We start from the raw sequence: 72,089 nt of genomic DNA, 5'->3' as shown, positions 1-72,089 counted from the left end.
ATTATAGTTTATTAAGTCTTATAGAAGGCCCAAAGGCTTGAAGGCGGTTTAAGGCCTGATATTGTGAACCGCCATATGTAAGGAAAGACTTGTAAAGAAAGACATGTAAAGGAAGTCACCGAGCCGGGCACGATTATGAGCCGGCCGGGACTCTGTAGGCCGCCTGGCGTCAACCCATGTATATAAGGGGATGACCCGGTGGCGGCTTAGGGCAAGAAACAACAAGTCGATAACCAAGCCGGCGAGTTGAGCCTCTTGGTGATGAAACCCCAGCAATACCAACCCCAACTAGACGTAGGCTTTTACCTTCATTGTATGGGGCCGAACTAGTATAAAACCCTCTCGTGTCCTTTGTCCCGATTAACCCCTTTAAGCTTCCTAGTGCAATGGCCCTATGACTAAGTCCTTGCTCTAGGACATCTGCCGTGACAATTCCACGACAGTTGGCGCCCACCGTGGGGCCAGCGCACGGTGGATTTGAGTTCTTGAAGGGCAGTTTCGAAGGGCTCAAGGGATACGCTGTGGGCTGGATGACCAAGAGTCGTCACGGCAAGCTCTACATCAACGACGAAGGCTGGGGCCCCGAGGCTGACTCAATTGAGTACGAGTACCGGGTCCGCTTTGGCGGAATTCACGTCTTCATCGGCCGGATCGGTGAGTCAGGTCCTGAGCCGCACGTCCATACCGACCTCATCGAAATGGCTCGGCGCGCGGGGACCGCCTGTGTTCAATCTGCCGTGAAGCATGCCTTCGTAGGCTGCGTCCACGGCGGTGAATACTCTGAAGGATCGGTGGAGGGCGGTGAGACGGCCGTCTGTTTTGACACTGCATCATCAACGGGCGAGACAGACTCTTTGTACCAGCTACAGGACGGCATGCTCAGGGGCTGTTCCAATGGCAGCAGTATTCCGGACCCTCTTGAGCCGCCGAATTGGGCCGGAGTCTTCATGGCAGGGACATAGCCCGGGCAAAACTCTACAGCAGCGGCGGCAACAGCTACCGGGTCGGCTACAGCCGGGTCAGGAGACCCCGCGCGCCCCCCGGCTCAGATCTTGATGGACCTCATGGATAAACTGACGACTCTATTGACTGCCGTGGTAGAGCCGGCGGATAAAGCCCAGCACGACGCAGAGGTGGCACGCGTACATGAAGAGATGGTGCAAGCTAAGGAAAATCTAGCCGCAGAGGAAGTCAGGATGGCAGCAGAGCAGGCGGCTTTGGACGTTCGTGCTCAATAGCTTCAAGCAGAGACCTTCCGGCTCTCGGTGGATCTGAATGCGTCAAACAAGGTCATGAGGAGGAGGCATCAAAAAGCCCAATCACGTCCACCTCTGACGCTCGATCCTAGGAATCTTTTTCACACACCCGGAGTCGGGGGAAGTAACCCGCTGGAGGCACCCTGGATTACAACACCCGGCGCACTGGTCCAGCCGCGTGCCATGGATCCACCTCGTTTAATTACCGCTCCGCCTCATTATGTCCCAACGCCACTGGGTCACTTCTCCAACCCTTTGGAAAACCTCATCGTAGCATCAGCTCGTCTGGCGGCTCTTCCGATAGAAGGTGACTCGCCGGCGGCAATTGAGACACGGAGGGTAAGAGAACTTCTTCAAACAGCTCTGGCGCAGCAGGATGCATACTCCTACAATTGAGATAGGATCCATTCAACTCCTTGCCCAAGTCGGAGCCCGAGTTACAGTAGGCATATGGAATCCGCAGATATGTCAAGCAATGCTCAACGCCACAACCGGCCATACAGGCATGAGCCGGTGCGGGCTGGAGCCCTTAACTTGGCGGATCAGGAGAGGATTCGTCAAGAGGCGGAGTGAGCAGTTCAAATGGCAGCAGATCAGGCGGCTCATCAAACTTTTCCGGCTTATCCAGCAACCTCGGTCGAGGCAGGAGTGGCCACAAGAACCGGAGGCGTTCCTTGCTTGGTGCCGGCCATACGTAATGAGCGTTTGCCAAAGGACTTTAAGGGGCCTCGTAAGGTACCTAATTATACCGCTGACTTATAGCCCAGGGCTTGGATTGAGAGTTATGAGATGGCTATGGAGTTATTGGAGGTCAGTGTTGCAGCAATAGCCAAGTATTTCACTATGATGTTAGATGGAACAGCTCGTACTTGGTTGAAGGGATTGCCACCCAATTCTATCAGCTCATGGGCGGAGTTGAAGGCCTGGTTCATCCAGAACTTTAAAGACACGTGTAAGCAGCCTATGTCGATTGTGGACCTGACCAATTGCAAGCAAGAGGATGGTGAATCCACAACCCATTGGGTGCGCCGGGTCAAGGAGATAATACATTCATCTGATAAGATGGATGCCGGCCCAGCAGTCTTAATGTTGGAGAAAAATTGCTGTTTCGAACCTCTGAAGCAGAAGCTGGGGCGGCTCAGGCGTGACTGTAATGACATGGGAACGTTAATGGCGGCTCTCGTCAAGTATGCTGATTCTGATACTACCAAGGACCCGGTGTCTGGCGAAGAAAAGGCAACGAAGGGAAAGAAGAACGGCAACGGCAAGGGTCACCAGCATAACCTGGCAAATCAAGGAGGTAATAAACATAAGGCTGATGAGTTTGTTGCTAACACCAATGCATAGGGCGGAAATCAACGACGTAAGGGCAGACAGCCCCCTCGGTCGGGCGGGTCAGGTCCCACCCTTGAGCAATTATTGAATGAGCCTTGTCCAAGACATGGCACCCGGGAGAAGCCAGCCACCCACCCGTGGAAAGATTGTGCGATCATGAAGGCGTTTAAAAATTCAAACGCGATTGATGGAGGTTATGGCCCAGGTGGCGACTCAGGTGGAGGCAGTTTCCAAGGCCCGGACGCCGGCTCAGGTGGAGGAGGTTTCCATGGTCAGGGTCATCCTGGTAACCAAGGAGGGTATAATCCACAACCCGGCCAAGGTAATCAGCAACAGCAGTCCGGATATCAGAGCAATCCGAAGTAGCTAAATAGTGGGCAGTATCATGTATTCACCACCAGTTTATGCAAAAGGGACCAGAAACTTCATAAGAGAGCGGTCAATGCTGTTGAGCCGGCGGTTCCACGTTACTTACGTTGGTCAGAGCAGCCTATTGTGTGGAGCAGAGAGGATCACCCACCCCGGGTCGATAATCTGGGTCACTTGGCTTTGGTGGTGGCACCTCAGGTTGGTGGATACAAATTCACTAAAGTACTCATGAATGGAGGCAGCAGCATCAACATCCTCTATTATGAGACGTTCCGCCGGATGGGATTGACTGATAAGAACCTTAAACAATCCAACACAGTTTTTCATGGTGTGGTTCCTGGCAAGTCGGCATACCCAGTGGGTAAGATTGAACTGGAAGTAGCCTTTGGGGATGAGTATGACTCCAGAGCAGAAAAATTAACCTTTGAGGTGGTTAAGATCAAAAGCCCGTATCATGCTCTATTTGGACGGCCGGCTTAAGATGCTGGGTCATAAGGGCACCATCACAGTACACGGGAGCTGTCGTGGTTTTGTCACGACAGATGTCCTAGAGAAAGGACTTAGTCGTGGAGCCATCGCGACGGGTTAGCTTGAAGGGGTTAAAGCGGACACAAGGACGCAAGAGAGTTTATACTAGTTCGGCCCCTTCGATGAAGGTAAAAGCCTACGTCTAGTTGTGATGGAATTGATGGGGTTTCGATGACTAGGGAGCAAACAAGCTTCGCCTATGTCTCGAGTTGTTGTCTGTTGTCCTTGAACTGCCGCCGGGTCGTCCCCTTATATACACGGGTGACACCCGTCGGTTCACAGAGTCCCAACACCGGTCGATATTCGTATCCGAGTTGGTCTCTCCTTATTCCTAACTTACAATACAAGTTTATATACAAATTCCGGTTTACAGCTACAAGTCTTGAACCGGCTACGGGCCTTAGGCCCTCATCTGCCTTCTTGGGCTTTATCACTTCTGGAACTACTGATGAAGTTGACCCGGCCCAGATAGGCCGGTTTACGCCCAACAGTAATATCCCCAACATTAGGCCCCAGATTGATTTGAACGGGTTCATGTCAATCCTTTAACAAAAACTTCATCTTCAACGTCTTCTCATAAATTGGTAAACCGCCATGATGTCATCTTCTCTGATTACTGTAAACCAGAGTGACGTCACCTTTCATAACGAAGATATCCATTATGCTTCTTTGTTTAATATATCTGCGGAAATCGAGGCGACAGCTCCGTTTCGTGGCCCCTTGATTGTCGCGCCTGACACATGTCTTTTTGCCTTATAAATAGGACCGAAGGGTCATTTCCTTTCTCTTTCCCTTCTTCCCCTTCTGCTTCGTCTTCCTCGCATCGCCCGGCTTCAGAGCTCCGCCGCCACCGTCGACCTCTGCCTCAACCTTGGCCGCTGCATCAACCTGGGCGCACCAGAACATCGCGGCAACCTTCCGCGTCTTCCTCAGCTCCGGTAACCTTCTATCCTTTCCCCTGCAGATCTGTTTTAGGGTTTCACAGTTCTTCAGTATTCATCGTCTACCTCTTGCTCATACGATAGATCTTTAGATGAATCCGCAAATCTTTACTCTGTGCAATGATAGTTGTTTGACCTTCGCCTTCACTTATGCATCTCAAAACCATAGATCTATATGAATGTTTTGCTCATTGGTTCGGTACTGCTCCTTTGAACCTCTAAGTATTTATCTCTTTTCTGAACTTGCTTCAGATCCAATGCTATAAGGAAATCTCGTGAAACCTGTTTCTGTGTACTTGTCCATCCGCAATGCTTAGATCAGGCGGTTTAACCTTATAGAAAAAATTTCCAAACCAGTATATGCTGCAATCCGGCCGGCCAGTCGTTGAACATCATTGATACACTTTGGTTTAGCCAGGGAGGTGATGGCCGTGATCTTCTCCAGATTAGCCTCAATTCCCCTGTTGGACACCAGAAAACCCAATAGCTTACCCGCCGGTACACCAAAGACACACTTGTCCGGATTAAGCATCATCTTGTATGTCCTCAGGTTATCAAAGGTTTCCTTCAAATCAGCAATCAAAGTCTCCTTCTCCCTAGACTTAACCACGATATCATCCACGTAAGCATGTACATTACGGCCGATTTGCTTGTGAAGACAATTTTGTACACACCGTTGATAAGTTGCCTGGGCACTCTTGAGCCCGAAGGGCATAGACACATAGCAGAAGGCTCCAAAGGGAGCTATAAATGTTGTCTTCTCCTGGTCCTTAACTGCCATTTTGATCTGATGATAGCCAGAATATGCATCCAAAAAACTTAAACGCTCACAACCCGCCGTAGCATCAATAATTTGATCAATACGGGGGAGGGCAAAAGGATCTGCTGGACAAGCTTTATTAAGATCTGTGTAATCCACACACATGCGCCAGGTGCCATTTTTCTTGAGGACCAGCACCGGATTGGCAAGCCACTCAGGGTGAAAAACTTCAACAATAAAACCAGCTGCTAAGAGCCTGGCTACCTCTTCTCCAATCGCCTTGCATCTTTCTTCGTTAAATCGACGGAGGAACTATTTCGCCGGTTTATATTTAGGATCCACATTAAGTGTGTGCTCAGCGAGTTGCCTCGGTACACCTGGCATGTCAGAGGGCTTCCATGCAAAAATGTCCCGATTCTCACGGATGAACTCGATGAGCGCGCTTTCCTATTTCGGATCCAAGTTAGCACTGATGCTGAACTGCTTGGATGAATCGCCAGGTACGAAGTCAACAAGCTTAGTTTCTGCTGCCGATTTGAACTTCAGGGCCGGATCATGCTCCGTAGTTGGCTTCTTCAACAGAGTCATGTCCGCCGGATCAACATTGTCTTTATAATACTTCAACTCCTCGGTGGCACAGGCCGACTCTGCATAGGCCGCATCTCCTTCCTCACACTCCAAAGCGATTTTGCGGCTTCCGTGAACCGTTATTGTCCCCTTGTGACCCGGCATCTTGAGATGCAAATACACATAACAGGGCCGAGCCATAAACTTGGCATAGGCCGGTCGCCCAAACAGGGCATGATATGGAATTTGGATTTTCACCACTTCAAACGTCAATGTCTCCGACCTGGAATCATGATCATCCCCAAAGGCCACTTCTAGAGCTATCTTACCAACGGGATATGCTGATCTGCCAGGCACTACACCGTGGAATACTGTATTAGACGATTTGAGATTCTTATCTGTTAGTCCCATACGACGGAAGGTCTCATAGTATAGGATGTTAATGCTGCTCCCTCCATCCATGAGCACCTTGGTGAACTTGTAACCTCCCACCTGAGGTGCCACCACCAGAGCCAACTGACCCGGATTATCGACCTGGGGAGGGTGATCTTCTCTGCTCCATATGATTGGCTGTTCAGACCAACGTAGATAACGGGGTATGGCCGGTTCAACAGAGTTGACCGCCCGCTTCTGAACCTTCCGATCTCGCTTGTCCAAGCTAGTGGTGAAGACATGGTACTGCCCATTACTCAACTGCTTTGGGTTGCTCTGGTAACCTGACTGTTGCTGCTGTTGGTTGTAACCACCCTGGTTGTTCTGACTATTTTGACCAGTATGTCCGCCCGGATTACCATTGAATCCTAAACCGGAACTTCCTCCACCGTAACCCGGCCCGAATCCTGAGCCACCGCCAGATTCGTGATCATACCGGAAATTATTAGAATTCTTGAACTCCTGCATAATAAAGCAATCCTTCCAAAGGTGGTTTGCTCACGCCTCCTTCGTCCCATGTCTTGGACAGGGCTGGCTTAGCAGATAGTTTAGGCGGTTTGGGTTAGGGTTGGGTGCTCCATTACGATTTTTCGGTCTACCCTTGCGTCGCTGGCCATTGTCCTGTGCGTTGGTATTAGCCACAAAGTCCATGTTACCATCCGCTTTACGCTTGCCTCCACCACCATTGCCTGCCCAATGATGCTGTTGACCTTTGGAGTTGTTGTTCTTCTTCCCTTTCCCTGTCTTGTCATCATCAAATTCGGGATCCTTGGTACTATCAGAATCAGCATACTTCACCAAAGCGGCCATGAGGGTCCCCATGTCGGTGCAATGACGCTTCATCCGTCCCAACTTCAGCTTCAGGGGCCCAAACTGACAGTTTCCTTCTAGGGTTAATAATGCGGTGTCAGCGTTGATGCGGTCTGAGGAGTGCAACACTTGTGAAACCCGGCGATGAGTCATTGATTCTCCTTCCTCCTGGACGCATGCAGCTAAGTCCACTATCGACATAGGCTGTTTACAGGTATCCTTGAAATTGCTGATAAACCAGGCTCGTAACTGGGCCCATGAACTGATAGAATTAGCTGGCAAGCTTTTTAACCAAGTACGGGTCGTTCCTTCAAGCATCATGGTGAAGTATTTCGCACACGCCGCGTCATCCACATCAAGCATCTCCATGGCCATCTCATAGCTCTCCACCCATGTCTCTGGAGGTTGATCCGCCGTGTAATTTGGTACCTTGCGCGGGCCTTTGAAATCCTTGGGCAGGCGCACGTTGCGTAAAGCGGGGATAAGGCAAGGCACCCCCAAAGAACTAGAAGTAACACCAGGTTCAGTCAAGGTGGTTGGACGAACCGGCGTGAGCTGCCGAGCCTGATGATGTGTGGCTAACTCGGCCTTCCTGCGCGCGGGCCCGGTCCACCACTCCCTGAGCATTATCAGCACCACCCGCCGGGTTGTTGTCATGGGGTGCCCCACGTCGTTCATTACTCGACACTGCTGGTTCATCCATATGTCTGCTATAGCTCCGGCTTGGACGGGGGGTCGAGTGGATCCGGTCGCGGCTGTACGAGTACGCTTCTTGTTGGGCCAAAGCTGTCCTCAGAAGTTCCTTGACCCCTCGCATCTCTATTGCCTGCGGCGAGTCACCTTCAATTGGAATGGCCTCCAGCCGTGCAGCAGCGGCAACAAGATTGTCCACTTGGTTGGAGTAGTGACCCAGAGGTGTTAAAGCAGCCTGAGGTATAACGGTGTTTTGATGAGGCGGGTCCATCTGACGAGGCTGAACCGGTGCACCGGTCCCAGGGGCTTCTGCCCGGTTTCCCTCCAGCGGATTGCCGGCTCTTGGTCCTGGAGTGTTGAAAAGGTCTCTGGCCTCGAAAACCGGAGGTAAACGGGATCGGTGCTTCCTCCTCATGACTTCATGCGACGCGCTCTGGTCCAACATAAGCCTGTAGGCCTGTGCGTCTAAAGCGGCCCGCTCGGCGGCCATCCTGGTGTCCTCAGCCGCCAGATCCGCCTTGGCCTGGGTGATTTGTTCCTTTACCTTTGCAATCTCCGCGTTGTGAACGTCCTGATCCGGCGGATTAACTTCCGCCATAAGCACAGCCAACACATCAAATAGTTCTAATAGAACCTGAGCCGGCGGGCGCACAGGGCCTCCTGCCCCGGCAGCCGTCACCGCTGCTGAACCAGAGATCGTTGCCGCAGCTGTCGAAGAATGAAGCGCTGCTTGTGTTCCGGCCATGAATATTCCAACCCGGTTGGGCAGATCAGAGGGGTCCGAAATACTGTCGCCATCGGAACAGCTCCCAATCCGGCCATCTTGTAGCTGATAAAGAGATTCGGTTTCTCCGGTCGAAGATTCGTCACCGGAACAAACGACGGTCGCGCCCTGAAATTCCGATCCGTTCTCATAACTTCCTCCATGGATGACTCCCACGAAGGCACGCTTCATGGCCGGTTTAACCCGGGCGGATCGCGCACGCTGAGCCATCTCGACGAGGTCGGTGCAGATGTCCGGCTCAGGGCCCGGTTCACCGATCTTGCCAATGAAAACGTGAATGCTACCAAAGGGGACCCGGTACCTGTACTCAATTGAGCCGGCCTCGGGGCCCCAGCCTGCGTCGTTGATGTAGAGCTTGCCGCGACGACTCTTAGTCATCCAGCCTACAGCATAGCCCTCGAGTCCTTCAAAGCGGCCCTCCAAGAACCGGAAACCATCGTGCGATAGCCCCACGGTGGGCGCCAACTGTCGTGGTTTTGTCACAGCAGATGTCCTAGAGAAAGGACTTAGTCGTGGAGCCATCGCGACGGGTTAGCTTGAAGGGGTTAAAGCGGACACAAGGACGCAAGAGAGTTTATACTAGTTCGGCCCCTTCGATGAAGGTAAAAGCCTACGTCTAGTTGTGATGGAATTGATGGGGTTTCGATGACTAGGGAGCAAACAAGCTTCGCCTATGTCTCGAGTTGTTGTCTATTGTCCTTGAACCGCCGTCGGGTCGTCCCATTATATACACGGGTGACACCCGTCGGTTCACACAGTCCCAACACCGGTCGATATTCGTATCCGGGTTGGTCTCTCCTTATTCCTAACTTACAATACAAGTTTATATACAAATTCCGGTTTACAGCTACAAGTCTTGAACCGGCTACGGGCCTTAGGCCCTCATCTGCATGTTGGGGAACGTAGCATAAATTCAGAATTTTCCTACGTGTCACTAAGATCTATCTATGGAGTCATCTAGCAACGAGGGAGGAGTGGATCTACATACCCTTGTAGATCGCGCACGGAAGCGTTCAAGAGAACGGGGTTGATGGAGTCGTACTCGTCGTGATCCAAATCACCGTGATCCTAGCGCCGAACGGACGGCACCTCCGCGTTCAACACACGTACGGAGCAGCGACGTCTCCTCCTTCTTGATCCAGCAAGGGGAGAGGAGAGGTTGATGGAGATCCAGCAGCACGACGGCGTGGTGGTGGAAGTAGCGGGATTCCAACAGGGCTTCGCTAAGCGCTGCGGGAGGAGGGAGATGTGTCACGGGAGGGAGAGGGAGGCGCCAGGCCTTAGGTATGGTTGCCCTCCCTTCCCCCCACTATATATAGGGCCAAGGGAGAGGGGGAGGGCGCAGCCTTGCCCCTTCCTCCAAGGAAGGGTGCGGCCAAGGGGGGGAGGAGTCCATCCTCCCCAAGGCACCTCGGAGGTGCCTTCCCCTTTTAGGACTCTCCCCTTTTCCTCTTCTCTTGGCGCATGGGCCTCTTGGGGCTGGTGCCCTTGGCCCATATAGGCCAAGGCGCACCCCCTACAGCCCATGTGGCCCCCGGGGCAGGTGGCCCCACCCGGTGGACCCCCGGGACCCTTCCGGTGGTCCCGGTACAATACCGGTGACCCCGAAACTTGTCCCGATGGCCGAAATAGCACTTCCTATATATAATTCTTTACCTCCAGACCATTCCGGAACTCCTCGTGACGTCCGGGATCTCATCCGGGACTCCGAACAATTTTCGGGTTACCGCATACTAATATCTCTATAACCCTAGCATCACCGAACCTTAAGTGTGTAGACCCTACGGGTTCGGGAGACATGCAGACATGACCGAGATGACTCTCCGGTCAATAACCAACAGCGGGATCTGGATACCCATGTTGGCTCCCACATGTTCCACGATGATCTCATCGGATGAACCACGATGTCAAGGACTTAATCAATCCCGTATACAATTCCCTTTGTCTAGCGGTACGATACTTGCCCGAGATTCGATCGTCGGTATCCCGATACCTTGTTCAATCTCGTTATCGGCAAGTCTCTTTTACTCGTTCCGTAACACATCATCCCGTGATCAACTTCTTGATCACATTGTGCATATTATGATGATGTCCTACCGAGTGGGCCCAGAGATACCTCTCCGTCACACGGAGTGACAAATCCCAGTCTCGATTCGTGCCAACCCAACAGACACTTTCGAAGATACCCGTAGTGTACCTTTTTAGTCACCCAGTTACGTTGTGACGTTTGGCACACCCAAAGTATTCCTACGGTATCCGGGAGTTGCACAATCTCATGGTCTAAGGAAATGATACTGGACATTAGAAAAGCTTTAGCATACGAACTACATGATCTTTGTGCTAGGCTTAGGATTGGGTCTTGTCCATCACATCATTCTCCTAATGATGTGATCCCGTTATCAACGACATCCAATGTCCATGGTCAGGAAACCATAACCATCTATTGATCAACGAGCTAGTCAACTAGAGGCTTACTAGGGACATGGTGTTGTCTATGTATCCACACATGTATCTGAGTTTCCTATCAATACAATTATAGCATGGATAATAAACGATTATCATGAACAAGGAAATATAATAATAACTAATTTATTATTGCCTCTAGGGCATATTTCCAACACTGCCTTCTTGGGCTTTATCACTTCTGGAACTACTGATGAAGATGACCCGACCCAGATAGGCCGGTTTACGCCCAGCAGTAATATCCCCAACAGGAGCCGAAAAATAGCCTTGGAGTGTGAAGAAGGTGATGCTGCCTATGCTGAATCTGTCTGTGCAACAGAGGAGTTAAAATTTTACAAAGATCATGTTGACCCGGCAGACATGACGTCATTAAAGAAACCAACAACAGAGCATGAGCCGGTGTTGAAGTTCAAATCAGCTGATGACACCAAGATGGTTGACTTTGTGCCTGGCGACTCATCCAAGCAATTCATCATCAGTGCTAACTTGGATCCAAAATAGGAAAGCGCGCTCATCAAGTTCATCCGTGAGAACCGGGACATCTTCGCATGGAAACCTTCAGACATGCTGGGTGTCCCGAGGGAACTCGCTGAGCACACTCTCAATATTGATCCAAAGTTTAAACCTGTCAGACAGTTTCTCCGACGGTTCAATGAAGAAAGGCGCAAGGCCATTGGAGAAGAGGTGGCCCGCCTCTTGGCGGCCGGGTTCATTGTGGAAGTCTTTCACCCAGAGTGGTTAGCCAACCTGGTGCTTGTACTCAAAAAGAATGGCACTTGGCATATGTGTGTGGATTACACCGATCTGAACAAGGCTTGTCCGGCTGATCCTTTTGCCCTCCCCCGTATTGATCAGATCATTGATGCTACGGCGGGTTGCGCACGTTTGAGTTTTTGGATGTGTATTCTGGTTATCATCAGATCAAGATGGCAGTCAAAGATCAGGAGAAGACGGCTTTTATCACTCCTTTTGGAGCTTTCTGCTACGTGTCTATGCCTTTTGGGCTAAAGAGTGCCCAGGCGACTTACCAACGGTGTGAATTGTCTTCACGATCAAATTGGACGCAATGTTCATGCTTATGTGGATGATATAGTGGTAAAATCCAGGAAGGAGGAAACCTTGGTCGCAGATCTGAAAGAGACTTTTGATAATCTCCTGGTCTACAAAATGATGCTTAACCTGGCCAAGTGTGTTTTTGGAGTCCCAGCCAGCAAACTCTTGGGTTTTTTGGTGTCTAACCGAGGTATTGAGGCTAACTCGGAGAAAATCAAGGCAATTACATCCCTGGCCAAACCAACATGCATCAATGACGTTCAACGACTGGCGGGTCGTGTCGTTGCTTTGAGCCGGTTAGGGGAGAAGGCAATGCCCCTGTATCAGATGATGAAGAAAACATATGGTTTTGTTTGGAGCGATGCTGCAAACTCTGCTTTTGAAGATTTGAAGACACAGCTTGCTGAGCCGCCGATCCTGGCTGCTCCAGTTGAGAAAGAGCCACTGCTGTTATATGTGGCCGCCAACTCACGAGCTATTAGTGTGGCTATTGTGGTGGAGCGCAAGGAGGCTGGCAAGGAGCATCCGGTTCAACGGCCGGTTTACTATGTCAGTGAGGTGCTAATTGAATCCAAGCAACGATATCCACATTGGCAGAAGCTCATATATGGGGTGTTCATGGCAAGCCGGAAGCTTAAGCATTATTTTCAGGGACATCCAATCACCATGGTTAGCTCTGCTCCTTTGGGAGACATCATTCAAAGCAGAGAAGCCACTGGGCGAGTCGCCAAGTGGGCAATTGAGCTTGGGTCTCATGGGTTGAAGTATGTGCCACATACTGCGATCAAATCTCAAGCACTGGTTGACTTCATTAATGACTGGACAGAGATGCAGATGCCAGAAGAGAAACCAGACAACACATATTGGACTATTCATTTTGATGGGTCCAGACAGTTGGAAGGCTCGGGGGCTGGAGTTGTGTTAACCTCTCCGCGAGGTGACACATTTTGTTATGTGTTACGGTTGATGTTTCCTTGCACTAACAACGCAGCAGAGTATGAAGCCTTGCTCCATGGTCTTTGAGTGGCAAAAGAGATGAGTTTGAGCTGGGTCAGATGTCTTGGCGACTCAGATTTAGTGGCTCAACAGGTATCAGGCAAGTGGGATTCCAAGGACCCTCTCATGGCGGCTTATCGCCGGGAGGTTGACACTGTTGCAGGGCATTTTAAAGGTTATCAGGTGGAGCACATTGACCGTCGAAAGAACGAAGCGGCTGATGCTTTAAGCCGGTTGGGGTCTCAGCGTAAGCTGGTACCTCCTAACACCTTTTTGGATGTTTTGCATAACCCGTCTGTCAAGTTGCCCACAGAAGAAGATTTAGTTGTTCCTGACCCGGAGGCGCAATTGGTGGCGGCTCTCCATGTCATCCCAGATTGGACAGTGTTGTTCTTGGCTTACATGACCCGGGGAGAGTTGCCAGTAGATGAGACCCTGGCTCGACAGATAACCCGGCGGTCTAAGTCAGTGACGATTTCGGATGGCGAATTATACCATCGCAGTGTCTCCGAAGCGTTTCAGCGGTGTGTTTCCCCCGAAGAAGGTCAAGAAATACTTCGTGAGATCCATGAAGGCGATTGTAGTCATCACGCCGGGTCAAAATCTCTGGTGGCCAAAGCTTTTCGTCATGGTTTTTACTGGTTGACGACTCACGTTGATGCAGAGGATCTGGTCAGCAGATGTGATGGATGTCAAAAATTTGCACGACGAGCGCATGTGCTGGCTCAAGAACTCCGGATGATTCCAATCACTTGGCTGTTTGCGGTCTGGGGGCTTGACATGGTGGGACCTTTCAAAAGGTCTAAGGATAAAAAGACACACCTCTTGGTGGCAGTTGATAAATTCACTAAGTGGGTTGAGGCGGAGCCAGTGAGTAAGTGTGACGCGGCCACGGCGGTTCAGTTCATGAAAAAGGTGATCTTCCGTTTTGGTTTTCCACACAGCATTATCACTGACAATGGCACTAATCTGTCCCAAGGGGCTATGGAGGAGTTTTGTCAACGTGAGTACATCCGGCTTGATGTTTCTTCTGTAGCTCATCCTCAATCCAATGGTCAAGCTGAGAGAGCAAATTGGGAAATTTTAAAAGGTCTCAAACCCCGGCTTATGGTTCCCTTACAGTGAACGCCGGGTTGCTGGGTAGAGGAATTACCCTCGGTGTTGTGGAGTATCAACACCACGCCTAACAGGTCTACAGGTTACACACCTTTCTTCATGGTTTATGGAGCAGAAGCAGTGTTGCCTAGTGACATCCGTCATGACTCGCCCCGTGTGGCGGCTTATGTTGAAGCTAATAATGAACAAGCCAGACAGGATGCACTTGACTTGTTGGATGAAGAAAGAGATTTAGCAGCGGCTCGATCAGCAATTTATCAACAGGACCTGCATAGTTATCACACCGCCGGGTCAAATCCAGGACTTTTCAGGAAGGCGACTTGGTGCTCCGGCTCATCCAGGATCTGTCAGATGCACACAAGCTATCCCCACCTTGGGAAGGACCCTTTGTGGTCAGCAAAAACTTAAACAATGGGTCGTATTACCTCATTGACGTTCGAGAACACAAAGATTCACGTAAGTCGGAGGAGGAGACCCGCCGGCCATGGAACATTGCTCAACTTCGGCCATACTACACCTGAGCCACCGGCTCTCATCATGTACATACTTCAACATTGTATATACCATGATAAGTAATAAAGTAAGACCATCGGTCTCTTTTCTTTTCAAAGATTATGCATCTTTGTTATTTTGTATTCTCAAATGACTATTAAGGAGCTGGTCATATTTGAATCAAGTCTAACCTTTTTTGGTCCGGCTTATGATCGTATTCGAATCTAGCTGCAATTATCATGGTCACTTGGGGGCTTCCTGTTCAAACATAGGTCGTATTCGAACCAAAGAGAACATAGCTGTCGTAACCCTCTTGATCGGCTCAAGGCCAAACTCACTAGGGGGCTTCTTGATCGTATCCGAATCATAGCTTAACCCCTTTTGGGTCCGACTTGGATCGTATTCGAATCAGGGTCATTAAAAACCTCTCAAGGTCATTTGGGGGCTTCCTATTCAAACATAGGTCGTATTCGAACCAAAGAGAACATAGCTATCGGTACCCTCTTGATCGGCGCAACGCCACAGCCACTGGGGGCTATATGGTCGTATTCGAACCTTAGCTTAACCCCTTTGGTCCGGTTTACCGATCGTATTCGAATCAGAAGCCACCAACCTTTAAATATAAGGTTAAATCATACTTATTATCTGTTGTTCGCCTTTTAGTCTTTGTTGTCTCAATATTACAAATAATTAGCCTGGTCTTCTTCACCGGCTCAACTATTTGACGACACAGCTACCAAGGTATAATGATCATTGAGTATTCAGAAGCATTGACTTCTCATAAGGTTTGAATTGTCAACTTCATCACTCGAGTAATTCAAGCCGGCGGTCTAAGGATCAAAAGGTACAAAGTATGGTTGTTATTTATACGCAATTGCTTGCTGCATTAACTAAAAGAGTTAGTCTCAGCTCTTGTCCTTTGTTTATATCTGTTTCTGATTACTATTGTGGTAAACATATTGGCTATAAGCCGGGTGTTTTAACCCGTTTTATTCTAAACCGCCAAGCCAGTCTTTTCTTTGTATCTACAGGAACAGAGTTCAAATATTGCAGAAACAATCATTAAATACAATGCATACATTGACATCAGGAAACACAGAATCACATAGAAGTGTTTTATGCGCGATGGCATAAGCAAAGCATACAGTGTTTTCATAGTTAAGCTATTACAAGGCTTTACAAGCCAACCAAGATGATCATTGTTCCTCCCTCGCCGGTTCACCGCCTTCTATTGGTTGGAAGTTGGGTTTTGACCAATCAAAACCATTCACGGTGACAAATTCGGCTTCGTCGTCAATCAGGCCGACCGGGTCAACTTCCGGGGCAAATGTGTTTTCTCTTATAGGCGGGATCAAATCTGTTACCTTGTATGAGGGAGTGGCCATCTTCTTATTCTCACTATCAAAACCCGGCTGGTACTTGTCGATGTTGGTTTCATCTCCAAGGATAGTTGCATGAGGTCGGACTCCGCGCACGCAAGTGATGAAATCATCCTGCTCAAAAGGAGATCCGTCTTCTTTCACGGTGGGATAGCCTCTGGCCACGTCTTCTGGGTCTAGGTCTGGCACCCAAGCCTTGGAACGGCTCAGGGCAGTCAAAGCTCCGGCTCGTGCACAGGAACACTTCACTTCTTGAAATCTGGCAGGCAGGATCAACAACTTCTTCAAAACGGCACTGAGCCGGTTGGGTCCTTGATTGGCAGGAGAGATGGCAGCAAGAGCCTACTGTGCGCCAATATACAGTTGTTCTACCAAAGTATACACTGCCTTCAGTTTAATCAAAGGGTCTTGGCTCAGATTTTTGCTTCGAGGGCCTGCACATATTTTATAGACAAAGTCAGCTGGCGGTTTATACACCGGATCGGCAAAAAGCACACAAAATTAAAGTCGAACGGCTTACCAAAGATGGCAGCCACCATTTGAGACACCCGGCCCTTTAAACCGTTCAGCTCTGTTGAAATCTCTTCAAGGGCTGTTTCGGCCTTCTCAGCACGTTGGGTCAGAAGCGTTTTTTCCTCTTCCCAGGTTTTCTTCTTGGCAGCGAAGCTGGTCTTTAAATTTTCTGTCTCAGAGAGACTTATTTGCAGTTTGGAGTTAGCAAATTTGATTTCTACCTCCTGACTCTCTAGCCGGGTCTTCGCATCAGTCAATTGCGAGTTCAATTCAGATAAGGCATTCTGCAAAACATTCAGATGAGTCAAGATTTTGCTTCAAAAGTCAAGATTCAAGTCTCAAGTACTTTACAAAAACTACTTGACACTTGGGGGCTAATGTATGCCAAAACAAATTTTTATGATTCTAAATACATACTTTAAGTCCCAACTACTTTACAAAGTAGCAGCACTTGGCACTTGGGGGCTAATGTATGTAGTTCAACAAGTTTCTCAAGGTTAAGCCGGAGTATTAAGTACTTTGAATACGGTACCAAACAATTTAAAGTACCGGCTTATTTATGATCAAAATGAACCAGCCCTCGGGGACTACAGGTGAAGCTTTGTTCTATTGAATTCAAGAAAAAGTGTCAAAGGTAAAGGTCTTGGCCTATATTATAAAGTCTATAGATCATTCTGGTTCTCTCATAATCTGAAGACATGGGAGCTGAAGGAATATAGATAAGCCGGAAAAACGTACCTCATATTTCAACTACAGCTGTTTGACCATTCAATCTCAGAGTCGCGACTGGAGTGTACATGGCTGAGATAGCCGGATAAAATATCATTGGCATTTAGATGGTTGTAGTTGGCAACGTCAAAACGAACTTTTTGCCTCTCCAATGCCTCTTGTTTCGCAATACACCGAGCCAGCACGGTTGGATTCCCCGGCTCAATAAAATAGCTCCTGGTGATCTGAACGTCTTGGGCAGACGGTGATGGCAGGTTGGCTGAGCTTGATGGTCCGGTTGCAGAAGGGTTTACAGTGGTCTCCTCAAACGACGGCTCAGAAGGATTTGCTTCTACATCAACAGGCGGGTCTGCTGGAGCGTCGGTTAATGGAGACGATGGCCTGGCCGGGTCAGATGCAAGCACTGGCGGGTCTTCCACCGGTTTAGCTACCTTTGCTTTCTTGGATTTAGCTTGGCCACTAAGGAAAATGTTGCAAGATCATCAGTATAAAGATACAATTTGAACAACCTGGAAAATATGAGGATTTTTCATTACCCAGGGGCAGTCTTGAAGGCTGGAAATTGTGTCTGCGATGAGTCGCCAGAAGAGCGAGACACCTCCTGAAAGGATAAAATAGAGTTAAAAGTAATACAAGGGGAAGGATCCATTAAAAAGAGTTAAAGATAGAAAGAAGTAAAACCTCATTCGGACGCTTCTGAGGAGTTTGTTGAAGAACGACAGCCGGCTCATCTTCAGTCCAAGCTTGACGGCGGTTTTCATGTTGCTGCGTTTTCAAACGAAAGTTGGGATCCAAGTGAGCTAAAGGGTTAGAAAACTTTACTTTACGGATCACTCGTCGAACTTTTTGCCTTGGCAAGGGCTCTGAGTCGGAGGAAATGATAGTTACCTCTGCTTCCACAGCCTGACTGGCCCCAGTGTCATCCTGGTAATGATCAGTGTCAATAAGATTGTTAAAAAATTGGCCAAGGGAATCAAGGGCTACCTCCAAGTCAGATGTATCATCAAGCTTCATCAAATCTTCAATAGTGCTCTTTTTCTTGTTTTTCGACCTCCGGGTCGTTTTCTTGGCGTTTATGGCGGCGACTTTCACTTTCTTGGCAGCCTCGTGGTCATACTTAACTTTCCAGAAGTCAGAATTGGTCTGTAGACAGATAAACACAAGATAAAGAGTCACGCAGGTATTAAAACAATACGGCTGGGAAAATACAAAAGAGAGAAATAACGACATCCTTACTTCTCGCACCGGGTTAAGCTGGCAGAAGGGGTTTAACCCGACGACACTGCAATCTTCATATTTCCCATTCACTAGAAGAGTTGACATTGCGACAATATCTTCTTCTGTCAATTGAACGGGTCTGTGACGAAGAGAATCATCCGGGCCTCCACCATACTCATACATCAGCTTTGATCGGCGGCTCAAAGGGATGACCCGCCATGCGTGAGATCCAGCAGCGGGTCAGATCAACTCCAGTTAACCCGTTTCCCAAAAGAGCACTGATCCTTTTGATAGATGGTATCAGCCTCTTGCGTTCAGCGACGGTAAGCTTATCAGGAAGCACGAACTTGGAGTCAAGATGATCGGGGCGATAATCCCGCAGTGGCTTCTCGTTTGCTGGTGAAATGTCCCGGCAGTAGAACCAAGTCTGGTTCCAGTCCTTTGGGTGACTTGGTAAGACAATGAGGGGGAAGACGGCACCCTGCCGGCGCTGAATTGATATGCCTCCAAGCTCTAAGCTAAGGCCGTTGGTGCACTCGTTCTGCCGGTTTAGATAAAAATATTCTCTAAACAACTCCACGGTCGGCTCTTGTTGAAGATATACCTCACAGAGCACTTGGAAGTTACAGATGTTAGATATGGAGTTGGGCCCGATATCTTGAGGGTGGAGTTTGAAAAAGTGGAGGACCTCTCTGAAGAACTTGGAGCCAGGCGGTGAGAAGCCACGGTTCATGTGGTCAGTAAAAATGATCACCTCACCATCTCTTGGATTGGGCCGTTCTTCTTCCGGGTCAGGGGAACGGTAAGACATGACGGTTTTCGTTGGCAGAAATCCTATGGTGAAGAACTCTTTTAAACGTTCCTCAGTTATGGTTGAGGGAACCCAGTTACAGATGGTTGGTGTTTTGGATGGCATGATGTGCAAAGAAGAACTGAAAAGAAAAGCAACATGCTGGTTCAGTTTAATGGTGAGATTGACAGTTAAGTGATGAAGATGCAAACAAGTAATGGCGGCTTAGTTAAGGGCTAATGACATATAAGGAAAATATAGCCGGCATGATAAGCCGCCATGACTACAGATATTTGAAGAAGGCAAATCCAGCTAAGTATTGAGACAAACAAGTTTCCTGCATTGCTTGGTATTATTCCAGATCAAATGGTTATTCAAAATGAAAACAATTCTAGACCTAAAAAGTTCAGTACAGAGGAGTCAGTAAGTTCTAAAGCAGCCTTTTAATCAGAGAAAGGGATCTATGGATCAAGAGGAGGTACAAAAACACTACCGCGCGAGCATATATATAACTTTTTGGATCAGGAAAGGCTGGCAGTGGAAGAACTACGATGAACTATGAAGAACACGCAGGAGCTTGGAAACCCTAAAATGAGGATCTGAGAAGTAAAAAGGGAGACACTTACGATTGCAGATCTTCTGTGGAGGTCGCCGCTGTTCTCTGGATCGGTTCGGGTTGATGCAGCGGCCAACGTCGACGGAGACGGAGGTGAAGCGCGGCGGTGGCGAAGCTCGAGCAGCAGGGGGTTTGCGAGAGGAAGAAGACGGAGCAAGAGAGGAGAAGGAGAAGGCCGAGGCGTGCCTATTTATAAGGAAAAGATGCGAACAGACGGGCGCGAAAATCAAGGGAGAGCTGAATAATGGTTATCCAGCTATACAGGCGCCTCGATTCTCGGGAAACATTAAAGATAAAAGATCCGTTGGAAGATGACGTCATGAAAGTATTTTGCATTTTCAAGAGATGACGTCACGGCGGGTTACAAGAAAATTTCAGCGAAGATAAGAAGATGGATTTTTGTCTAAGTATTGAAGATTGACAAAGAACGAAGTTCAAAGTCAACCTGGGGCCTAATGTTGGGGATATTACTATCAGTTATGACCCGCCTAGGAGGGGCCGAGTCAGTCCCAATGGCGGGTTACACAAGAAGCCCAGTAAACATTCAAGATTATAGTTTATTAAGTCTTATAGAAGGCCCAAAGGCCTGAAGGCGGTTTAAGTCCTGATATTGTGAACCGCCGTATGTAAGGAAAGACTTGTAAAGAAAGACATGTAAAGGAAGTCACCGAGCCGGACACGATTATGAGCCGACTGGGACTCTGTAGGCCGCGAGGCGTCAACCCATGTATATAAGGGGACGACCCGGTGGCGGCTTAGGGCAAGAAACAACAAGTCGATAACCAAGCCGGCGAGTTGAGCCTCTAGGTGATTGAAACCCCAGCAATACCAATCCCAACTAGACGTAGGCTTTTACCTTCATCGTAATGGGCCGAACTAGTATAAAACCCTCTCGTGTCCTTTGTCCCGATTAACCCCTTTAAGCTTCCTAGTGCGATGGTCCTATGACTAAGTCCTTGCTCTAGGACATCTGTCGTGACAATTCCACGACAGAAAGGCTACATTCGGACACCGGAATGGTTCGGGGTCGTTTCGGATAAGTTTCGGAGTACCGGGGGTTACCGGAACCCCCTCGGAGGTTAATGGGCCACCATGGGCCTTAGTGGAGAAGAGAGAGGTCCGGCCAGGAGGTGGCACGCGCCCCCCTTGCCCAGTCCGAATTGGACAAGGGGTGGGGACGGCGCCCGCTCCTTCCTTCTCTCCTCGTCCTCCTTCCCTTCTTCTCCTACTTGGAATAGGAAAGGGGGGTGAATCCTACTTGGACCGGGAGTCCAAGTAGGACTTCCCCCATGGTGAGCCCCCCTAGGGACGGCCACCTCTCCTCCCCTTTATATACGTGGGAGGGGGGCACCACAAAGGCACACCAAGTCTTCTCTTAGCCGTGTGCGGTGCCCCCCTCCACAGTTACACACCTCGGTCATATCGTCGTAGTGCTTAGGCGAAGCCCTGCGTCGGTAACTTCATCATCACCATCGCCACACCGTCGTGCTGACGGAACTCTCCCTCGTCCTCAACTGGATCAAAAGATCAAGGGACGTCATCGAGCTGAACATGTGCTGAACGCGGAGGTGTTGTACGTTCAGTGCTTGGATCGGTTGGATCGCGAAGGCGTTCGACTACATCAACCGCGTTACTAAACGCTTCCGCTTTCGGTCTACGAGGGTACGTGGACACACTCTCCCCTCTCGTTGCTATGCATCTCCTAGATAGATCTTGCATGATAGTAGGAATTTTTTTGAAATACTGCGTTCCCCAACACATTTATCATGACATAAGGAAATATAAATAACATCTTTATTATTGTCTCTAGGGCATATTTACTTCATTCACCTCAAGGGTGATGTCAACAATAATAACTCATGCTATCTATATTCAACTGGATATATGTGTCTAGATCTTTCCTCACCACATGATGCTTGTCAAAGGAGAAAAATAAAAAGGAATAGAAGAAAAACTTTGACTCTTTGCATAAAAGTAAAATACATAAAAGTAAAAGATAGTCCCTTCGCAGAGGGAAGCAGAGGTTGCCATGTGCTTATTTGTTTGTATGCTCAACCCCTTAGTGCAAAAGAAAGTCAAGCCCCTTGTGATGGCGACCTTTATTATGTAGTCTGTCACTTTTATTCTTCACCATCACAAGTTCGTGCAACGCTCAATTTTCTCTTACACTAAATGATCTCACACTTTTAGAAGCAATTTTTATTGCCTTTTGCACCGATGACAACTTACTTGAGGGATCTTTCTCAATCCCTAGGTAGGTATGGTGGACACTTGAAAATAAGATTTGGATTTAAGGGTTTTTGGATGCACAAGTAGTATCTCTACTTATTGCAGAATTTTTGGCTAGCAAAGATAGGGGGCAAGCACCACATGTTAAAGGATCCATGACAATATGACATCTATGTGAATATAAACAAACGTAAACCATTAAGTTGTCTTCCTTGTCCCACGTCAACAATTTTGTCATATAATATTTTGATGAGGGCTCACAATCACAAAAGATTTCTAGGATAGTATATTTATATGTGAATCTTCTCTTCCCTTATTAATTCTTTCATGAGTTGCATCGTTGACTAATGCTATGTTTGTCAATCTCTAATAAAGTTTTCTACTTATACTTTTCCTTATGTGGTGTCATCACCTACCATAAGATTAGTATATGATCTTTTTGATTTACTTCCTTTCTTTTATTTATTTATTTTCTCTTTTTATTCCTTAGTTTCCTTTTATTTGCGACATGAAAGTAAAGAAAGCAAAAACTCAAACTAAACTTTATTATATAACTTGCACACGATTACAAGGATAGATCACTAAGCAAACTCTCAAGGAAGAAAGGATCGAACTAACTTTTATTCATGTAAAGCAAACGATCGAACTAAAATACATAAAGGCAAAAAGATAGTGGGATGATACGATACCGGGCACCTCCCCCAAGCTTGGTGGAAGCCAAGGGGAGTGCCCATACCCGATACTCAATTATCTTTTGGTGGTGAAGAAGATGATGGTGGTGGTGATGGCAACTGTGCCTTCAGCTTCTTCATATTGTAGTTGAGGAGAGAAATTTCCTCCTTTAAATCATCGACTTCCAGCTCCAACTTCAAGATCTTGTCACATAAATCCCCTTTGCTTTTTTGCCAAAAACGAAAAGGAATAGATTGGTTTTTAGACCGATTAGCTCTCTTAGGGAGACTTGACTTCTTGAACTCCACGTGCATATCCCCAGGTTGAGGTAGAGGAACATCCTCCTCCTCCGAGCTTGAATCTGTTGGGAAACGTAGCATGCAATTTCAAAAAAATTCCTACGATCACGCAAGATCTATCTAGGAGATGCATAGCAACGAGATGGGAAGAGTGTGTCCACGTACCCTCGTAGACCGAAAGTGGAAGTGTTAGGTTAACGAAGTTGATGTAGTCGAACGTCTTCACGATCCAACCGATCCAAGTACCGAACGCTCGGCACCTCTGTGTTCAGCACACGTTCAGCTCAATGACGTCCCTTGAGCTCTTGATCCAGTAGAGGGTCGAGGGAGAGTTCCGATAGCACGACGGCATGGTGACGGTGATGGTGATGTGATCCGTGCAGGGCTTCGCATAAGCACTATGACACTATGACTGGAGGAGTAAACTGTGGAGGGGGGCACCGCACATGGCTAAGAAACAACCGTTGTGTCCTTGGGGTACCCCCTACCCACGTATATAAAGGATGGGGGAGGAGGAGGAGGCCGGCCCAAGGGGGGCGCCAAGAGGGGGGAGTCCTACTAGGACTCCGTTCCTAGTAGGATTCGCCCCCCTTTCCTTCCAACGGAGAGGGGGAAAGGGAAAGGAGAGAGAAGGAAATGAAAGAGGGGGGCCGCGCCCCATCACCTTGTCCAATTCTGATTGGGCAAGGGGGGGCATGCCTCCTCCCGTGGCCTGCCTCCTCTCCTCCACTATGGCCCATTAGGCCCATTAACTTTCCCGGGGGGTTCCGGTAGCCTCCAGGTACTCCAAAAAATCCCCGAACCTTATCGGAACCATTCCGGTGTCCGTATATAACCTTCCAATATATCAATCTTTACCTCTCGACCATTTCGAGACTCCTCGTCATGTCTGTGATATCATCCGGGACTCCTAACAAACTTCGGTCACCAAAACACATAACTCATAATACAAATCGTCATGAACGTTAAGCGCGTGGACCCTACGGGTTTGAGAACTATGTAGACATGACCAAGACATATCTCCGGTTAATAACCAATAGCGGAACCTGCATGCTCATATAGTCTCCTACATATTCTACGAAGATCTTTATCGGTCAAACCGCATAACAACATACGTTATTCCCTTTGTCATCGATATGTTACTTGCCCAACATTCAATCGTCGGTATCCTTATACCTAGTTCAATCTCGTTACCGGCAAGTCTCTTTACTTGTTTCGTAATGCATCATCCCACAACTAACTCATTAGTCACATTGCTTGCAAGGCTTATAGTGACGTGCATTACCGAGAGGGCCCAGAGATACCTCTTTGATACATGGAGTGAAAAATCCTAATCCTGACCTATGCCAACTCAACAAACACCTTCGGATACACTTGTAGAGCATCTTTATAATCACCCAGCTACGTTGTGATGTTTGCTAGCACACAAGGTGTTCCTCCGGTATTCGGGAGTTGCATAATCTCATAGTCAGAGGAATATGTATAGGTCATGAAGAAAGCAATAGCAATAAAACTAAACGATCATTATGCTAAGCTAACGGATGGGTCTTGTCCATCACATCATTCTCTAATGATGTGATCCCGTTCATCAAATGACAACACATGTATATGGCCAGGAAACTTAACCATCTTTGATTATTGAGCTAGTCAAGTAGAGGCATACTAGGGGACACTCTGTTTGTCTATGTATTCACACATGTACTAAGTTTCCTATTAATACAATTCTAGCATGAATAATAAACATTTATCATGATATAAGGAAATATAAATAACAACTTTATTATGGCCTCTAGGGCATATTTCCTTCAGAATTATCGATCCTCATTAAGTGAGCATCATCCTCGTCATATGTAGTTCGACCATAAGGAGATATGTCCCCATAGGTCTTTGGGTCAGCAATAAGATGTGAGACATAGCTCTCTCCGTCAGAGTCTTGGAACGACATATTTTCAGAACTGCGTAGAAAAACAACAAGAAAGAAGAACAGGGGATTTCTCCGTGATACGGTGATCAACATGTTCGGGAAGTATATATATATTTTTATCTTGGGGGACAAGCAAACAGAAGAAAAACAAAGTACGAAAGGTGTCCCAGGTGGGCACAACCCACCAGGACGCGCTAGGCAAGCCTGGCGCGCCCTGGTGTCTTGTGCCCACCAGGGTACGCTTCCCGGTAGTTTCTTATTTTCCTGTTTTTCTAAATATTCCAAAACTGACAAAAAATATTTTTGTGGATTTTTCGGAGTTCGTTTACTTACCGTATCACGTACCTCCTTATTTTGACGATTCTGGAGTGTTCCGGAAGGACTCTTTTATGTGTTCTTCCGGTGTCAAAGTTTGGATAATATTACTTTCAACATTAATGGGCGTACGTGAGATATAATGTTTTATTCCTTGTCCATTGACAACCTTTGGGTTAGTACCTTCGGAATTATTTATTTTGATGGCTCCAGACTGATAAACCTCCTCGATAATGTAGGGGCCTTCCCATTTTGAGAGGAATGTTCCTGCAAAGAATCTGAAACGAGGGTTGTACAAAAGAAAGAGAACATATTCTCTGACTTTAAACTCACGCTTTTGGATTCTTTTGTCATGCCATCTTTTAACTTTTTCTTTGAATAATTTTGCATTTTCATAAGCTGGGGTTCTCCATTCATCTAAAGAGATAATATCAAATAACCGCTTTTCACCAGCAAGTTTGAAATCATAATTGAGCTCTTTGATGGCCCAATATGCTTTATGTTCTAACTCAAGAGGCAAATGGTAGGCTTTTCCATAAACCATTTTATATGGAGACATACCCATAGGATTTTTATATGTTGTTCTATAAGCCCAAAGTGCATCATCTAATTTCATAGACCAATTCTTCCTGGACCTATTGACAGTCTTTTGCAAAATTAACTTTATTTCTTTATTGCTAAGTTCAACTTGACCACTAGACTGAGGATGATAAGGTGATGCAATTCTTGGCAAGCATTTTACGGAAAGCGCCATGAATAAAGTGTGAACCACCATCAGTCATTAAATATCTAGGGACTCCAAACCTTGGGAAAATAACTTCCTTAAGCATTTTAATAGAGGTGTTGTGATTGGCACTATTGGTTGGAATAGCTTCTACCCATTTAGTAACATAATCAACAACAATCAAAATATGTGTATACCCATTAGAGGAAGGAAAAGGTCCCATGTAATCAAATCCCCAAACATCAAATGGTTCAACAACAAGTGAATAATTCACAGGCATTTCTTGACGCTTACCGATATTACCTATTCTTTGACATTCATCACAAGATAAGATGAACTTATGGACATACTTGAAGAGTGTAGGCGAATAAAATCCAGATTGCAATACCTTGTGAGCAGCTCTATCTCCGGCATGATGCCCTCCATAAGCTTCGGAGTGACATTTCCGTAGGATTTGTCCCTGTTCATGCTCAGGTACACAATGTCTAATAATACCATCTACTCCTTCCTTATAAAGATGTGGGTCATCCCAAAAGTAATGTCTTAAATCATAGAATTTTTTTATTTTGTTGATATGTAAAGCTAGGTGGTAAATATTTAACAACAATGTAATTAGCATAATCAGCATACCAAGGAGTACTATGAGCAACATTTATTGCAGCTAACTGCTCATCAGGAAAACTATCATCAATAGGTAGTGGGTCATCAGGCACATTTTCAAGCCTAGATAAATTATCAGCTACTGGGTTCTCAGCTCCTTTTCTATCGATGATATGTAAATCAAATTCTTGTAACAAGAAACCCATCGAATAAGTCTAGGTTTAGCATCTTTCTTTTCCATAAGATATTTAATAGCAGCATGGTCTGTGTGAACAATTACTTTGGAATCAACAATATAAGGTCTAAATTTATCACAAGCAAACACCACTGCTAAGAATTCTTTTTTAGCAGTAGCATAGTTTCGTTGAGCACTGTCTAGAGTTTTACTAGCATAATGAATAACTTTCAGTTTCTTATCAACTCTTTGTCCTAGAACTGCACCAACAACATAATCACTAGCATCACACATAATTTCAAAAGGCAAGTTCCAATCAGGTGGTTGAACAATAGGTGCAGAAATTAAGGCTTTCTTGAGAGTTTCAAAGGCTTCTAAACAATCATCATCGAAAACAAAAGGGATATCCTTTTCAAAAGACTCGTAAGAGGCCTAGAAATTTTAGAGAAGTCTTTAATAAATCTCCTATAGAAACCAGCATGACCTAAGAAACTACGAATACCTTTTATATCTTTAGGACATGGCATTTTCATCAACCTTAGCTTTGTCTACTTCAATACCTCTTTCAGAAATTTTATGACCCAAGACAATGCCTTCATTAACCATAAAGTGGCACTTCTCCCAAATCAAGACAAGATTTGTTTGTTCACATCTCTGCAAAACTGGATCAAGATTGCTTAAACAATCATCAAAAGACTTCCCATAAACAGAGAAGTTATCCATGAAAACCTCAACAATCTTTTCACAGAAGTCAGAGAATATAGCAGTCATACATCTTTGAAAAGTAGCAGGTGCATTACATAAACCGAAAGGCATACATCTATAAGCATAAGTTCCAAAGGGACAAGTAAAAGTGGTCTTTTCTTGATCAGGTTGAGAAACATGTATTTGTGAAAAACCAGAATATCCATCAAGGAAGCAAAAGTGTGTGTGCTTAGATAATATTTCAAGCATTTGATCAATAAAAGGCAGAGGGTAATTATCTTTTCTAGTTGCTTTGTTTAATTTTCTAAAATCAATTACCATTCTATAACCTGTAACAATTCTTTGTGGAATAAGTTCATTCTTATCATTAGGAACAACAATTATACCTCCTTTCTCAGGGACACAATGAACATGACTTACCCATCTACTATCAGCTATGGGATAGATTATACCTGCTTCCAGAAGTTTTAATATCTCTGTTCTTACCACTTCCTTCATTTTTGGATTTAACCGACATTGGTGATCAACAACGGGTTTAGCATCAGGTTACATATTAATTTTGTGCTGACATAGAGTGGGACTAATGCCCTTTAAATCATCAAGAGTATATCCAATAGCAGCTCGGTGCTTCCTTAGAACTTTCAATAATCTTTCTTCTTCATGTTCTGAAAGGTTAGCACTAACAATAACAGGATATATCTTCTTTTCATCAAGATAAGCATATTTCAAAGTGTCTGGCAATTGTTTTAATTCAAACACAGGATCACCTTTAGGTGGAGGAGGTCCTCCTAGAGTTTCAATAGGAAATTTGTGTTTAATTAGAGGACATTGTTCAAAGAAAATCTTATCTATTTCATTTCTTTCATGCATATGTAAATCATTTTCATGGTCTAGCAAATATTGTTCTAAATGATCAGTAGGTGGTACAGCAATAGAAGCAAGACCAATTAATTCATCCTTACTAGGCAATTCTTTTTCATGAAGCTTTCTACTAAACTTGGAAAAATTAAACTCATGAGGCTCATCACCAAAACTAACACCGACAGTTTGTTTCTCAAAATCTATCTTAGCATTAACGGTGTTCAAGAAAGGTCTACCAAAGATAATGGGACAAATTCATCTTGTGGGGAACCAAGAACAAGAAAATCAGTAGGGTATTTTATTTTTCCACATAAGACTTCAACATCTCTAACAATACCAATTGGTAAAATAGTGTCTCCATTAGCAAGTTTAATAGTAACATCTATGTGTTCTATCTCTGCGGGTGCTATGTCATTCATAATTTCTTGATATAAGGTTTAGGGAATAGCACTCACACTAGCACCTATGTCACATAAACCATGATAATAGTGATCTCCTATTTTAACTCAGATAACGGGTGATGTCTACTACACAACCTTCTTCTTGTAGACGTTGTTGGGCCTCCAAGTGTAGAGGTTTGTAGGACAGTAGCAAATTTCCCTCAAGTGGATGAACTAAGGTTTATCAATCCGTGGGAGGCGTAGGATGAAGATGGTCTCTCTCAAGCAACCCTGCAACCAAATAACAAAGAGTCTCTTGTGTCCCCAACACACCCAATACAATGGTAAATTGTATAGGTGCACTAGTTCGGCGAAGAGATGGTGATACAAGTGGTATATGGATGGTAGATAAAGGTTTTTGTAATTTGAAAATATAAAAACAGCAAGGTAACTAATGATAAAAGTGAGCACGAACGGTATTGCAATGCGTTGAAACAAGGCCTAGGGTTCATACTTTCACTAGTGCAAGTTCTCTCAACAATAATAACATAATTGGATCATATAACTATCCCTCGACATGCAACAAAGAGTCACTCCAAAGTCACTAATAGCGGAGAACAAACAAAGAGGTTATGGTAGGGTACGAAACCACCTCAAAGTTATCCTTTCTGATCGATCTATTCAAGAGTCTATAGTAAAATAACACGAAGCTATTCTTTCCGTTCAATCTATCCTAGAGTTCTTACTAGAATAACACCTTAAGACACAAATCAATCAAAACCCTAATGTCACCTAGATACTCCAATGTCACCTCAAGTATCCGTGGGTATGATTATACGATATGCATCACACAATCTCAGATTCATCTATTCAACCAACACAAAGAACTTCAAAGAGTGCCGCAAAGTTTCTACCGGAGAGTCAAGACGAAAACATGTGCCAACCCCTATGCATAAGTGCACGTGGTCACGGAACACGCAAGTTGATCACCAAAACATACATCAAGTGGATCACATGATATCCCATTGTCACCACAGATAAGCACGTGTAAGACATACATCAAGTGTTCTCAAATCCTTAAAGACTCAATCCGATAAGATAACTTCAAAGGGAAAACTCAATCCATTACAAGAGAGTAGAGGGGGAGAAACATCATAAGATTCAACTATAATAGCAAAGCTCGCGATACATCAAGATCGTACCACCTCAAGAACACGAGAGAGAGAGAGATCAAACACATAGCTACTGGTACATACCCTCAGCCCCGAGGGTGGACTACTCCCTCCTCATCATGGAGAGCGCCGGGACGATGAAGATGGCCACGGGAGAGGGATTCCCCCTCTGGTAGGGTGCCGGAACGGGTCTAGATTGGTTTTCGGTGGCTACGGAGGCTTCTGACGGCGGAACTCCCGATCTATTGTGCTCCCCGATGGTTTTAGGGTATATTCGTATATATATAGGAGGAAGAAATACGCCAGGGGAGTCACGAGGGGCCCACGAGGGTGGAGGGCGCGCCCCCTGCCTCGCGCCTTCCTCGTTGCTTCCCTTACGTACACCCCAACTCTTCTGGATTGCTTCCATTCCAAAAATCAGTTCCGTGAAGTTTCAGGTCAATTGGAATCCGTTTGATTTTCCTTTTCTGTGATACTCTAAAACAAGGAAAAACAGAAACTGGCACTGGCACTGGGCTCTAGGTTAATAGGTTAGTCCCAAAAATCATAAAAAATAGCATACAAATGCATATAAAACATCCAAGGTTGATAATATAATAGCATGGAACAATCAAAAATTATAGATATGTTGGAGACGTATCAGCATCCCCAATCTTAATTCTTGCTCGTCCTTGAGTAGGTAAATGATAAAAACAGAATTTTCGATGTGGAATGCTACCTAACATATTTATCCATGTAATTCTCTTTATTGTGGCAAGAATATTCAGATCCATAAGATTCAAGACAAAAGTTTAATATTGACATAAAAATAATAATACTTCAAGCATACTAACAAAGTAATCATGTCTTCTCAAAATAACATGGCCAAAGAAAGCTATCCCTAGTCTGGCTATGATTATACGATATGCAACACACAATCTCAGATTCATCTATTCAACCAACACAAAGAACTTCAAAGAGTGCCCCAAAGTTTCTACCGGAGAGTCAAGACGAAAACGTGTGCCAACCCCTATGCATAAGTTCACGTGGTCACGTAACTCACAAGTTGATCACCAAAACATACATCAAGTGGATCACATGATATCCCATTGTCACCACAAATAAGCACGTGCAAGACATGCATCAAGTGTTCTCAAATCCTTAAAGACTCAATCCGATAAGATAACTTCAAAGGGAAAACTCAATCCATTAGAAGAGAGTAGAGGGGGAGAAACATCATAAGATCCAACTATAATAGCAAAGCTCGTGATACATCAAGATCGTACCACCTCAAGGACATGAGAGAGAGAGAGAGATAAAACACATAGCTACTGGTACATACCCTCAGCCCCGAGGGTGGACTACTCCCTCCTCGTCATGGAGAGCGCCGGGATGATGAAGATGGCCACCGGAGAGGGATTCCTCCTCCAGCAGGGTGCCAGAACGGGTCTAGATTGGTTTTCGGTGGCTATAGAGGCTTCTGGCGGCGGAACTCCCGATCTATTGCGCTCCCCGATGGTTTTAGGGTATATTGGTATATATAGGAGGAAGAAATACGTCAGGGGAGCCACGAGGGGCCCACGAGGGTGGAGGGCGCGCCCCCTGCCTCGTGCCTTCTCATTGCTTCCCCTACGTACATCCCAAGTCTTCTGGATTGCTTCCGTTCCAAAAATAAGTTCCATGAAGTTTCAGGTCAATTGGAGTCCGTTTGATTTTCCTTTTCTGCGATACTCTAAAACAAGGAAAAAACAAAAACTGGCACTGGGCTCTAGGTTAATAGGTTAGTCCCAAAAATCATATGAAATAGCATATAAATGCATATAAAACATCCAAGGTTGATAATATAATAGCATGGAACAATAAAAAATTATAGATACGTTGGAGATGTATCAACGAGCATGCCAACAACAGGTCTATGTTTATCCTTTTTATCAAGTTTGGTAATTCTAGCAGCTTCTTCACAGAAGTAAATAGCATGCCCATCCATATCTTCTTCCAAGAGATCTTTAACCATAACAATACTAGGTTCTACTTTGATTTGTTCATCAGGTTTAGGTGTTCTAATATAGCTTTTGTTAACCACAGTTGAAAGTTTAGCATGTTCCTTTATCCTAACAGGGAAAGGTGGTTTCTCAATATAAGCAAAAGGAATAACTGGATCAACATTGTAAAGTATAGTCTCTTCATTAACTGGTACCGGTTCTTTGATTTCTTCTTTAATAGGTGGGTGATATTTAAACCACTTCTCTTTAGGGAGTTCAACATGAGTAGCACATGATTCACAAAAGGAGGCTACTATCTCAGAGTCAAGTCCATATTTAGTGCTAAACTTTTGAAAAGCATCGGTATCCATAAAAGATTTAACACAATCATACTTAAGTTTAATACCTAACTCTTTACCTTTGTCGAGTTCCCAATCTTCAGAGTTGCATTTAATTCTTTCCAAAAGATCCCACCGGAATTCAATAGTCTTCTTCATAAAAGAACCATCACAATAAGTATCAAGCATGGTTTGATCATTACGAGAAAGCCGAGCATAAAAATTCTGGATAATAATTTCTCTTGAGAGCTCATGATTGGGGCATGAATATAACATTGACTTAAGCCTCCCACAAGCTAGAGCGATACTTTCTCCTTCATGAGGCCAAAAATATTATATATAATTCCGATCACGATGAACTAGATGCATAGGACAATTTTTTTGGTGGAACCCCAATTTCAATCGATTCCAATTCCAAGATCCAATATCATCGCATAGCCTATACCATGCCAATGCCTTTCCCTTCAAAGATAAAGGGAAAACCTTCTTCATAACTTCATCTCCGGTTAAACCTGCAAGCTTGAACAATCCACAAATTTGTTCTACATATATCAAGTGAATATCAGGATGTTCGGTTCCATCTCGTGCATAAGGATTAGATAGCAGTTGTTCTATCATACCCGAAGGAATTTCATATTCAATATTTTCAGTAGGTGTAGTAGGTTGATGGGTAGCTAATTGTGGTTCCGGTTGAGGTGAAGATACCCCGAACAAACCCCTCAAAGGATTGTTTTCCGTAGTAACAAGTGACAATAAATTTCAGCACACTATAGAAATGTTTCCTTACCAAATTCCACTTACCAAAGGTGCTTCACTCCCCGACAATGGCGCCAGAAAATAGCCTTGATGACCCACAAGTATAGCGGATCAATTGTAGCTCTTTTCTATAAGTAAGAGTGTCGAACCCAACGAGGATCAGAAGGAAATGACAAATGGTTTTCAACAAGATAATGTCTGCAAGTGCTGAAATTGTAAGTAGTAGAGTAGTTTGATAGCAAGATAATTTGTAACGAGAAAGTAACTATAGTAGCAATAAAAGTGCAGCAAGGTAGCCCAATCCATTTGAGGCAAAGGACATGCCAAAACGGTCTCTTATGATAAGCAAAGCGTTCTTGAGGGTACACGGGATTTTCATCTAGTCATTTTCATCATGTTGGTTTAATTCGTGTTTGGTACTTTGATAATTTGATATGTGGGTGGACTGGTGCTTAGGTGTTGTTCTTACTTGAACAAACCTCCTACTTATGATTAACCCACCCGCAAGCATCCGCAACTACGATAAAAGTATTAAGAATAAATTCTAACCATAGCATTAAACTTTTGGATCCAATCTGTCCCTTACGGAATAGCACATAAACTAGGGTTTAAGCTTCTGTCACTCTCGCAACCCATCATCTAATTGCTACTCCACAATGCATTCCCTTAGGCCCAAATATGGTGAAGTGTCATGTAATCGACGTTCACATGACACCACTAAGGTAATCACAACATACATACTATCAAAATATCGAACACATATCAAGTTCACATGATTACTTGCAAGATGATTTCTCCCGTGACCTCAAGAATAAAAGTAACTACTCACAAATGATAATCATGCTCAAGATCAGAGGGGTATTAAATAGCATATTGGATCTGAACATATAATCTTCCACCAAATAAACCATATAGTAATCAACTACAAGATGTAATCAACACTACTAGTCACCCACAAGCACCAATCTATAGTTCCTTTAACAAGATTGAACACAAGAGATGAACTAGGGTTTGAGATGAGATGGTGCTGTTGAAGATGTTGATGGATATTGCCCTCCCCAAGATGGGAGAGTTGTTGGTGATGATGATGACGATGATTTCCCCTCCGGGAGGGAAGTTCCCCCGACGAAATCGCTCCGCCGGAGGGCAAAAGTGCTCCTGCCCAAGTTCCGCCTCGAGACGACGGCGCCCCGTCCCGAAAGTCCAATCCTTATTTTTTCTAGGACAAAATGACTTATATACCAGAAGATGGGCACCGGAGGTGGGCCTGGGTGAGCACAACCCACCAGGGCGCGCCTGGGCTCCCTGGCGCGCCCAGGTGGGTTGTGCCCACCCGGTGGGCCCCCTCTGGTAGTTATTTGCTCCAATATTCCTCAAATAATCCATAAAACATCTCTGTGAAGTTTCAGCTTGTTGGAGTTGTGCAGAATAGGTGGCCTGATGTAGCTTTTCCATGTCCAGATTTCAGCTGCCGGAATTCTCCCTCTTTGTGTATACCTTGCATATTATGAGAGAAAAGGCATTAGAATTACTCCAAAAAGCATTATTATTGATGAAAACATTATAAATAATAGTAAGAAAACATGATGCAAAATGGACGTATCAAGGCTCCCAACACCACCACGAAGCTTCACCACAATGGATTGTGGCTCCGAGGTGACCTCTTTCGTCTAAGGTGCTCAAACACCCAAGAGTAACAAGATTCACTAGGGATTGGTGGGGGAATCAAATATCTCTTGGTTGAAGTGTAGATCGGGGCCCTCTCAACCAAACCCTAGAAAATCAACAAGAGTTGTTGGCTAGGGAGATAAATCGGGCAAAAATGGAGCCTTAAGCAACAATGGAGCTTAGGAGGGAAAAAGGTGAGTCCTCTTGAAGAAGAAGACTCAATTATATAGTGGGGGTTGGGATCCAACCATTATGCCCCTTCAGCCCATTCACAAGCGGTACTTCCACTGGTACGGTAATTTCAGACGAAACACACAGCTGAGTAGTTCAAGGAGGCGGTAGTGCCGCTAGAGCGGTACTACCGCTCCCACCAGTGGTACTACCGCTAGGTGTTGCGCGTGTAGGTGAAACCACGTTAGAAAGTTGGGCAGCGCGGTACTACCGCCACAACTGCAGCTCTACTTCCGCTCGAAGGAACATGTAGTATAGAGAGAGAAAACTAAGCGGTACTCCATGTGGTAGAAGATGTCGATAGTACCGCTCTGACAGGGCAGTACTTCCGCTTAGCTCTTGTGCCTATGACGAGGACTGCGGTAGTGGGGTAGTAGAGAGAAGCCATCTAGCTACTCATTACAAAGCACCTCTTCCCATGGCAAGATAAATCAATCTAGTTGGCCAAACCAAATCAATAGATCGGAGAAGAAATACGAAGCTATAACAATCATGCATAAAAGAGTTCAAAGAAAACTCAAATAATATTCATGGATAGATCTGATCATAAACTCACAATTCATTGGATCCCAACAAACACACCAAAAAAAGTCATTACATCGAATAGATCTCCAAGAACACCGAGGAGAACATTGTATTGAAGATAAAATAGAGAGAAGAAGCCATCTAGTTACTAACTATGGACCCATAGGTCCGTGGTAAACTACTCATGCATCATCGGAGGGTAGCAAGGATGATGTAGAGCCCCCTCTGTGATCTAATCCCCCTCCGGCAGAGTGCGAGAAAAGGGCTCCAGATGGGATCTCATTGTTTTGAAACTTGAAACTTACGACGATAGAAAAAGTATTTCATGGACTCCTCTGTTGGTTTCACGATTTTAGAGAATTTATAGAGGCGAAGTTAGGTTAAACGAAGCCTCATGGGCCCCACAAGCCACGAGGGCGCGCCTACCCCCTAGGCGCGCCCTGGTGCCTCGTGGGCCCACACTTCATCATTTGGTCTTCTCCTGAAGCTACTAGTGTCTCTTTTGTCCAAAAAAATCTCAAAAAAGTTTCGTGGCATTTGGACTTCGTTTGGTACTGATATTCTGTGAAACCAAAAACAAGCAAAAAATAGCAACTAACACTGGGCACTAAGTTAATAGGCTAGTCCCAAAAAATGATATATAATTGCTTGAAAGTGTATATAAAACATCCAAGATTGATGATATAATAGCCTGGAACAATAAAAAATTATTGATATGTTGGAGACGTATCAGAGCCATCTTCATCACCAAGCACAAGGGGGCTACGATATCATCATCACTGTCATCATCATCATCATCCTTATCATTGTAACATCAGGAACCCTAGTGGATTATCTTGTGTGTTACTTGTATCATTCACTCATGTTTGCCATGTAACGCCCCGAGACCGATGTGCCAGGTGTCGTCCAGTTATTCGCTGTTGTTGCGTTGTCATTGCTTGCGTGTCATGCATTGCATATCATGTCATCATGTGCATTTTATTTGCATACATGTTTGTCTCATGCATCCGAGCATTTTTTCCGTTGTCCGTTTTGCAATCCGGCGCTTCGTTCTCCTCCGGTGGTCATTTATACCTTTCTTTCGTGTGTGGGGATTAAACATTTCCGGATTGGACCGAGACTTGCCAAGCGGCCTTGGTTTACTACCGGTAGACCGCCTGTCAAGTTTCGTATCATTTGGACTTCGTTTGATACTCCAACGGTTAACCGAGGCACCGAAAAGGCTTCGTATGTGTTGCAGCCCAACACCCTTCCAATTTGGCCCAAAACCCACCTAACTCTGCTCCATCGTCTAGAGCGTTCGATCACGATCGCGTGGCCAAAAACCGCACCTCATTTGGACTCTCCTAGCTCCCTCTACCTATAAATATGTGATCCCCTCTGAAATCCCGCAGTCCAAACCCAAAAACTCCTCTCGCGCCACCGGACGCGTCCACGCCGCGCCGGACGTGTCCACCGCCCGCCGCCACCTCACTCCCACCAATGGGGAGCCGCCACGCCAGCTTCCCCGCCACCACGACCAATCGGCACCCGCCACCTCACCCGGCCAGCTCTCTCTCTCTGCCGCGGCCCGCGCAGGCCCATCTTGCTCCGCCGCCCGGGAGACGCCGCCGCCTTCACCCGATCTTCTCCGCCGCCGCCGCCTACGCGAAGCTCCGCGCCGCCCGAAGCTCCCCGCCGCCTAGCGCTCCTCGCCGGCAACTGCCGCCGCCGCCGCCATGCTCGAGCTCCGCCGCCAAGTCCGCGCCCACCGGCCGCCGTCTCCGTCGCCGGCGCGCCACCGCGGCCCCGCCGCCTCCTCGCCGGAACTCGTCAGATCCGCCGCCCGCCGCCACCGGACATCGCCTCGCCACCCCGTCGTCCTCGCCGGATTTGATCCGCTCCGGCCACCTCCCTCAACTCCGGCGAGATTCCGGCCGGATCCGGATCGGGACCAGATCCACCGGTCCCTGATCCAAACACCTCGTCCCCGTTCCGTACCGCTCCGTCCCGCTCCACCTCGTCCCGGTTTGACTTTTTCCGGAGGTATAATTCCACTAAGTCCCAGAAATTCTGATCTATATGCTCATGTTCGTAGCCCCGTAACTTTGCATCCGTAGCTCCGATTCATGCATATAGCATATCAAAATGTTCATCTTAGAGAGTACATCATTTCATTCCATTGCATCATTTTCATTTGAGTTCATCTTGATGCCCGAAATGCTGTTAGAAGAGGGCTACTTGAGTTAATTGTCAGATCTGCTACTCCGTTTAGCACTTTTGTCATTTTTGCCATGATTATTGTGTGCATGATATGCCCGTGAATTCTACATGTGTTTTGTTAAGGGTTTTGTCATCTTTCCAGAGGTGCAACCCATGTATTTTTGTGATGTGTGTGGTGACTTGTGCAAGCTTGCAAAGTGGTGCACTTGCTAATTCTGTTTTCAGGGACTTAGTAATTCCACTAAGTCCTTGATCTGTTTATTTCATGACGCCATATGTTCATGTTGTTTCCTAGTGATCCGTGCCTCTTTTGAGGATGATCAGTAAGGATGTTTTGTTAATGTTGTAGTGCTCTATCCATCCATGTCTTTGTTTGCAATTATGGAGCACCCTAGCTTGAGTCAATCGAGCTCTACTTTTGCTACTTTGTGAATCTGGGCAGATTGTCAACTTGTTTGCAATTTTGCCGGTGATGTTGTAGTTGATCCGTGCATGCTATGCTATTGTTCTTGACATGTCTAGCTTGAATTTTGTGCCTTCTTTATGGGTGTATGCTTGTCTACTTGCACCGTAGTGAGTGCATCGAGCTCGTAAACATGCCTACTTGAGTTATATTTCAGCATGTGCCAGTTTTCACTAAGTCTGAAAACTGATTATGTTTTTGCTATGTTCACATGCTTGCAATTGTATTTTCTGGTCCTTTTTGGCTCAAGGTCACTAAGGTACTTTTGTTAAGCTCTTTGAGTAGCTCCATGCCATGCTTTACTTTGTCATGATCAGGTCCTGTAGCATGTAGTTTTGTTGCTTCGAAGAGGGCTACCTGATCTGAAATTCCAGACAAGTGTTAATTTCACTAAGTCTGAGATCTGTTTGTCATATGCATTTTTGCCATGCTTGTTTGAACCTGTTAATGGATGATTTGGCCGTAGCTCAGTGCTAGACTTTTGTTAAGCATCTTGTGTGCATCCCTTCTATGTATTTTTTTGTCATGTTTGGGTGCTGTAGCATGTTCATCTCATTGCATTTAGATGCCTACTTGCTGTAAATCGCAGACCGGTGTCATTTTTGAATCGCTTGCCATTTCCAAACTGTAACTCCGATTCCGGCGTTCTTTATATCGTTTTCAAGCGATTTCGTCTCATCTTTCCAGTGGCGCACTTGGATTTCCAAGTTGAGGCCAGGTTCTTGCATTTCCTGTCACATCTTGTGTTTTGCATCCCGCATCGCATCCCGCATAGCATATCATCATTGCATCATATCGCTTGATCCTTGCACGTGGTTGATTGTATCCTTGTTGCTTGTTTGTCTTGTTTGGGTAGAGCCGGGAGACGAGTTCACTAACGAGGATCCCGTTGAGTTTGCTTTTGAGGATCCAGTCAACTCTGACAACTTTGCAGGCAAGATGATCATACCCTCGAAATCACTACTATCTTTGCTATGCTAGTTTGCTCGCTCTTTTGCTATGCCTTTGCTACGATGCCTACCACTTCTTGCAAGCCTCCCAAATTTCCATGTCAAACCTCTAACCCATCTTGTCCTAGCAAACCGTTGATTGGCTATGTTACCGCTTTGCTCAGCCCCTCTTATAGCGTTGCTAGTTGCAGGTGAAGATTGGAGGTCGTTCCTTGTTGGAACATTTATTTACTTGTTGGGATATCATTATATTGCCATGTTATCTTAATGCATATATATACTTGGTAAAGGGTGGAAGGCTCGGCCTCTCGCCTAGTGTTTTGTTCCACTCTTGCCGCCCTAGTTTCCGTCATATCGGTGTTATGTTCCCGAATTTTACGTTCCTTACGCGGTTGGGTTATAATGGGAACCCCTTGATATTTCGTCTTGATTAAAGCTTTTTCAGCAATGCCCAACCTTGGTTTTACCATTTGCCACCTAGCCTTTTCTTTCCCTTGGGTTCTGCAGACTCAAGGGTCATCATTATTTTAACCCCCCCGGGCCAGTGCTCCTCTGAGTGTTGGTCCAAACTGTCAGCCGCCGGTGGCTACCAGGGGCAACTCTGGGCTGGCCTACCGGAAGTTTAGACAATCTGAGTGTGCCCTGAGAAAGAGATATGTGCAGTTCCTATCGGGATTTGTCGGCACATTCAGGCGGTGTTGCTGGTCTTGTTTTAACCTGTCGAAGTGTCTTGAGTTACTGAGATACCGAGTCTGATCGGAACGTCTTGGGAGGAGGTCTATTCCTTCGTTGACCGTGAGAGCTTGTCATGGGCTAAGTTGGGACTCCCCTGCAGGGTTTGAACTTTTGAAAGCCGTGCCCGCGGTTATGGGCAGATGGGAATTTGTTAATGTCCGGTTGTAGATAACTTGAACCTTATTTAATTAAAATGAATCAACTGAGTGTGTTACCGTGATGGCCTCTTCTCGGTGGAGTCCGGGAAGTGGACACGGTGTTGGAGTAATGTTTGCGCAGGTTGCTCTCTAGTTTCTCGCTCGCGCTTTGCCTCCTCTTCTCGCTCTCCTTTGCGAATAAGTTAGCCACCATACTTGCTAGTCGCTTGCTGCAGCTCCACTTATATTTACCTTGCCATACCTATAAGCTTAAATAGTCTTGATCGCGAGGGTGCGAGATTGCTGAGTCCCTGTGGCTCACAGATTACTATTACACCAGATGCAGGGCCTGATGATTCCGCTCCAGGAGATGCGTATGAGCTCAAGTGGGAGTTCGACGAAGACTCTCAACGTTACTATGTTTCCTTTCCCGTTGATCAGTAGTGGTGCCCAGTTGGGGGTGATTGGGACCGTTGTCGCATGTTGGGTTCTCTTTTATTTTGGCGCCGTAGTCGGGCCATGAGTGTTTGGTTGATGTAATGTTATTTATGTACTTGATGGACGTGACGAGTGTAAGCCAACTATGTTATCTCCCCTTTCATTATTATATTACATGGGATGTTGTGAAGATTGCCTAACTTGCGACATATGCCTTCAATGCGATTATGCCTCTAAGTCGTGCCTCGACACGTGGGAGATATAGTCGCATCGAGGGTGTTACATGCCATCACCCCCTTTGCATGATGTTTAGATTCCATCGTTGTAGCTACAAAACCTCCCTTAGAGTCACGTAAGATTGCGCCACCTTCACCTGAGTCCGCATGGTAAGAAGCATCAACATTAATTTTTATGTAGCCTGTCGCCGGCCTGGACCAGCTACCTTGTCGAGTTGATGTAAGCTTCTTTCTTGCTACCAGTTTACCATAATGCCTTTGATTTGTAAAGTCGATCGTGTCGTCGTACCAATATTTTCATCGTGGGATACGTGACGCCTTTCCCACCAAATATACCAACACACAACCATTGCGGGCTCCTTTGCCTTTTCCCCTGAGAATGGAACACCACCTAGTAGGTTCCAACATATAATCTCATCAAGTATTAAAGAACCCGATCTGTATTATGCTGCCACACTCGCCTCAAGACCAAGTTCCTTCCAAAACTCCTTTACTCTCTCACAAATGAACAACATATGTTTGAGGTCTTCGGGATCCACCTTGCTGGGCAAGTCATCGGAGTCTTAATATGCTTGTTCGCCAAGGTACAATAACATGGAATAATTTTGTGTAGAGCTCTCCAAATAAAAATATGCACCTTGGGAGGAATTCTCAAGTCCCAAAGTAACTTCCATACCACCATATGTGTAACAACACCTGCCCTAGTCCGGTACTCCGCTTTTCCATTCTGCATGGTATGTTGATCAAATAGTAAAACTCGGAGACTTACATAGTTGCCAAGCTATGAAATCCGGTTGATCTTAAGAAGAAGTGGAATTTGTAAAATCCTGTTAGCATCAATATGCCAAAAATTATCATGTATCAGCTGCACATCCCACTGGTCCATTTGAGGGTCAATAAGATCCTGCATAGTCTCAAGAAGATAATACCCATGTTGAGTCAAAACACACTTATCATGAGTAGTTGGAACCCAAACATCGGACCAAATTTTAATGTTTGCCCCACTACCTGGTCTCCAAACTGCATCCTCCTGAAAGTCTTTAATCTTGACATGATACCGCGCCATGTAAATGAGGCACCTTTTTATAGCTCAGCTTTAAAAAGGTCTTCATCCGGGTATTATTTTGCTTGAAGCACCTGAGCACATATGAGTGAGGTTCACATATAAGTATCCAACACTGCTTAGTCAACATTGCTTGATTAAAACAATTTAATCACGAAATCCCATTCCTCCCTCCTTTTTGTGGATACACATCTTCCACCAAGCTTTCCAATGCAATTTTCTTTGATTATGCAAGCCACCCCACCAGTACCTAGTAATTGCACCACAAATACTCTTGCATATATTCTTTGACAAACTGAAAATGGACATTGCATATATCGGAATAGATTATGCAACAAATTTTAACAATACTTCTTTCCCTCCCATTGATAGCATCCTCACATTCCACCCACCAATAAGAGCCCAAACTCTATTAAGCGGACGCTGAAACAGTCACCGCGGTCCACCTCCACATGTGGGGGTAATCCAAGATACCCACTGTCACTGCCTCAACCACAAATTTAAGTTCTTTTCGCGTAGGAAGTGATCAAGATTATGAAACATTCTTGGACCTGCGGCACGATGATTGTTTCTTCTTTTGTCATGAGTTTAGTGATTTTTCGTTTGAGTTTTGTCCTAGGGAAGCCAATATGACGGCACATGGTTTAGCTAGTAAGTCGGAGCTTAGCCCTCTTGTGTGGCAAGAGGATCCTCATAATTTTCTTGTGTCCGCCTTGTCAAACCATGTAAATGTTTTGCCTAATGAATAAAACCGCCATGAAGGCTTTCTCTCAAAAAAGAAGAACAATGCCAGTACAAGTTTTTTCTTTCTTGTTCGTGTTTTTTAGGGGAGTTTTTTTTGGAGGGGTAGAGTTTTTCTTCTTCGATCGAAACGGCAGCACCACCACCGGGCCAGGAAATGGAAATCCTATCCTGCAGCAGCCCAGCCCAACATCGCCAAGATTTGGATGCGCCACCCAAATATCTCGACCCCCCTTGCCCACTTTTTTCCGTGCGCCTGCCTTCCCATATTTCCCCTCCCCGGATCCACCCATCCCGTTCGCCAGCTCCGCCCTCGCTTCTTCCCGGTGCGCCACCGTCAGGTACCTTCCTCCGCAGTTCTAGAACCTTCTCGACGCTTCCATCCATTCCCACTCCTTCAATTCGCGTCCCTAGCTCTACCAGCAGCGCGGGGTTGCAGCCTTGCGCCCGGATTTCATTCCCCCGCGGCTGCTTGCTCTAGATCTCCGAGTTCCTTAGGCGCTTTTCTGTAGATCTGCGGGGTTTTTCGGCGTAGGTACGTGGTCATGGGGGCTGTAGTACCTGCTCTGCCATCGATGTGTCAACTGTGGAGTGTTTCATGGTTGCCGAACGCTTCCGATTTTAGGCGCGTAGGAAATAGGGAATTGTTCGTCTGGTTAGAGGCAAGGTCGGTTGAATTTTAGGTTTTCATAGTAACCTTTTGCAGTATTTTGCTCCCAGTGAGTGGCTGTGCCCTCTGTTTGTTGGAGAATTTTTGTCATCGCGCTTCTATACTTAGAAATCACTGTTCTAGTTTGGTTGCACTGCGTTAGTTACTTCTTAAGGTAGTCAATTATTGTTTAATCGGAGGGGAATTAACGTTTACTAGTAACTTGGATGTGATTGTTCTAGATTGTGAGGGAATGGATGGATTTTGCATGATCTTGCTCTAGGCAATGACTAGTCTTCTGCAATTATCATTACACCGTTCAGATGTTGTTGTCCAGATAAAAGATTTATACCAAAATAACTATGGATGTAATTTATGCGTGATTTTGATCAATAAAAATGTTCTTGTTACAGGGTATACCTCACATGTTCTAGGTCGTTGGTGAGAGTTTGTGCTTCAGATGGCTGGGGCACTGCACAGTTCTTGTTGTCCGGTGTTATTGTTGGCTGTGCTCTTACTGACTTTGTCTCCAGGCAATGCATTCTACTTGCCTGGCAGCTACATGCACACATACTCCCAAGGTGAGAATATATGGGCAAAGGTTAATTCACTCACGTCCATTGAGACTGAGATGCCGTTCAGCTACTACAGTCTGCCATACTGCCGTCCACCTGGTGGCATCAAGAAGAGCGCCGAGAACCTGGGTGAGCTTCTCATGGGTGACCAGATCGACAACTCACCCTACCGGTTCCGTGTGAATGTCAATGAGTCCCTCTTCCTCTGCACCACAAAAGGGCTTAATGAGAATGATGCAAAGCTTCTGAAGCAGCGGACCCGTGATCTTTATCAGGTGAACATGATGCTGGACAATCTGCCTGTCATGCGTTTTGCTGAGCAGAATGGTATCACAGTACAGTGGACTGGTTTTCCTGTTGGTTACACTCCCGCTGGTAGTGCTGATGATTATATCATCAACCATTTAAAGTTTAAGGTCTTGGTCCATGAGTACGAAGGAACAAATGTAGAAATAATCGGTACTGGAGAAGAAGGATCTGCTGTCATATCAGAGACGGACAAGAAGGGGATGTCTGGGTATCAGATTGTTGGTTTTGAGGTCGTGCCTTGCAGTGTGAAGCGTGACCCTGAGGATTTCTCTAAGCTTAACATGCATGACAACATTGAACCTGTGAGCTGCCCGGTGGAGCTTCGAATGTCCCAAGTGATCAGGCAACAGGAGAGGATCACATTTACCTATGATGTTGAGTTTGTGAAGAGTGACATCAGGTGGCCATCTAGGTGGGATGCTTATCTGAAGATGGAGGCTGGTGCCAAGGTCCACTGGTTCTCTATAATGAACTCCCTCATGGTCATCTTGTTCTTGGCAGGAATCGTCTTTATAATATTCCTGAGAACTGTCAGGAGGGATCTCACCACATATGAAGAGCTCGACAAGGAAGCGCAAGCACAGATGAATGAGGAGCTATCTGGGTGGAAGCTTGTTGTTGGAGATGTGTTCAGAGAGCCAACTTGCCCCAAGCTATTATGCATCATGATTGGTGATGGAGTTCAAATTCTGGGCATGTCAATTGTAACAATTGTTTTTTCCACACTTGGGTTCATGTCTCCAGCTTCAAGAGGAATGCTTCTTACCGGAATGATTATTCTCTATCTTTTCCTTGGTATTGTAGCTGGGTATGTCAGTGTTCGGCTATGGAGGACTATTAAGGGAACGTCTGAAGGATGGAGATCATTGTCATGGTTGACTGCTTGCTTTTTCCCTGGTGTCATGTTTACGGTCCTTACCATCTTAAACTTTGTGCTGTGGGGAAGCAAGAGCACTGGAGCTTTACCTATATCATTATTTTTCACCCTTCTGGCTCTGTGGTTCTGTATCTCTGTGCCGTTAACGCTTGTCGGTGGCTTCCTTGGTACAAGAGCAGAGCAAATTGAATTCCCTGTTCGCACCAACCAGATTCCTAGAGAGATCCCTGCACGGAAATATCCATCATGGCTTCTGGTCCTTGGAGCAGGCACGCTGCCATTTGGAACCCTGTTTATTGAGCTGTTCTTCATTCTGTCGAGCATCTGGCTTGGAAGGTTCTACTATGTGTTTGGCTTCCTGCTGATTGTCCTGCTGATGCTTGTCATTGTTTGCGCCGAGGTATCTGTTGTCCTTACATACATGAATCTCTGTGTTGAGGACTGGAGGTGGTGGTGGAAGGCTTTCTTTGCTTCGGGCTCTGTTGCGCTCTACGTGTTCCTCTACTCCATCAACTACTTGGTCTTTGATCTCAGAAGCCTGAGTGGTCCTGTCTCTGCAATGCTCTACATCGGCTACTCATTCCTCATGGCGTTCGCGATCATGCTCGCCACTGGAACCATTGGCTTCTTGACGTCAATATCCTTCGTGCACTACCTCTTCGCGTCCGTGAAGATCGATTGATGGATGGTTGCCATATCAATGGCCTTCTGTATCTGTATTGCTAAAAGTACGCGCGTGAGTTTCGCCCATGAGAAGCGCAGTTTAATGAGGTGATTTTGATCAACTGCAGATGTTTTTAGTAGATGTCGATGCAGTTTTTCCCTAGTAAATGTAGTTTCGCTGTTCAACTGCAGATGTTTCCTTAGTAGATTTTCGTCAGCTGCTACACTTATTCAGATAGATACTGCAAGTCTGCAACCCATATCTACAAAGTGTTAAGGGGTAATGACTATGATATTCTAATCTGTGAGTGGCAAGGCATGGTAGCCACCTATTTTGTAAAAGATCTTAATGTGTGAACATTATTTGCTACGTGTTTCTTGGCCTATTTTCAAAACTATTCTCCTATTGGGAAAACGCTTTCTGTTTCTTTTACAGTGTCGTTTTTCCTTCGCAACCAAAAGCCAGATGTCTTGCCATATTCCTTGGAGAAATTTCTTTCTGTTTCTTCTACAGAATGTCACTTTGTTAGCCAAATGGCAGGGTCCTGCCATATTCCTTCTGCAAGAAAAAGATCTTTATGTTTCTTCTACAGAATGTCCCTTTGTTCTTCTACAAGAATATGATTCGAACAGACATATTGGTACACTTCAGCGGTCCAGAAAGCCATTTCTTGGCATGCTAGTGGATCTGTGGCACAGTGACATGCAAAAGTACAGATTTTTCGTAGGCAGTTGAATACGAATTGCAAATGTAATGTAAATAAACACAGCTCTGCAGAAGCTGTTCTTTTATTACAAGCGCTGCTCTGGTGACCATCTGGTGGTCTGAACAACAGAAGACGTAGGTGGAAACAGATAGTAGTAGTAGTACATCGATCTTAGTTCCGGCGAGACCACAGAGCTGGCCGGGTCGCTCACGCCGGCGAGCGCTTCACGTTCTTGGCCCAGATTATGTGCCCGTACGGCATGAGGTGGCAGACCGGCGTGCCGCCGGGCTTGGTGCCGAGGAGCTTGAAGGAGACGTGCTTCGGGTTCCACAGGGACGTGTCGGTGTGGCACACGGTGGCGATGGTCACCGCGTCGCCGTCGCGCGCGCCCTCCATGTCCACCATGTACGCCCTGGACGGGCCGGTGGTGTGGCACCGGTACACGGTGTACGGGTAGGCCTCGTCGTGGCACGCCACGAAGACAGGCCCCCCCTCCACCGGCCGCACGGAGCGGACGGTGTACGTCTGCAGCGGGGCGCCGGCGCGGGGCAGCGTCGACGTCACCGGCCTGATGTCGCGGGTCCCCAGCACTCCCATGGCGCGCTCCACCAGGACCTCCAGCGAGGTCGCGCAGAACTTGGACTCCCCGGCGATGGTCGGCGACTCGCAGGCGCGCAGCGTCGCCTCCATGCTGGCCACCGTGGCGGAGTCGGACGCGACGCCGAACGTCGCGAGGACGCCAGGCAGCGCGGCCGTCGTGAACGGGACGGAGTCGGCGAGCTGGCGCGGCAGGAAACCGAGCGCGGCGGGAGTCGCCGGCGGGAAGCGGAATGGGAGCCTCTTGCCGACGCGCACCGCCTCCTCGTGAAAGAACACCGTCGTCGTCTCCGCCTTGCCGCCCCTAGCCATGGACGCCCCGCTTCCAGCGAGGCTGCTGCTCGGCGCCTTGTATTCATCGGTGGCGCCACGGAGCTTGTCGGCCCCGCTGTAGTCGTCGTAGTCGAACTCCCGCGCCCCGGAGGCGGCGCCACGGAGCTTGTCGGCCCCGCTGTAGTCGTCGTAGTCGAAGTCCCGCGCCCCGGAGGCGGCGCCGGTGCTCTTGCTCGGTTCATCATCGGGCGGCGAGCGGCTGTAATCACGGTAGTCGAAGGGGGGCCTGTCCTCGGCATCCCTCACGAAGCTGGTGGCTTCTGTGTGCAGTTCAACACCTGTGCGTGCATGCATTTTTTGTGTTTGGCGATCAATCAAACTCGAGAGAAGAAGACAGTAAACGGAGGGCGACGAGGAAAGGAACATGAAAGACAGACCTGCTGCGGGTTGTTTGAGAAGGCGGAGAACAGCGTCGGGCAATGGCGAGTGCGGCAGCACGGCGCGCCAGAACACCTCCGCCGTCGCCGGCGCCGCGTGGCCCAGCTGCCCTCCAGCCTGAACCTGTGACGAAACAGGCCGTTAGCACCAGTTTGTGATCGATCAATCTCATGCGAAATGCACTAGGTGCAGTTTGCCGAAATGAAGAAGATGCAGGCGTTGCTCAGTGGCTTCTTCGGCCATTACCGCGACCAGGGTGGCGGCGAGGAGGGCGACGAGGAAGCGCGCCATGGATGTGCGCTAGGTGAGAGGTCCAGAGGTTGTAGTACTTGGGAGTGATGATGCGATCAGACGAGGTACTTATAGGCGTCGTCGGCTCGACGGGAAGGTGTTTCATTGACGGCGACGCCAAACAGAAAAGCTCTCGACGTGAGCTGTGCGATCGCATGGTACGTGCGGCACCGGAGAATATAATCCTGGGCGTGACATCCGACGATCCGCGCGCGAATGGCGTGTTGTGTGGCGCGGCAGCGTCAGGTTCGCGTTCGTGTGCGGTGCGGTGCTCGCCATCCACGCAGCTGCAGTTAACTTTGCGGGGCTTCGGGAGGTCCGGGAAAATAATCCCATACGACCTGGTCTCAGGCTTCATCTCGTAAGACCTACTCTAGAGGATGCCACGTGTTCTTCACCAATCTTGATGCACCCTTCTTCCTCAATCCTCCTTCCCGAACTTCACGCCACCAGCGTCCAGCCCCATGAATCCTAACAGTCTCCTACGTGGCCTCGCGCCCCTCGCCGGCAGGCCCGGCACCGTAGAAAAGCTAGCCATCTAGTGCACCGACGGGCATGCCGGATTGCTTGGGCTTCATCAATTAAACATCAAATCTCGAAACAGCGGAGACAAAATACAGATCAGTCATATAAATCTTGGGGAAAAAGGGATGCATCAAGATTGGTGAAGTACACGTGGCATCCTCTAGCGAGGGTCTTACGAGATTAAGCGTGAGACCAGGTCGTATAGGATTATTTTTCGGAGGTATGTGGCGAGGAATTTGGTGTTGCGGGGTTGTAGATGATGTCCCCGTTGGTCTGAACGCAGTCCTGATTGAAGTATTGGAACAACTTAAAGTGAGCGGCAGTCCCGAGAAAGCACTCGCAAAATGTGATGAAGTTTGCAATGTGAAGAACCCCGTTTGATGGGATGGGGTGTAGCTGACAGCCGTAGAAGCGCAAGATCCCGCAAACGAAGTCGTGTAGGGGAAACCCGAGCCCCTCCCGAAATATATACTCCAGGCAGAGGATGTGCTCACCGTCGCGAGGAGTTGGCGGAGCCTCGTCCCCCGGGAGGCGGCACTCCAAATCCGCTGGCATCAGCCCTATCTCCACGAGACCCTGAAGTTCTTCGTCGGTGGCCGAGGAAGGGAACCACTTTCCTGTAGTCTTGGGGGCTTCCGGCTGTTGTTTCATACCACCCTTAGAGGCGACCCTCTTCCGCTTCAGCCCCGCCCCAGCGGCGGGCAGATCCTAGCTGGGAACCCTAGGAACCTTCTCGCTCTTGGTTCGGGCCATCTTGGTGGCAAGGAAGGGGTGGACGGGGGCTACATGAGCAAGCGCTGAAGACTTTGAGGTGGCGACACGCTTTTGGGAGTTGAGGGTAGGGAGACGAAAATGGATGAAGACGGAGGGAGAAAAAACCCTTCGTTTCCCCCTCCTTATAACCAGCTTGAAACCGAAGCGTCTGGCCTCACGACGCGACAGGTGCCATATATCCTTTGCAATTCCCCGTTTTGCGAGGTAAGGCGCGCGGATTCAGAAACCATCATCATCACATCCCTTCAGTCAGAATCGTCCTGATACAGGGTTGCAGGCCTCGGAGGCCCCGGAGACGAGTTCCCTAAGAAAGAATCACAAGGACAGAGCGCCATCGACAGTGGATCCCGCCGGAGGTCTCGAAGACCACTCCCGCGACCTCCGCCATGCTCGGGTGCTACTCACGGTGTAATACATTGGGGGTGGCTCACCGAGGGGAGCCCGACAGAAGGCCTTCTCGAGGGCCCACGAGGCCCAGCGGCGAGGGGGGGGGGGCTTGAAGAAGAAGATAGACGTCGTGCTGCCAACTTGATCTCCAAGTTGGTGCGGCAGCAAACCTAGTTTGGTTTCCTCCCTCAGTAAAACCCTAGCAAACCCTAGCCTCCTCGAGTATATAAGGAGAGGCTAGGAAACTCTCATTCCCGTAGAAACAACTCTCAATAGACATCTCATACACACCATTGTATACCCCTTGCATGAGGTATTCCTCCACCATGAATAACAAACACGAGCATGATATAGGGTATTACTCTTCGGAGGCCCGAACCTGGGTAAAACCTCCGTGTGACCTCCGCTCCGAAACTTCTAGCCACGTCAGGACTCCTATCGAGGGATCTGACAGTTTTCTACACCGTCAGGTATCCGCAAATTAATTACTAAACATGGATCATGCAATCTCAAATCCAAAATATTCAATCCAGCATAAAGAAACTTCAAAGAGCAAGACTTAATTCACCACAAATAATGGAGGGGGAAGCATCATATTGTTGGAAATATGCCCTAGGGGCAATAATAAAGTTGTTGTTATTATATTTTGTTAATCATGATAAAGGTTTATTATTCATGCTAGAATTGTATTGATTGGAAACTTAAATACATGTGTGAATACATAAGCAAATACCAAGTCCCTAGTATGCCTCTACTAGACTAGCTCGTCGATCAAAAGATGGTTAAGGTTTCCTAACCATAGACATGTGTTGTCGTTTGATAACGGGATCACATCATTAGGAGAATGATGTGATGGACAAGACCCATTCGTTAGCTTAGCATATGATTGTTCAGTTTATTCCTACCGCTTTCTTAATGCCAAATACACATTCCTTCGACCATGAGATCATGCAACTCTTGGATACCGGAGGAATACCTTGTGTGCTATCAAACATCACAATGTAAATGGGTGATCATAAAGATGCTCTACAGGTATCTCCGAAGGTGTCTGTTGAGTTGGCATGAATCAAGACTGGGATTTGTCACTCCGTATGATGAAGAGGTATCTCTGGGCCCTCTCGGTAATACAACATCACAAGAAGCTTGCAAGCAAAGTGACTAGGGAGTTAGTTACAAGATGATGTATTACATAACGAGTAAAGAGACTAACCGGTAACAAGATTGAACTAGTATGAAGATACCGACGATCGAATGTCGGGCAGGTAACATACTGACGGACAAAGGGAACTACGTATGTTGTCATAAAGGTTCGACCGATAAAGATCTTCGTAGAATATGTAGGAACCAATATGGGCATCTAGGTCCTGCTATTGGGTATTGACCGGAGAAGCATCTCGGTCATGTCTACATCATTCTCGAACCCGTACGGTCCGCACGCTTAATGTTCGTTGACGATATAGTATTATATGAGTTATGTATGTTGGTGACTGAATGTTGTTCGGAGTCCTGGATGAGATCACGGACATGACGAGGAGCTCCGGAATAGTCTGGAGGTAAAGATTGATATATTGGACAATAGTGTTTGGTCTCCGGAAAGATTCCGGAATTCACCGGAAGGGGTTTCGGATGTTTCCCGAAATATTCAGGTACGAGAACACTTTATTTGGGTCAAGAGGTAAAGCCCACGAGGCTTTAGGAAGGTGCAAATGGAGTTTTGCGGAGGCCAAGGGGCCAGACGCCAGGGATCCTGGCGTCTGGGGCCAGACGCCAATGACCCTCACGTCTGGTCCTGGAGTCCGAGAAGTACTCTTGCCTTGTAGGATAAATAGACTTTGAGGAGGCTCTTTCTCCAAGAAACAACCCCATGGCTCAACATATAAATAGAGGGGCAGGGCTAGCACCCAAGACAGATCAAGATTCACCAAGCCGTGTGCCGGCAACCCTGCCCCTTCTAGTTTATCCACCGACATTGTTTCCGTTGTGCTTACCGAAGCCCTGTGGATATTGTTCTTCACCACCACCGTCACCACGCCGTCGTGCTGCCGAAACTCATCTACTACTTTGCCTCTCTTGCTGGATCAAGAAGGCGAGGACGTCATTGAGCTGAACGTGCGCTGAACGCGGAGGTGTTGTACGTTCGGTACTTGATAGGGATGGATCATGAAGGTGTATGACTGCATCAACCGCATTGATAAACGCTTCCCATTATCGATCTTCAAGGGTATGAAGATGCTCTCCCCCTCTCGTAGCTATGCATCTCCATGGATAGATCTTGTGTGTGCATAGATTTTTTTGTTTTCCATGCAACGTTCCCCAACACATATGATCCATATTCATAAAGCTCATGATACAATCAAGATCACAAACTTTCAAAAACATGGGAGAGAGAGGTACCAAACACATACCTACCAGTACATACTCCCTCCGTTCGGTGAAAAATGTACATATAGAAATTTTATGACAAATTATGGAGTGAAATAAAAAATGCATTGGAAAGTTACAATTCACTATCTCTCTCCTCTTTAATTACCCAACCCCCAATGAGCTAAGTGCATGTAGAAATTAATCACACCATGTGTTGAATGTTGTTGGTCTTGATTACCGAGTGATGAGAGAGAAACCTTTTTTCTACTTTAAAGTACATTGGGAAGATAGAAGTACACTCTTTTATGGACAAAATTTAAAGCCAAATGTACACTATTCACCGGATGGAGGGAGTACCCTTATCCCGGAGGGGGGGAGTACCCTCATCCCGGAGGGGGGACTACTCACACATCACCATGACAATGGGGAGAGAGTTGTTGGTGATGGTGATGGTGGAGATGCCCCCCTGCGGCGTCCAGGCGCCATCAAACGTGATTCATATAGTAGATATGATCAACATAGAAATGTTTACCATTGATGACTACCCCATCTCACGTGATGATCGGACATGGGTTAGTTGATTTGGATCATGTATCACTTAGATAACTTGAGGGATGTTAATTTAATTGGGAGTTCATTAGTAATTTGATTAATTGAACTTAATTTATCATGAACTTAGGCCTGATAGTATTCGCATATCTATGTTGTAGATCAATGGCCCGTGCTACCGTTCCCTTGAATTTTAATGCGCTCCTAGAGAAAGCTAAGTTGAAAGATGATGGTCAACTACACGGAGTGGGTCCGTAACTTGAGGATTATCCTCACTGCTGCACAGAAGAATTATGTCCTTGATGAACCGCTAGGGATGTTATAAACGCCTGGCAAACGCGGACTGATGACTACTCGATAGTTTAGTGTGCCATGCTTTATGGCTTTGAACCAGGACTTCAAAGACGTTTTGAATGCCATGGAGCATATGAGATGTTCCAAGAGCTGAAGTTGATATTTCAAGCTAATGCCCAGTTTGAGAGATATGAAGTCTCCAACAAGTTCTTTAGCTGTAAGATGGAGGAGAACAATTCTGCCAGTGAACACATACTCAAAATGTCTGGGTATCATTACCACTTGACTCAGCTAGGAATTGATCTTTCAATTGAGAGTGTTATGGATAGAGTTCTTCAGTCACTGCCACCAAGCTACAAAAGCTTTGTGATGAACTATAATAGGCAAAGGATGAAGAAAATGATTCCCGAGCTCTTCGCGATGCTGAAATCGGCGGAGGTAGAAATCAAGACGGAGCATCAAGTGTTGATGGTTAACAAGACCATTAGTTTCAAGAAAAAAGGTAAGGGAAATAAAGGGACACTGGTGCGAGTCGGTGCTATACAAACGGTTTTTAACCCCTTTCCGCGACGGCATTTGGAACCGTCACCAAGTGAGTGTGGGCGATAAGGGGGTCCTTCCCACAAGACCCAGAAACCGTCGGGGATAGGGCCCCTACAGTACTCCTACTCGTTTCTGCTCGCATTGCCATCGCAGTCGGTATTCTGTGGTGCTACGTTTACGATGCGCAGCCCATCACAACCGGTTCACTATTACAGAACGTGTATGATGCGCGGCCCATCACAAATGGTTCACTGTTAAGAAGATTAATTAGCTAATCGTCGTACGAGTGTCGGACAAGATTACGAAACGTCGGACCGTTGTAACATCGTCGTACACGATAACTATCACACACGCTATTCTGTGGTGCAGCGTTTACGATGCATACTTCATCAGAAACAGTTCATGGTTGCGAATCGTGTACGATAAGGCAACTAACACAAACGTTTACGTTTAGTTTGCCAGCACCGTTTGTGATATCTGACATCGCACACGCTTCGCAAACGGCAACTATGTGCATGCTTGCACGCGTTTCCTCTCTGTGAACCGTCTCAGATTATGGTGTATATCGCAAACGTTTGTGTTTTACCAACTGTGTGTGCCGTAACAACCTGGAGAGCATAATTTCACCGTAATTTAATTGCTGTTATTTCAAATTGTACCAGATTTGAATTTGAATTTGAATGTATGCTACAGGTTTATTCAGATCCATCAGGTTCAAACAACCAATGCATTATTCGATTCATAGGTACATATGTTCAAGAATTACATAAGAACCAAATAAAGAATGATGAACCACAGTTGTATACTTGTAATATTAAAGACGGTAAAGAAAGAGGCGAAATATATTCTGGTTGCTGAACAAGGTGAAGCGGAATGCCCATATTGTGCCCTCCTCCATGCAGAAGGCACGCACGACTCTAGTCCAACCCCTTGTGATGACTGACCGCCCATCCTTCACGGTCTTCATGAAAACATCTAGATAATCATCGTGTTCTGGTAGAAATACTTTAACCTTTGCATGCCCACCAATCATGTAGATTGAGAGGTAATCTTGAGTAAACTACTTTGGCAACTGTAGGATCGAAAGTATGTCTAGAGGGGGGGTGATTAGACTACTTGACCAAATAAAAACTTAACCTTTTCCCAATTTTAGTTCTTGGAAGATTTTAGCTATTTTAGGACAAGTCAAGCAATCATCACACAATTCAAGCAAGCATGCAAAGAGTATATTGGCAGCGGAAAGTAAAGCATGCAACTTGCAAGAATGTAAAGGGAAGGGTTTGGAGAATTCAAACGCAATTGGAGACACGAATGTTTTTCCCGTGGTTCGGATAGGTGGTGCTATCCTACATCCACGTTGATGGAGACTTCAACCCACAAAGGGTAACGGTTGCGCGAGTCCACAGAGGGCTCCACCCACAAAGGGTAACGGTTGCGCGAGTCCACAAAGGGCTCCACCCACGAAGGGTCCACGAAGAAGCAACCACCCACAAAGGGTCCACGAAGAAGCAACCTTGTCTATCCCACCATGGCCATCGCCCACACAGGACTTGCCTCACTAGCGGTAGATCTTCACGAAGTAGGCGATCTCCTTGCCCTTACAAACTCCTTGGTTCAACTCCACAATCTTGTCGGAGGCTCCCAAGTGACACCTAGCCAATCTAGGAGACACCACTCTCCAAGAAGTAACAAATGGTGTGTAGGTAATGAACTCCTTGCTCTTGTGCTTCAAATGATAGTCTCCCCAACACTCAACTCTCTCTCATAGGATTTGGATTTTGTGGAAAGAAGATTTGAGTGGAAAGCAACTTGGGAAGGCTAGAGATCAAGATTCATATGGTAGGAATGGAATATCTTGGTCTCAACACATGAGTAGGTGGTTCTCTCTCAGAACATATGAGTTGGAATGGTGTATGTGTTCTGATGGCTCTCTCCACGAATGAAGAGGAGGTGGAGGGGTATATATAGCCTCCACACAAAATCCAACCGTTACACACAGTTTTCCAATCTTGGTGAGACCGAATCAACAAACTCGGTCGGACCGAAAATGTAAACCTAGTGACCGTTAGAGATTTTCGGTGGGACTGACATGCAACTCGGTGGGACCAATATGGTTAGGGTTTGGGCATAACGTAATCTCGGTGAGACTGATTACACAAACTCGGTGAGACTGAATTTGGTAATTAGCTAACCAGAGAGTTGGCCAGGCAAACTCGGTGGGACCGATTTGCTCTTTCGGTGAGACCGAAAAGTTACAAAAAGGAAACACTGAATTTACATTGCAATCTCGGTGGGACCGATCCGCTCTTTCGGTGAGACCGAAAAGTTACGAAAGGGAAACAGAGAGTTTGCAAGCCCATCTCGGTGAGACCGAGATCCCTATCGGTAGAACCGAATTGCTAGGGTTTGGCAGTGGCTTATGACAAGTGAAACTCGGTGGCGCCGGATAGGAAGAATCAGTATGAACGAGTTTGGCTTAGGGTTTAGGTCATATTTGGATATGGGAAAGTAGTTGAGGGTTTTGGAGCATATCACTAAGCACATGAAGCAAGAGGCTCATTAAGCAACACCTCATCCCTCCTTGATAGTATTGGCTTTTCCTAAAGACTCAATGTGATCTTGGATCACTAAAATATAAAATGAAGAGTCTTGAGCTTCTGAGCTTGAGCCAATCCTTTGTCCTTAGCATTTTGAGGGTTCCACTTTCACATCCATGCCATGCCAATCATTGAGCTTTCCTGAAATAATCATCTTGGAATAGCATTAGCTCAATGAGCTATATGTTGTTATGAATTCCAAAACCACCTAGGGATAGTTGCACTTTCAATCTCCCCCTTTTTGGTAATTGATGACAACATATAGATCAAAGCTTCGACAAATGATAATAAGCATGAAATATATCGTCGCTTTGAGAAGTATGTGATAAGTAAGAGCTCCCCCTAAATTTGTGCATATTTGAAATTTGCTTTGGACTGCAAATGCACAAGGAGTTAGAGTCATGGGTTACTCTTCCATGTCACATACATCTTGGTAGAGCGCTTAAAATGATAAGAATGAAATACATGCACTCATCACCAAGAATAGTGAATGATCACACAAGATAGATAAGATAATAGCATTAAGCAAGCATTAAGTGTAGCTTATGATCAAACACATGATCATCAATGTCTCACAGATAATGACGTAGTATCTCAAGCACTCAAAAGCAAACAAAGTTCGAAAAACCACCAAATAAAGCAAGAGAGAAAAAAGCAACACTCTCTCTCTCGAAGCCTATGATCTATACATTTTTCTCCCCCTTTGGCAACAAGTTACCAAAAAGTTCCTAGAAAATGCATAGTGCTAGATCGACGCTCAGGCTTGATCTTCTGGTGGTGGTGGAGTCCGGATCACTCCAAGGACGAAGGCTTCTGTAGACGCTGAAGTAGACGCTGGAGTTGGAGCTGAAGTAGACGCTGGAGCAGGTTGGGCTGGTGCTACGGCTGGAGCTAAGGCAGTTGCTCTTGTGTCAGGAACTGGCACTACAGACGACCTCGGACCTCGTGGCACTCTGGCAAAGGCATCAGTGGTTGTCTTCCCTTTCCTCTCCTGCATATCATCTTGGAGCTGCTCCACTGCAGTTTGAATCTCTGTCACCTTGACATCCAAGTCATAGAACTTTTGTTCCATGATCCTCTCTAAGCTTGACTGGTTCTGAGTTAGGGTGGCTAGTCCTTTCTCAATCCGCAGGGTGGATGCAATCAGGTAACCAAGCTGCTCTTGTTTGGTTTTCAAGAAATACTCAGATGCCTCCTCTTGAGTTGGCATCTTGGCAGCTTTCTCCTTCTTGGCTTGGGCAGATGATGGCTCATTCTCAGTCATAATAACTTGATTATCCTCAAAATCTGGACGGATGGGCAGGTGTTCCTTGTCCAATAAGTATATGCCCGTGCCCATCTTAGAGTTAATGAGCTCCTGAATTTGTGGGGCATACCCACAGCTCCTCTTCTGGTCTGCTATAGTCCTCTTGATTGTTTCTACTATGAGGCTCATCACCTTGAACTTCTGTGGCACATCAAATACATGAAGCAAATTGATCGCATGGCCTCTGATCATCTTGTGATCTCCAGACTTGGGCAAGAGAGTGTGCCTCAATATCCAATTTATAGTAGGCATCCCTGACAGAACATAATGCACAGACCCAAACTTGAAAGTATCAAGAGCTTCATTTGGAATTTCCTTGTACATGTTGGACATAGAGTTATGATCCATCTTCTTCTTGGCATAAATGTCCAAGTCATCTGCTTGCTCCTCTGGGACATTGATCAACTTTGCCCATTCCTCAACAGTTGATTGGTACCTCGTACCTTCAGACATCCATGTGATCCTACCATCTGGATAAAAGTGTGCTATGGAGTAGAACTGCATGATAAGCTCCTCGTTCCACTTTGTGAGCTTCTGCCCAACAAAGTCTGCAACTCCACACGCACTAAAGCTGTCATACACTCCAGGATAGTGTTCCTCATTTTCCTTCATGTAGGTCCAGTCGACCCATCTCATGTCACAAACAATGGGCTTCTTGTCAAGCAGTACTGTCTCATAGAAATCTTGCTGTTCCTTGGTGTGAAATCTGTAATCCACAATAGTCCTTCTCCTTGAAGCATACGGATCTGCTTCTCTCCACTTCCTCAGCCCTGAGTCTCTCCTGAGCTTCATGTCCTCAGCCACAGGATGAGCATCATTGTGGTCTGGGATCTTGGGCTTGATTTTTCTAAGAACTTGCTCTTCATCATCTTCTGCAGCTTCAGGCACTGGGGCCTTGTTCTTTTCAGCAGCTGGGATGCTCCTTGTATTCCTCTTTGGTGCAGACTTGGGCTTGGAGGCAGCTTTGGGTGCTTCTTTGGGCTTAGATGTGGCAGCCCCTGTCTTGATAGCATCACCCATAAGCTTAGGTGCCTTAGGTGCTGGTGCAGCAACCTCTTCTTCCTCTTCCTCTTCCATGATGGAAGCCTTTCCAAGCACTCTGGCTATGGTCTTCTTGACCATTTCCTTCCTCTTCTTGCCTTCAGCAGCAACTGGCTCTTTGGGTGCAGGCTTTTCAGTTGAAGCTCTAGCCTTTGACATAGGCTGCCTGCCTGCTGGCCTTTTGATCTTTAAGCCTGGCTTTGTGCCTTGAGCTGGCTCAACTCTCTTTGATGTGGCCTCTTCCTCTACCACACAATCTTCATCTTCAGAATCTGAAGTTCTTTTCTTCCTCTGTCTAGTGGCAGATTTGGGCAAATTGCTTGGGGTACTTCTGCTGCCATCATTTGAAGAGCTGGAGGGACTAGTGCCCTCACTCATCTGCACTTGCTGCTCTGACAAGTTCTGGCTGTCACTCTGATCAGACATGTTGCAAACTCTGACTGCTGACCCTGTGAATAATTTATAGATGAGGTAGAATAGATGAGCATCACAAAATGCAGAGATTTTTGCAAAAGAATGATCCAAAGACTTAGTTTTAGTTTCCCACTGAAATCATTTCGGATCTACCGATTTTTAAACTCGGTGATACCGAAGCAGTTTTGGCACCTAAACTAGTGAACTCGGTCAGACCGAGTCACAGTTCGGTGGCACCGAGACTGCTAGGGTTTCACAGAGTTCCAAAATCGGTCACACCGATAAGTAATTCTCGGTCAGACCGAGTCTCACTTGTGCAATGGCATAAGCCAAATCGGTGGGACCGAGTTTTTCAACTCGGTGGGTCCAAGATGGTTTCGGCGGAAACCTAACCCTAAAATTTTCGAATCAAACCCAATATACGAGCGCATTGACTGGATAGGAGTGTCTCAATCGTGGCAAGAGTCATGATGATCACAATGTGCTAGGAATCAGATTGGAGAATAGCACAAAGATCGAGTCCATACCCTAGTTTGGCGGAGACTCGCTACGGCGGCAACGGCGGGGTAGAATTCCGTTGATAGCGATGGAGACCAGCGACTGGAGGTGGCTGGCGGCGAGGAGACGATCCGGAGACCACGTTGGCAGACCAGGCTATCGCGCGGGCGAAGGGGTTCGGAGAAATTTCCAAAATTTTGCCCGTGACTATATATAGCCCGACCCTGTCGGTGTGACCGAGTGGAACAACTCGGTGGCACCGAGATTCATAACTGCAAGCAGTTACTGAAACTCGGTGTGACCGAAAGGTTCAAATCGGTTGCACCGAGATCGAAAACCTAGATCAACTTAATGATCTCGGTAGGACCGAAAGTGGGGTATCGGTCAGACCGAGAATCATAAAGAGGTTTTGGAAGTTTAAGTCTATGACGAATCGGGGACTCCGAGCGCTCCTCACACAGAGTGGTTCGAATCTGACTTGATCAAATTTTGTGATGCAGCATGAATAGAGTTTGAGACGAGAAAAGCATAGATAGCTAGAGCAGGTTCTTAGGCATTCTTGTCCATCCACTTGGGAAAAGGAAATAAAACCAAACAATCAAAACAACAAGTGGATGTCCTCGAATGAGTAAAATATGCAACCAGCATGCTCACACAATAAGATGGCAAATGAAATATGTGACAAGGCATGCACAACCAATTCTAGCATCTATCAAGCAATTTGCGATGACTAGGTCATCTATACATGAGTATATTGACTTAGGAGTCAAGTGAGAACACTTGATCATAGGTCATACTCATCGTTTAAGCTCAAGTGGGGTTACCACTTTTACATAAAGCATTGTTGTGTTCACATCTTTAGAGTTGCTTTAGCTCAAGTATTAGAGTAAAGCTCCCCCTAGATGTGATATCCCCCCTAAGAGGGATGAACTAACCTTGGGTTTTGTCGATGATGACTTCATGTAGATGTTGAAGATGTGGATGCTCAATATTGATGTAGATCACTTGGAGCTATCCATTGAGTGAATTGCACTTTCAATACCTACATGGGTTAGCCCCACAAGGAACAAACAAGGATATCCATAGACATAGAGCAATGCACACACAAAATGATGTCCATGAAAACTTTTAAGTTACCTTGTCCCTTGTCTTACCAACAAGAGGGTTTGTGACTCCTTGAACTAGTGCAAGATGTGGAAGTTGATTGCACTTGTTCTTGCCAAAATGATAAGAGTGAAGTATGTTGGCGGAGTCACCCTCAAGAACTCTCTAGTTCTTCTTCTTTTGGATCCACATCATCTTGATGGGAATCCTTGGAGTTGTAGTCATACTTGATGAAGTGGAACTTGAAGTAGTCTTGGGAATCCACTTGACTAAGGTCTTAGGAGCTTCTTCAAATGCATCAATTTCCTCTTGAAGCTTGTCCTTGCCTTTTTGCTTGTAGTCTTGTGGTGGAAGATCATCTTGAGCTTGTGTCCCTTTGAAAGAAGTATCATACTTCTCTTGTTGAGGAACAAACTTTGTCTTGGGGTATTTATCTTCTTCCCACTCAACTCCATTGGCATTGAACTTTCGTTCAAAACCAACACCTTGATTCTTCCGGTGCATTCCTTGCTTGCGCACAATTTCCTCGAATTGCTTGCTCCCGGCAAGGCTTTTGTACACTCCTTTCTCTATAATTCCCTTCAATAAGCTATTTTCTTGCTCAAGTGTAACTTGGCTAAGAGAATCATTAGTGGAATCAAGAGAACTACTAGAAGCAACAATATTGGATTTAGCATGATCATTGTTACTGCTAGAGAAAGAATCTTTCTTGTTCTTGTTACTAGACTTGACTTGAGGCATGTAAGTGGATAAGAGTAAACGCTTGGCAATGTAAGAAGAACTTTTCTTGCGGAGATCATCATTGATTGCTTTTAAGAACTCATGCTCTTGCTCAAGATTGAGCTTTTCAAAGCATAATTTCTCATGAGCTCTTAAAAGTTCTCGATGATCTTCGAAGATAGTTTCATGAGCTAACTTAAGAGTGTTTAGTTCTTTAGTTAGAGCCTCAATCTTCTCCTTATCATTGTCATTCATTTTATCTTGATTAGCATGATTAATTGACGTTTCATCATAGTATTCATCACTAGAGTTGTCAACAAGCAAATCATCACCTAACAAGTCATCTTCATCACTATTGAAATCAACATACTCAGGGTGTGTTATCTTAGGACCTTTGGCCATGAAGCATCTTCCAATTCCTTCATTTGGTGAGTCAAATATGTCGTAGGAGTTGGTTGACACAAGTGCTAGACCAGCAACACCTTCATCTTGAGTATCTTCGGAGTCGGAGTGATAACTTCTCTCGGAGTGGCTGTCGGAGTCGGAGCCGGATACCCATTCACCAACATGAGCTTGATGTCTTCGTTTTGTGTAGCTCCTTGATGATTTTCCTTCCTTTCCGAATCCTTGCTTCTCCATGAGTATCTTCGTTCATAACGATCATCTCTACTCCTTCTCTCTCTTGGTGGTAATTCTTTGCTTCTTCTTTTTGGAGAATCTTTTCTTCTCTTGTAGGGAGCCGTACACTCATTGGAATAGTGTCCGGGTCTTCCACAACTGTAGCAGTTTCGCTCTCGACTAGAAGATCTTTTGTCATTGTAGGACCTTGACTTGAAGCTTCTATCTTTGCTTCTACTCTTGTAGAACTTGTTGAAGTTCTTCACCATTAAGCTTAATTCTTCATTGAAGTCTTGTTTCTCACTTGATGATGTGGGAGCTTCATATGAGGCTTTATAGGCACCACTTGACTTGTTGTGAAGTTCCTCTTTATCCTTAAGTGACATCTCATGAGCAACAATTCTTCCAATCACCTCCGTTGGCTTGAGATCTTTGTAATTGGGCATCATTTGGATCAATGTGCACACGGTATCATATTTTCCATCCAAGGCTCTTAGAATCTTCTTGATGATGAATCTATTGGTCATCTCTTCACTTCCTAAGCCGACAATCTCATTTTTGATGAGAGCAAGCCTAGAGTACATTTCAGCGACACCTTCACCATCCTTCATTTTGAACTTGTCAAGTTGACTTTGAAGCACATCCAACTTGGATTCCTTGACGGAGTCGGTACCTTCGTGCATATCAATCAAAGTGTCCCAAATTTCCTTTGCATTCTCAAGACGGCTGATTTTGTTGAATTCTTCGGGGCACAGTCCGTTGAAGAGAATATCACAAGCTTGAGCATTGTATTGCAACATCTTCAACTCTTCCGCGGTAGCTTCACGGTTTGGTTCTTTCCCATCAAAGAAGTCACCTTGCAAACCAACACACACAATAGCCCAAACGACGGGGTTATATCCAAGAATATGCATTTTCATTTTATGCTTCCAACTAGCAAAATTAGTACCATCAAAGTAAGGACCTCTACGGTGATAATTTCCCTTGCTAGACGCCATACTCTCCTAGGTTGTGAAACCAAGGCTATGACCACCAAAAGCTATGGAGATCAAAGCAAATGGAGACCAAAGCTCTGATACCACTTGTAGGATCGAAAGTATGTCTAGAGGGGGGGGGGGTGATTAGACTACTTGACCAAATAAAAACTTAACCTTTTCCCAATTTTAGTTCTTGGCAGATTTTAGCTATTTTAGGACAAGTCAAGCAATCATCACACAATTCAAGCAAGCATGCAAAGAGTATATCGGCAGCGGAAAGTAAAGCATGCAACTTGCAAGAATGTAAAGGGAAGGGTTTGGAGAATTCAAACGCAATTGGAGACACGGATGATTTTCCCGTGGTTCGAATAGGTGGTGCTATCCTACATCCACGTTGATGGAGACTTCAACCCACAAAGGGTAACGGTTGCGCGAGTCCACGGAGGGCTCCACCCACAAAGGGTAACGGTTGCGCGAGTCCACAAAGGGCTCCACCCACGAAGGGTCCACGAAGAAGCAACCACCCACAAAGGGTCCACGAAGAAGCAACCTTGTCTATCCCACCATGGCCATCACCCACACAGGACTTGCCTCACTAGCGGTAGATCTTCACGAAGTAGGCGATCTCCTTGCCCTTACAAACTCCTTGGTTCAACTCCACAATCTTTTCGGAGGCTCCCGAGTGACACCTAGCCAATCTAGGAGACACCACTCTCCAAGAAGTAACAAATGGTGTGTAGGTAATGAACTCCTTGCTCTTGTGCTTCAAATGATAGTCTCCCCAACACTCAACTCTCTCTCATAGGATTTGGATTTTGTGGAAAGAAGATTTGAGTGGAAAGCAACTTGGGAAGGCTAGAGATCAAGATTCATATGGTAGGAATGGAATATCTTGGTCTCAACACATGAGTAGGTGGTTCTCTCTCAGAACATATGAGTTGGAATGGTGTATGTGTTCTGATGGCTCTCTCCATGAATGAAGAGGAGGTGGAGGGGTATATATAGCCTCCACACAAAATCCAACCGTTACACACAGTTTTCCAATCTCGATGAGACCGAATCAAGAAACTCGGTCGGACCGAAAATGTAAACCTAGTGACCGTTAGAGATTTTCGGTGGGACTGACATGCAACTCGGTGGGACCGATATGGTTAGGGTTTGGGCATAACGTAATCTCGGTGAGACTGATTACACAAACTCAGTGAGACCGAATTTGGTAATTAGCTAACCAGAGAGTTGGTCAGGCAAACTCGGTGGGACCGATTTGCTCTTTCGGTGAGACCGAAAAGTTACAAAAAGGAAACACTGAATTTACATTGCAATCTCGGTGGGACCGATCCGCTCTTTCGGTGAGACCGAAAAGTTACAAAAGGGAAACAGAGAGTTTGCAATCCCATCTCGGTGAGACCGAGATCCCTATCGGTAGAACCGAATTGCTAGGGTTTGGCAGTGGCTTATGACAAGTGAAACTCAGTGGCGCCGGATAGGAAGAATCGGTAGGACCGAGTTTGGCTTAGGGTTTAGGTCATATTTGGATATGGGAAAGTAGTTGAGGGTTTTGGAGCATATCACTAAGCACATGAAGCAAGAGGCTCATTAAGCAACACCTCATCCCTCCTTGATAGTATTGGCTTTTCCTAAAGACTCAATGTGATCTTGGATCACTAAAATATAAAATGAAGAGTCTTGAGCTTTTGAGCTTGAGCCAATCCTTTATCCTTAGCATTTTGAGGGTTCCACTTTCACATCCATGCCATGCCAATCATTGAGCTTTCCTGAAATAATCATCTTGGAATAGCATTAGCTCAATGAGCTATATGTTGTTATGAATTACCAAAACCACCTAGGGATAGTTGCACTTTTAGCAACCACTTGATAGGAAAAAGATTGAGACATTGTCATCACAACTCATTATGGGTAGTAAAAAGAAGGTTGCAGAGTTCTTACTTACCATCCTACAGTTTGCTGTTGTCTTGGATAAAGTGTAAACAAATAGTTTAATTGCCATCTTTGGACCCATTTTACTAACAATCTTTATCAGCTTCCTCACTTGATGCTGGTTCATCGATATCTCATTGCCCATACGCAGAAAGGGTCGAAGCGCGGATCTTTTCCAATGACATATGTAGCTAAAAGCACCAAGTTAATATTAGAAGCTAAACAACAATTGCACAATGATGTAGTACAACACTCTTTTATAATATGTCTATATACATCCGTATGTGGTAGTCCATTTGAAATCTATAAAAAGATAAATATTTAGGAACGGAGGGAGTATCTTATAACATCCAATATAATCACATATTAGATGAATTAACATGTTATATTATGGGCCAGAAGGAGTTTAGTACATTCTTACAATTATCGGCTGATTAACTGCTGCTGTATCCATGGGTTACAGTTAGTTTGAGCTAGTTCGGGCTCAAATAGCCCTAAAGTATATCTAAACAAGAGGGATAGTTTGAGCTAGTTGCATCTATAACCCACCCAAAAAAACTATCCAACCCAAGAGGTGCTAATTGGAGCTAGTTCTCCTAGTGCATTTATTGTCAATCTAACCCTGCCATCCAAACAACTCTTTGGATGGAGTTAGTTCAGGGTTAGTCATGAGCTAGAAACTAACTCTAACCTCTAGCTAAGTTGAGTATCCAAACAGGGCAGTGTTGTTGTTGTTGCTGCTGCTCTTCTACGTATATCTAGACATCATTAGAACATTAATGTAACACTCTTCCTTGTTGCTATGTAGCCTAGGATTGCATATTTAGACATTAAGTACAGTGCATGTTGCTATGTAGCCTCAGATATATTACATATGGCCCTAGTTGACCTAATGATAAATGGGTTGCAGATATATTCAGTTAAAAGTCTGATTCACCGATTAGTCCCTTATCAGTCGCCGGCCTATATGGTACTAGCTACCGATATCCTGAACAGTGAGCAGATATAAGCCATGGGATGAAACTAACCTTGATGGAAAACAACAGTCGTTCCCAAAAGTGTCCTGTGTAGGTACATCGAGAAGCATGCTAAGCACAATAGGCTAAACATCAACCAAAATTATCCATGGCAGACAAAATAATCTCCAAAAGATAGCTTCAGTGTGCAGTTTTAAGCACACTAGTAAAGCAAAACAAGTGGAAAGGTGTGCTAACTGCAATAGGCCTAACATTTAACAACAAGCAAACATAGTCTTTCAAACTGGTATTGTGCCAGTCTAAGTACACTGGTTATTATTAAATAAAAATGGAAAGGCGTGTTAACAACAAGATGCAGCAACCAAATGTAGTCATTCATAGTGGTATTGTTGAAACTGGTACTGATGAAATTGAATTGCACAGTTCATACTTGCACATATAGAACATTACATTGTGAATAACTGGAATAAACAAGGCATACTACGAACAACCAAAGACAGCATTTGAAACTGGACATATGCTAACTACAAACAACCAAACAATCAAAAAACTTCAAAAGAGGTATATGCTAGCTATAACAGGCTTAACAACAAGCAAATATATGCATTCCTATCGGTGTGTTTAAAACTGGATTGATGAAATGTTCTGCACAGTAAATAATTGCACATATAGAGCATCACATTGTGAACAACTGAAATAAACAAGGCATACTGCAAACAACCAGATATAGAAATTAAAACCAGACATATTCTCACTACACTACAAAAGGGACTCGACAAAACAAATCATGGGTTTCCCCCTGTGAAGAGGCATGGCAAAATAAAACATGGGTTTCCTCACTTGTCACAGATGGGCTCGTTCCCGTGGGAAGAGCATGGACCCTGGATGCACTCCATGTTGTCGCAGATGGGATCCTTCCCCTTGTAAGAGCACGTCTGTAGGGTGCCCTCCCTGATGTCGCAGATGGGCGCTTTCCCCTTGGAAGAGCAGATGTGCTCTTTCCCCTTGGAAGAGCCGGAGAGGGTGCCCTCCTCGTGGTCGCCATCGATGAGGTCTGACTTGGAAGCCGTGGATCCCAAGCCAGCGTCGTAGAACGTGTCCTTCAGAAATGACAAAAGGGGCTCGCTGGCAATGTAGAATGGCAAATTGTTGACAATGAGTCAGAGGAGATCAACGGCGGGGCCATGGATGAGATCGACAGCGGTTGAACCCGAGGGGTTGTGGGTGGGCCACTTAACCTGTGACATAACCCGCCTCAGGCCATCGATGTAGATGACCTCGATGTCGTAGCCGGCGGCCGAGACATGCCCGCATACTCTAGCCCACTGCTTGAGTGCCTGCCGCCAGTAATGGTCGTCAGCTTCCTCGACGATGTCGGGCGAAGAAACCTCTATACACCTCTTTTGGGACAATCACTCCTCGAGCTCCACGGGAAGCGTAGCCGAGCTTAGGCTGCGACGCTCTAGAGTGGGGGTGGGGATGGGGATCTGTGGGAAAGGGGGCATTTGGCAGGCGTCATCTAAGAAACTCAGGGCGGCCTGCTGTTGGGGAACGTAGTAATTTCAAAAAAATTCCTACGCACACGCAAGATCATGGTGATGCATAGCAACGAGAGGGGAGAGTGTGTCCACGTACCCTCGTAGACCAAAAGCGGAAGCGTTAGCACAACGCGGTTAATGTAGTCGTACGTCTTCACGATCCGACCGGTCAAGTACCGAACGCACGGCACCTCCGAGTTCTGCACATGTTCAACTCGATGACGTCCCTCGAACTCCGATCCAGCCGAGCTTTGAGGGAGAGTGCCGTCAGCACGACGGCGTGGTGACGATGATGATGTTCTACCAACGTAGGGCTTCGCCTAAGCACCACTACGATATGACCGAGGTATATTATGGTGGAGGGGGGCACCACACACGGCTAAGAGATCCAAGGGATCAATTGTTGTGTCTCAAGGGGGTGCCTCCCTCCCCGTATATAAAGGAGTGGAGGAGGGGAAGGGGGCCGGCCACCCTTGGCGCCCCCCATGAGGAGTCCTACTCCCACCGGGAGTAGGACTCCCCCCCTTCCATGTTGGAGGAGGAGAGGAGAGGGAAGGAGAAAGAGGAAGAAAGGAAGGGGGGGGGGCGCCGCCCCCCTTCCTTATCCAATTCGGACTTGGGAGGGGAGGGGTGCGCGGCTGCCCCTTGGCCGCCTCTCCTCTTCCACCAATTGGGCCACAGAGGCCCAATAGCCTCCGGGGGGTTCCGGTAACCCCCCGGTACTCCGGTATATATCCGATAACCCCCGGAACCATTCCGGTGTCCGAATATAGTCGTCCAATATATCAATCTTCATGTCTCGACCATTTTGAGACTCCTCGTCATGTCCGTGATCACATCCGGGACTCCGAACTACCTTCGGTACATCAAAACACATAAACTCATAATATAACCGTCATCGAACTTTAAGCGTGCGGACCCTACGGGTTCGAGAACTATGTAGACATGACCGAGACATGTCTCCGGTCAATAACCAATAGCGGAACCTGGATGCTCATATTGGCTCCTACATATTCTACGAAGATTTTTATCGGTCAAACCGCATAACAACATATATTGTTCCCTTCGTCATCGGTATGTTACTTGCCCGTGATTCGATCGTTGGTATCTCAATACCTAGTTCAATCTCGTTACCGACAAGTCTCTTTACTCGTTCCATAATACATCATCCTGCAACTAACTCATTAGTTGCAATGCTTGCCAGGCTTAAGTGATGTGTATCACCGAGTGGGACCAGAGGTACCTCTCCGACAATCGGAGTGACAAATCCTAATCTTGAAATACGCCAATCCAACAAGTACCTTTGGAGACACCTGTAGAGCACCTTTATAATCACCCAGTTACTTGTGACGTTTGGTAGCACACAAAGTGTTCCTCCGGTAAACGGGAGTTGCATAATCTCATAGTCACAGGAACATGTATAAGTCATGAAGAAAGCAATAGCAACAAACTAAACGATCAAGTGCTAAGCTAACGGAATGGGTCAAGTGTTGGGGAACGTAGTAATTTCAAAAAAAATTCCTACGCACACGCAAGATCATGGTGATACATAGCAACGAGAGGGGAGAGTGTTGTCCACGTACCCTCGTAGACCGAAAGCGGAAGCGTTAGCACAACGCGGTTGATGTAGTCGTACGTATTCACGATCCGACCGATCAAGTACCAAACGCACGGCACCTCCGAGTTCAGCACATGTTCAGCCCGATGACGTCCCCCGAACTCCGATCCAGCCGAGTGTTGAGGGAGAGTTTCGTCAGCACGACGGCGTGGTGACGATGTTGATGTTCCACTGACGCAGGGCTTCGCCTAAGCACCGCTATAGTATTATTAAGGTGGACTATGGTGGAGGGGGGCACCGCACACGGCTAAGAGACGATCAACTTGTGTCTAGAGGTGCCCCCCTGCCCCTGTATATAAAGGAGCAAGGGGGGGGAGGCGGCCGGCCTAGGAGGAGGGCGCGCCAAGGCGGGAGTCCTACTCCCACCGGGAGTAGGACTCCTCCTTTCCTTGTTGGAGTAGGAGTGAAGGAAAGAGGAGGAGAGGGAGAAGGAAAAGGGGGCTGCACCCCTTGTCCAATTCGGACCAGAGGGGGGGGGGCGCAGGCCTCCTTCCTTTTGGCCTATCTCCTCTATTCCCGTATGGCCCAATAAGGCCCATATACTCCCCGGCGAATTCCCGTAACTCTCCGGTACTCCGAAAAATACCCGAATCACTCGGAACCTTTCCGAAGTCCGAATATAGTCGTCCAATATATCGATCTTTACGTCTCGACCATTTCGAGACTCCTCGTCATGTCCCCGATCCCATCCGGGACTCCAAACTCCTTGGGTACATCAAAACATATAAACTCATAATATAACTGTCATCGTAGCGTTAAGCGTGCGGACCCTACGGGTTCGAGAACTATGTAGACATGACCGAGACACGTCTCCGGTCAATAACCAATAGCGGAACCTGGATGCTCATATTGGCTCCTACATACTCTACGAAGATCTTTATCGGTCAGACCGCATAACAACATACGCTGTACCCTTTGTCATCAGTATGTTACTTGCCCGAGATTCGATCGTCGGCATCTCAATACCTAGTTCAATCTCGTTACCGGCAAGTCTCTTTACTCGTTCCGTAATACATCATCTCGCAACTAACTCATTAGTTGCAATGCTTGCAAGGCTTAGGTGATGTGCATTACCGAGAGGGCCCAGAGATACCTCTCCAACAATCGGAGTGACAAATCCTAATCTCGAAATACGCCAACCCAACAAGTACCTTAGGAGACACCTGTAGAGCACCTTTATAATCACCCAGTTATGTTGTGACGTTTGGTAGCACACAAAGTGTTCCTCCGGTAAACGGGAGTTGCATAATCTCATAGTCATAGGAACATGTATAAGTCATGAAGAAAGCAATAGCAACAAACTAAATGATCAAGTGCTAAGCTAACGGAATGGGTCAAGTCAATCACATCATTCTCCTAATGATGTGATCCCGTTAATCAAATGACAACTCATGTCTATGGTTAGGAAACATAACCATCTTTGATCAATGAGCTAGTCAAGTAGAGGCATACTAGTGACACTCTGTTTGTCTATGTATTCACACATGTATTATGTTTCCGGTTAATACAATTCTAGCATGAATAATAAACATTTATCATGATATAAGGAAATAAATAATAACTTTATTATTGCCTCTAGGGCATATTTCCTTCAGTCTCCCATTTGCACTAGAGTCAATAATCTAGTTCACATCGCCATGTGATTTAATACCAATAGTTCACATCACCATGTGATTAACACCCATAGTTCACATCGACATGTGACCAACACCCAAAGGGTTTACTAGAGTCAATAATCTAGTTCACATCGCTATGTGATTAACACCCAAAGAGTACTAAGGTGTGATCATGTTTTGGTTGTGAGAGAAGTTTAGTCAACGGGTCTGCCACATTCAGATCCGTACGTATTTTGCAAATTTCTATGTCAACAATGCTCTGCACGGAGCTACTCTAGCTAATTGCTCCCACTTTCAATATGTATCCAGATTGAGACTTAGAGTCATCTGGATCAGTGTCAAAACTTGCATCGACGTAACCCTTTACGACGAACCTTTTGTCACCTCCATAATCGAGAAACATATGTAAGCAGCTTCACCGAGGTCTTTCTTTGAAAAACTCCTTTCAAACATTCCTTTATGCTTTGTAGAATAATTCTACATTATCTCCGATGAACAATATGTCATTCACATATACTTATCAGAAATGCTGTAATGCTCCCACTCACTTTCTTGTAAATACAGGCTTCACCACAAGTCTGTATAAAACTATATGCTTGATCAACTTATCAAAGCGTATATTCCAACTCCGAGATGCTTGCACCAGTCCATAGATGGATCGCTGGAGCTTGCATATTTTGTTAGTACCTTTAGGATTGACAAAACCTTCTGGTTGCATCGTATACAACTCTTCTTTAATAAATCCATTAAGGAATGCAGTTTTGTTTATCCACTTGCCAGATTTCATAAAATGCGGCAATTGCTAACATGATTCGGACAGACTTAAGCATAGATACAAGTGAGAAACTCTCATCGTAGTCAACACCTTGAACTTGTCGAAAACCTTTTTGCGACAATTCTAGCTTTGTAGATAGTGACACTACTATCAGTGTCCGTCTTCCTCTTGAAGATCCATTTAATCTTAATGGCTCGCCAATCATTGAGCAAGTCAATCAAAGTCCATACTTTGTTCTCATACATGGATCTCATCTCAGATTTCATGGCCTCAAGCCATTTCGCGGAATCTGGGCTCATCATCGCTTCCTCATAGTTAGTAGGCTCGTCATGGTCAAGTAACATGACCTCTAGAACAGGATTACCGTACCACTCTGGTGCAGATATCACTCTGGTTTACCTACGAGGTTCGGTAGTAACTTGATATGAAGTTACATGATCATCATCATTAGCTTCCTCACTAATTGGTGTAGTAGTCACAGGAACAGATTTCTGTGATGAACTACTTTCTAATAAGGGAGCAGGTACAGTTACCTCATCAAGTTCTACTTTCCTCCCACTCACTTCTTTCAAGAGAAACTCCTTCTCTAGAAAGGATCCATTCTCAGCAACGAATATCTTGCCTTCGGATCTGTGATAGAAGGTGTACCCAACATTTTCTTTTGGGTATCCTATGAAGACGCACTTCTCCGATTTGGGTTTGAGCTTATCAGGTTGAAACTTTTCACATAAGCATTGCAACCTCAAACTTTAAGAAACGACAGCTTAGGTTTCTTGCCAAACCATAGTTCATACGGTTTCGTCTCAACGGATTTAGATGGTGCCCTATTTAACGTGAATGTAGCTGTCTCTAATGCATAACCCCAAAACGATAGCGGTAAATCAGTAAGAGACGTCATAGATCGCACCATATCTAATAAAGCATGGTTACGACGTTCGGACACACCATTACACTGTGGTGTTCCAGGTGGCGTGAGTAGTGAAACTATTTCACATTGTTTTAACTAAAGGCCAAACTCGTAACTCAAATATTTTACTTCTGCGATCATATCGTAGAAACTTTTATTTTGTTACGATGATTCTCCACTTCACTCTGAAATTCTTTGAACTTTTCAAATGTTTCAGACTTGTGTTTCATCAAGTAGATATAGTCATATCTGCTCAAATCATCTGTGAAGATCAGAAAATAATGATACCT

The 72,089-nt window shown here is 45.9% G+C and overlaps 2 protein-coding genes across 2 annotated transcripts; one reads left to right on the top strand and one right to left on the bottom strand.

The window, feature by feature from the left end:
- Window positions 1-42,525: 42,525 nt before the first annotated feature.
- On the top strand, window positions 42,526-45,828 carry LOC125524328 (transmembrane 9 superfamily member 12). The gene is made up of 2 exons (XM_048689398.2): window positions 42,526-42,681; window positions 43,403-45,828. Exon 2 carries the CDS (start codon window positions 43,450-43,452, stop codon window positions 45,430-45,432), a length of 1,983 nt encoding a protein of 660 aa, XP_048545355.2. The 5' UTR covers window positions 42,526-42,681; window positions 43,403-43,449; the 3' UTR covers window positions 45,433-45,828.
- A 137-nt stretch (window positions 45,829-45,965) lies between these two features.
- Window positions 45,966-47,949, bottom strand: LOC125524329 (protein RAFTIN 1A). The gene is made up of 3 exons (XM_048689399.2): window positions 47,675-47,949; window positions 47,428-47,551; window positions 45,966-47,328 (listed from the first exon to the last, which is right to left on the bottom strand). The coding sequence occupies exons 1-3, from the start codon at window positions 47,717-47,719 to the stop codon at window positions 46,328-46,330; spliced, it is 1,170 nt and encodes a 389-aa protein (XP_048545356.2). The 5' UTR covers window positions 47,720-47,949; the 3' UTR covers window positions 45,966-46,327.
- Between the last annotated feature and the right edge of the window lie 24,140 nt (window positions 47,950-72,089).

Source organism: Triticum urartu, chromosome 7A (assembly GCF_056163025.1).
Source record: "Triticum urartu cultivar PI428250 chromosome 7A, HENAU_Tu73, whole genome shotgun sequence".
Lineage (NCBI taxonomy): Eukaryota > Viridiplantae > Streptophyta > Magnoliopsida > Poales > Poaceae > Triticum > Triticum urartu.
Note: the sequence above shows the minus strand (reverse complement) of the source record. Positions and strands in the feature narration are given on the sequence as shown.

Excerpts from the sequence above, each read along its gene's own strand:
- LOC125524328 (XM_048689398.2), top strand. The coding sequence starts at position 43,450 with ATGGCTGGGGCACTGCACAGTTCTTGTTGTCCGGTGTTATTGTTGGCT.
- LOC125524329 (XM_048689399.2), bottom strand. The coding sequence starts at position 47,719 with ATGGCGCGCTTCCTCGTCGCCCTCCTCGCCGCCACCCTGGTCGCG. Across the intron at positions 47,552-47,674 it reads TCGCCGCCACCCTGGTCGCG|GTTCAGGCTGGAGGGCAGCT; the intron begins GTAATGGCCGAA and ends GTTTCGTCACAG. Across the intron at positions 47,329-47,427 it reads TCTCAAACAACCCGCAGCAG|GTGTTGAACTGCACACAGAA; the intron begins GTCTGTCTTTCA and ends ATGCACGCACAG.